The sequence below is a fragment of the Eumetopias jubatus genome, unplaced genomic scaffold (assembly GCF_037043125.1).
Source record: "Eumetopias jubatus isolate StellerSeaLion01/CBP00866 unplaced genomic scaffold, mEumJub1_p1.0 scaffold_1, whole genome shotgun sequence".
NCBI classification, from domain to species: Eukaryota; Metazoa; Chordata; class Mammalia; order Carnivora; family Otariidae; genus Eumetopias; species Eumetopias jubatus.
The window spans coordinates 147519765-147591853 of record NW_028274807.1 but is presented as its reverse complement, the minus strand read 5'-3'; the positions used below and the strand labels follow the sequence as shown (position 1 = coordinate 147591853).

The 72089-nt window shown below is 43.4% G+C and overlaps 1 protein-coding gene across 4 annotated transcripts; it reads left to right on the top strand.

The window, feature by feature from the left end:
- The first annotated feature begins 16937 nt into the window (after window positions 1–16937).
- On the top strand, window positions 16938–56010 carry ENTPD3 (ectonucleoside triphosphate diphosphohydrolase 3). Of its 4 annotated transcripts, none has more exons than XM_028107218.2 (12): window positions 16953–17023; window positions 17383–17522; window positions 17979–18031; window positions 20154–20281; window positions 26679–26796; window positions 41911–42061; window positions 44198–44357; window positions 45306–45539; window positions 51070–51342; window positions 51515–51625; window positions 52008–52145; window positions 54752–56010. In XM_028107218.2, the coding sequence occupies exons 3-12, from the start codon at window positions 17992–17994 to the stop codon at window positions 54986–54988; spliced, it is 1590 nt and encodes a 529-aa protein (XP_027963019.1). In that variant the 5' UTR covers window positions 16953–17023; window positions 17383–17522; window positions 17979–17991; the 3' UTR covers window positions 54989–56010. The 4 variants fall into 4 exon arrangements, with proteins under 4 accessions (XP_027963016.1, XP_027963019.1, XP_027963020.1 ...); XM_028107219.2 differs by having other exon boundaries at window positions 17383–17532; XM_028107215.1 differs by lacking the exon at window positions 17383–17522 and having other exon boundaries at window positions 16938–17023.
- The last annotated feature ends 16079 nt before the right edge of the window (window positions 56011–72089 follow it).

Sequence of the window (72089 nt, the reverse complement as noted above, 5' to 3'; positions counted from 1 at the left end):
TGTAGGTTGGAGAAGCTCTGTTTTCTTGGGAACCCAGACTTCAGAAGGCATCATCATCTTGTAGCTGCACCAGTGAGCTACAAGACCTCTTCAGTCTCTATAACTGAAAAGGAGTAAATTAGAGAATCATGCACTGGCTCTTAAGTGTTTCATACCAGAAGGGACAAGAGCCACCTGCAGTCACAGCCAATGGCAGAACCAGCCACAGAGTCCTGTCTAACTGCAAGGAAACTAGGAAATGCAGGGGATCCCAGGGTTATCCATGAGCAGTAAATGTCCCTGCCACAAAGCTTATCTAATATTTATTGATTTTATTTGTCAGTTTTCCTCTTATAGTATAGAGCCAGTCAGTGTTTTTCCAAGCCTCAGATATTTGCACGAAATGCCCATAGACCCTAACCGTTGTTGTTACAGTGGTTTATATTTACTGAAAGTTTGTCATATGTAGGCAGTGTTTTTAGTGTTTTGTAAGCATGCATAAATGTGCAGTTCATCTATTCTTCACAACAACCCTGTGACATAGGTACTAATCCTATCCCCATTCTACGGCCGAGGGGATGGAGGCACAGAAAGGATGAGTCACCTGCCCCAAGGCATACAGTTAGAACATGGCAATGCCTGAGTGTGTACCACCTAGTTTCACTGCCTTTAAGACGTGAAGGCAAAGACAGCCTGTGAGACATGCAGTGTTTATATTTTCTGCCTGTACCAACGCTTATGGTAACAATAGTGAAAAGAAGAGAGAAGGGGAAGGGGATAAGCAAGATCCTTCAGGCCCAAGTCAAGCCCAGTAGTGAGTAACCCATTTTCCTGTGGGTGCCTTTCTACCCAGCACAGCGCTATAAAGAAATGGGAGAAATAGGAGGTGGCCCATCCTTTGCAACCGACTCCAGTCCACATTCTGGTAAAATGGCATAAAGCACCTACTCAACCTGTGCACCCCGAATGGAGTTAATTCTGTTTCCAAATAAATATCTGATGTCATTAGCGAACAGAAGTTATTAAACAAACAGATGGAGTTCACCGAGGCAATGATTTTCATCATTGTGCTTGAAACAAATGTAAATGTAGCCTATTAACCCGAGATGTTGCCTTACCCCAAACTTAGCAATTAGAGATCTGCAGCACATCCCTGAGTCAGCACACCCATTCACCATGCGTGTTGTTTATTTCTGGGTTTGTACTCAGTGTGTCACCAAGATAGGCAAACAAGACTTAGAGTACACAAGCATGTGCTAGCACACACACGCCCATGACCTAGAGCAGAAACCACACTTGAGGGCCTGTGCTGTGCCATTCCATTTATACAAAGTTCCAGAAGTGGCAGAACTTATTTATAGCGACAGACAACAGAATAGCGATTACCCCTGGGAAGAGGCACAAGGGAATGTTCTGAAGCAAAGGAAATGTTCTAAACCTTGAACTAAGGGGTTTACACATTAAAATTTCATCTAATCCCTTAAGATTTGTGCAGATATATATAAAGTATACCTCAGTAGACTTACCTCACTCACGGGAAATCACTAGTCAGGTAGTATATGATTCCACCATAACAGGGTCACAAGCCAGGAGTTACCTTTACCACACTTTTAGCCGGGTGATCTTGGCCAAATCACTTAATCTCTCTACATTCCAACGTCCACATCTGTAAAAAGGGCTAGTCACTGTGCCTACTTTCAGGTGTTCCTACCTATACCCCCTTAGCCCTAGACCCAAAAAAACTCTATGTTATATTCATTATTTCATATATTTGAGTGTATATATCTAAATCTATATTTCAACATTATAAACTTCGTGGTCCATCAATACAGGAGACAGAATCATTAGCATCCAACAACTGGTTCATATTTCCTAAAGGCAGGAAGAACTTAATCTTCAAACAACCCCAGGGATGAGTTGGGGGGGGCGGTACTCAAGGAGGTACACACCTGTAACTCCAACCTTGAGAGTTGACCTTGTACAAGTTATGGATACCAAAAGGCAAGAAGTGGGGATTAAGGGGAGCCCTGCTGCTCTGGAAGCCTGTGCACCTAGCCAGGTCCGGGCCACTGTGCTCGGTTATGTAGGTTACACACTGCACAATGCCAGGGCTGTAGTCCATGTAAATGGCATCCCCTGCAGTTGTGTTGGGCAGGATCACTGTGAGAAGCACTGTCTCACCAGCTGAATGTCACACCTTCTCCAGGAGAACCTCCCAGGTAGGATCTCACCATGGCTGCCTTCTCCTGGTGATTTCTTAAGTGAGCAAAACCCGTCACTGCAGTGGACTTTGTTCCATCCTTATCAGAGTGCCCTGCTCCATTCAACTCCACCCAGTAATGATCCGGGAACACCTAAACCCAGTGGAGCCCCTGGACAGCCACAGGGGTGGAGGTGTGAAACTCTGCAACTATACTTGGGGGGGGGAGTTGGGGATCCCTGAACTGAGTCATGTGAGTCACACACACCCCCACTGTGTCTATAGTGGTAGCAGTAGTAAAACTGATAAAACCTGTAACTGTAGCTATTAGGGTGCCCAGAAAGGTCCAGGACATAGGACTGGAGTCTTATCATATCAGAATGCATCAATATCTGTATTTTTTTAATTTGTAAAACCTCAGAAAAATCAAATCCTTTATGCAAACTTTTTTGCAAATTTCCCCATCCTCTGACTACCAGGTGAAGTTAAAAACTGGTGAACCAAACAAAACAAAACAAAACAAAACTGTTTTCTTCTGGAAACACAATCCTGAATTTTATTGTCTACTCCAATGTTACAGCAGTGGGGGGGCAGGGGGGACACAGTCAGGGCTTACAGCCCTCCTCGGGGGGACACTTAGATCTTTGGGTAGTGCAAGGTGGGAGCCCAAGGCTTTCCAGGGCTAAGTGGGGGGATGCTTTCTTCTTCCATTATAATCTGCTTTCTCCCTTATAGAAACACGTTAATTTTAGAAAACAGAAAATAAGGATTGCCTCACCACAGAAATGAATGCAGTGGGACAGCTCATCCATTTTTCTCACTCTCTTATTTTTCCTTTTTCTTTTTATTCTTTTATAAAACTCTCAGTGGATTTGCTACTGAAGTTGATTATTAAGGCAATTTTTTAAAAAAATTGCTCAAGAGATTGTTCAAATTTTCATGAACATCCACATGGGTCCTACACCCACCCTGGGAAAACGAGACTTACAGCTTTTTGAGAATATACAGATTGAGGGAAGTGGGGCAAACGCTGAAAATTCTTGCTTGGTAAGTTCTGCTTTTGTATTTCTCAAAGTGCGAGTGTTAGAGTAGATGCGTGTATGTACTATATATTTTATTGGTACTATTATTGGGAAATAGTTCATGAAATAAGGTGGCCCCTTTAGCCCCAGTCCATAGCTCAGAGCATAGTGGATATCTTGTTTATTGATTTTGACCAAACTGAATCCCTGCCTAAATGTCCAGAGTCACCTGTTGTGAAAGCCTCAGATAAAAACGGTTATTATAATTGGCCTCATGGTGAGAGCAGGTGAACCAGTCTATCAATGACATTGGGGAGGAAAAAGGATGAATGTGGGCTATAACAGAATAAAAAGTACTTAAGAAATATAACTACCAAATGCAATATATGGACGTGGTTTAGATTCTGACTCAAATAAACCAACTATAAAAGACACCTATTACGTGATACTTTTACCATTATTTTATTATGGGGAAGGGAACAGGAGCTTTTAATGTCCCTATCAGTTTACGAGTGAAATGATAATGTCTGATATTTGCTTTAAAATATTTGCAGAAAAAAAGTGTTGGCCAGGGGCATATGGAAGCAACAAAGTGTTAATTATTGAAACTAGATTTTAGGAGTTCATAGCACTATTTTCTTCATATTTGTGTATGGTTAAAATTTCCATAATAAAAAATGTTTAAAAACAAGCAATGGAGAAGCGTCTGGGTAGCTCCCTCTATTAAGCAACTGACTCTTGATTTCAGTTCAGGTCATGATCTCAGGGTCGTGAGATTGAGCCCTGCATCAGGCTCCACGCTGGGCATGGAGCCTGCTTAAGATTCTTTCTCTCCTTCTCCCCCTCCGCCCCTCCTCCTGTCTCTCTCTCTCTATCAAAAAAAAAAAAAAGAAGAAGAAGAAGCAATGGAGAACAAAGAAACTGGTGAACATAACAATTGAATGAAAAAATAAGTAACTAAATCTCTTGTACAGAAGAATCCTAAATAATTTATGTAGATACTCTGCCCTCAAGGAGGTGGAACATAGCTTCCCACCCCTTAAATATGGGATGCTCATGGTGACTTCCTTCTAAGAAGTACACAATGGAAAAAAAGAAAAGAAGAGTAACTTTGGATAGAACTAATGAACACGCTCCTGCCAGGTGTTCAAGGTCAACATCATCAGTGACAAGTCGTGCTGACAGCAGGTACCCCTGATATGATGTGATGAGAAGGGCACTTCACATCTGTGGGCTTCCTCTCCCAAACCCATAATTCCTGTCCAACCGTGAGAACATCAGACAAACACAAACTGAAGGACATTCTACAAAACACTTGCATAGTGTTTCTCAAACTTATCAAGGTCATCAAAAATAAGGAAAATCTGAGAAACGATCACAGTCTAGAATAGTCTAAAGAGACATGATGACTACATGTAATGTGGTATCCTGGATGGGATTCTAGGACAAAAAAAGGATGTTAGGTAAAAACTGTAAATCTGAATAAGTATGGGCTTGAATTCATAATAATGGATCAAAATCAATGTATTAGTCATGATCAGTGTAGCATTGTATTAACAATAGGGAAAACTGGGTATGGGGAATACAGAAAGTCTGTGATATTCTGGCAACTTTTCTGTAAAACTAAAACCGTTCTAAAATAAAAACCCCATTTAAAAAAAAATGACTAGTTCTGAGGAAGTGAAAGATACAAATGTAAAGATAATGTAATAGCAAAACTGACTCCAGGTCATTTAAATCAAAATCACTGGGGGTGAATATCAAGCATACTTAGTTTCTATAGTGCCTGAGAAAGAGACAGAGCCACAGAAGGACAGAGAAAAAGAGAGATGCATATGTAGTTGTTATGGACTGAATTGTGTCCCTCCAAATTTGTATGTTGAGGTTCTATCCCTAACTGTGACTATATTTGGAGATAGGGCTTTAGGGAGATAATTAAGGTTAAATGAGGTCCCTAAGGGTGAGGCCCTAACCCAATGGGACTGATGTCCTTATAAGAAGAAGAGAACAGATCTCTCTCTCTCTCTCTCTCTGTCTCTCTCCGTCCCTCCCCATGCACACAGAGGAAAGACCATGTGACGACACAGTGAAAAGGTGACTGTCTACAAGCCAGGAAGAGAGAGATTTCACCAGAAACTCACCCTGATAGCCCCTTGACCTGGGACCTCTGGCTTCCAGAATTGTGAGAAAATAAACTCCTGGTGTTTAAGCCACCCAGTCTGTGGTGTTTTGTCATGGCGGTCCAAGCTGCCTAATACAATGGATGCATGGTGACAGGAGTGGCAGATGGGAGACAGGAACACAGTGATTGCACTCTATAGACTGTGCATTGTTTGGGACTGAAATAAAGTTACTGATTACCTTCATCAGGCATACAATTTATATCTTCATACATGTTAAAGAGTAACTAAAAGGGAAAAATAACACCTATTTTCCTCTACTCTCCACACTTCTGACACCAAATGTGTGAGTTTTCCCCACGCTAACTTTCCAACTCTCCAGACACCAGTTGGGTGTCCTAGAATCCAACTATGACATTAACTACCTGGAGTGAGTGCAGACCCCGCAGGTTAAGGGCTTGGTCCTACAAGTCTGCCCCCACTTCTGATGTCAGTGACAGGTCTCAGGATGTCTCCCGTACTTCTGACAACTTGGCTACAAATTGGAGGTTCCCACAACCCCCTCCTCAAGTTCAATAATTTGCTATAACTGCTCATAGAACTCAGGGGAACAATTTATTGATTCATTATAAAGGAGATAATAAAGGATACAGATGCAGAGATACATAGGGTGGAAGTGTTCCATGTGTAGTGAACTTGGGATAAGTCACCCTCCTGGCACATGGCTATGTTCACCCAGAAGCTCTCTGAACCCCATAGTTTAGGGATTTTTATAGAGGTTTCATCACATAAGCATGATTGATTATTAACTCAATCTCCAGCCCCTCTCCCCTCTTAGAAGGATGTGGGTTGTGGCTAAAAATTTCAAGCTTCTAGTAATGCTTGGTCTTTCTGGTGACCAGCCCCCATTGAGGAGCCTGCCAAAAGTTGTCTCATTAGAACAAAATACGTTTCTATCACCTAAGAAATTCCAAGCCTTTTGGGAGCTCTGTCACAAACCAGGGGTAGAAACCAAATATATACTTATTATGTCACAGTAACCAATGAAAAAATAAAATAGGATGTATACAGTCAAAACTGGTGGATGGAAAACTAGGAAATAAAGAAAGCTCCATATAACCAATGGAAAGCAGGAAGGGGGGGGGGATCGAAGACAGAGAAAAAAGCACAGTAAATGAAGATCACCAAATAAGATGGTAGAAAAATGAATGAAAATACATCAGTAATCACAAATTCACCTTAAAAATGAAAGGTTTTAAGAGTCATGTAAAATCTAGTGATACAGCAAGGTTGAAGTAAAGGATGGAAAAAATCTACCATGCAGATCAATCTTGGTCCCAGTAGAATCCAAATCAAATGGTTCAAGAGACTTTAGGGATGACCCACAGAGGGAGGTAGAGGTAGATTCAGGAAATAAAACAGGGATGACAAGCAGGGAGAGGCTGTTGGTACTCAGGGCACCTGGATGGCTCAGTTGGTCTCAAAGGCAGACGCCTTTGGCTCAGGTCATGATCCCTGGGTCCTGGGATCGAGTCTCGGATTGGGTTCCCTGCTCAGCAAGGAGTCTGCTTCTCCCTCTCCTGCCCCTCCCATTTGTTCTGTCTCTCTCTCTCTCTCTCAAATAAATAAATAAAATTAAAAAGAAGAAGAAGAAGCTGTTGATACTCTTAGCCTAGACATGACAAGGGGAAGACAGTTTTGCCAGACCTCAAAGGATGCCAGAGCCTGGGAGGAAGGGTCTCCATAGCCCTACAGTCATGGCAAAACATAGCACCTGCCAGATAATGCAGTTTAGTGTGAGGGGGAAGAAGCAAGAAATACTTGACCTCTCTTCTCCACTCTTATGTCTCCTGCCTCCCCTTGGCAGCCTAACCACGGGCAGTTAGCAAGACAGCCGGCATGGTACAGTTTGTGGGCCAGCAGAGGAGAGAAGAGAGCAGGTGGGCAAAGGGCATGGCAGTATTCATGCCCGATAAAAAAAACTTTAAGACGCAAGACACTGTAAGGCAGGGAAAGGGGGTTTGCATAATGATAAAACAATTTGTCCAGTATATAAAGAAAATACCACAGAGGTTATACGGCGACAACAACAAATATACTATCATAGTGGAAGGTTAACATACCTCTCCCAGAAAGTGATGGATCCAAAGCACAAGAATTTTCTAAGTCTACAGAAAATTTAAACAACACAAGAAGCTTCATATAAGGGATATGTAGAGCATTCTACTCCCAATCATTTAAAACAAACAGTGTTCCTAAAACAAAACCATACAAATGTCTTTCAGTTGGGGGATGGATAAACAAACTGCAGTATATCCATATAATAGAAGACTATTCAGCAACAAAAAGAAATAATTACTGATACGTGTAACAACATGGACGAATTTCAAACACACTGTGCTGAATAAAAGAAGCCAGACTAAAAAAGTCATGTACCTACGTGGTGCAGAAAACAGATTAATGATGGCCCGGAGCTGAGGGTGGGGGAGGGGTTGGACCGCTCTGGAGGGTGATAGAGCCGACTTGGCTCAAGCAAAACTCACAGAACTGTCCACCCAAACCAGGAATGTTATTGCATACAAACAAGCTTTTAAATTAAATTTTAAAAAACATAGTCTATTCAAGCTCAATCAAATAGCCACATAATTGACCACAACCATGAAAGATCAGTATTATACACACCAGATCTTCTAACTATAGTGCAATAAAACTCTAAGTCAGTTGTAAAAATTTAGCTCCCAAATGTCACAGTTGTGGAAACTAAGAAAATGCATTTAAAAAAAAATCAGTCAAAGAATATCATGATGGAAACCACAAACTATTTCAAGCCGAATAATGACAGAAATGTTAAACATGAAAATGTGTGGCACGTAGCCAAAGTGGCACTTGGAGTAAAGAGCTGAGTCAGAGAAGACAAGAGTTGTTGTTTGTTGTTGTTTTAATAATAAGTAACCATTTTGTTCAAGAAGTTAGAAAATGGGACAGTGACAATTTAAAAAGTGTAAAGAAGGAAATGATACACATGAGAACAAAACTCACTGTAATTGCAAACAAGGCACACTGCAGAGAGGACTGGTAATAAAATGACAATAGGACTGTGGCTGCCAGCCACACAAGATAACTATGGAAAGAATGCAGAATCCAATCAGGCAGAAAAAAAGATAAGTTGAAGCTGGTCACGTGGAAAAGGAAATTAGGCATATTCCAGCGAAGAGTGCAGAAGTTCATCCCCTGAAATCAAGTGATTAAAAAAAATAGAGAGAGAGGGGCGCCTGGGTGGCTCAGTCGGTTGAGCGTCTGCCTTCGGCTCAGGTCATGATCTCAGGGTCCTGGGATGGCGTCCCGCATGGGGCTCCTTGCTCAGCAGGGAGCCTGCTTCTCCCTCTGCCTGCAGCTCCCCCTGCTTGTACCCTCGCTCACTCTCTCTCCCACGCTCTCTCTCTCTAACAAATAAATAAAATCTTTAAAAATAAATAAATAAATAAATAATAGAGAGAGATTACAATGAAAATTAGTGCCCAGGGGAAGCACTTGTTTATAAATCTCAACCCACCTGAACGGCTTGGTCGGGCCTGCCATGCCCACGGATCCTGGCATAGACAGGGCCCCGTCCTGAGAAAGGGCTTAGTATGTGCTGATCTGTGGCTCAGGTAGAATTGGCCTAGGACAGTTCTCAGGACACCAAGGTGCTTTTATTTTCATGGGTTTTACTTACCAATATTTAATATAGTTGGAATTTAAAAATACTTTATTCACTTAAAAATAACAATAATAAATTCAATACAACATCGTTTACAAACAATGTAAAATGAGAACAACCCAAATATCCACAAATATGGAAAATCATGAGTGAACCGAGCTTCATTTATTCAATGAAATACTATACATCTTATTTCTAGCTAACTATAGTTAACAATACACATAAATCTTCAGAAAAAAAAACTTTAATGGAAAAGGCAAGTGGCAAAAGAACAGAAGATACGACACCATTTACATAATTTTTTTCATTTATGTAATTTTTTTAAGGTAGAAAAAGAATTAATTAGTAGAAGCAAATTTTTGAAGGCCAGGCTGACTTTAGACTTACTTCAGCAAGCAGTGAGAGCTCATTGTTGAATGAGAGAATCATCAAAAGATTTTGAGCAGGAAACCCACACCTCTGCTATAAGATCAGTCTGGCAGTTTCTTAACCTGGGGTGCACAGACAGAATGCAGGGTGCTTGTGTCCTTGCACGGGAAAAAAAAAAATCTTTATTTTTAGGAAATGGAACATTTAAGTGTAGTAGACAAAGCACAATGCTATTGGCAGGACCTGTGACTTTGTCACCAACAAAAATCATAGATATTTTCATATCACAGTATAGTTGTAGTGGATGTCTTTAAATATCCTTTAGCTCATCACACTTTGAAATTAGAGTAGAGGGCGCCTGGGTGACTCAGTTGGTTAAGCGACTGCCTTCGGCTCAGGTCATGATCCTGGGGTCCCGGGATCGAGTCCCACATCGGGCTCCCTGCTCGGCAGGGAGCCTGCTTCTCCCTCTGACCCTCTTCCCTCTCATGCTCTCTATCTCTCATTCTCTCTCTCTCAAATAAATAAATAAAATCTTAAAAAAAAAAGAAATTAGAGTAGACTTTGGGGTGCCTGGGTGGCTCAGTCGGTTAAGTGTCTAACTTCAGCTCAGATCATGATTTCAGGGTCCTGGGATTGAGCCCGTCATCAGGCTCTGCACTCAGCAGGAGGCCTGCTTCTCCCTCTCCCTCTGCTGCTCCCCCTGCTTGTGCTCTCTCTCTCTGTCAAATAAGTATATAAAATCTTGAAAGAAAGAAAGAAAGAAAGAAAGAAAGAAAGAAAGAAAGAAAGAAAAAGAAAGAAAGAAAGAAAGAAAGAAAGAAAGAAAGAAAGAAAAAAAAAGAAAGAAAGAAAGAAGGAAAGAAAGAAAGAAAAAGAAATTAGAGTAGGCTTTAGATCTACTGCTGGATCTCATTGCTTAATAAGTTGATAAAGAAACATATATATTACCTCCCAAATTTGATTTTTTTTTTTGGAAAGAGAGAGAGAGAGAGAACACAATCAAGGGATGGGGGCAGAGGCCGAAGGAGAGAAAGAATCTCTAGCAGGCTCCATGCCCAGTGCAGAGAAAGACGTGGGTCTCGATCTCACAACCCTGAGATCATGACCTGAGCCAAAATCAAGAGTCGGTCGCTTAACTGACTGTGCCACCCAGGCATCCTCCTAAATTTGATTTTTAGAACATTTCGAAAATGCATTTCAACATAAGGGTTTCCTTGGTAATTCTGTGTTTCATTTTGTACATTTTCAAAAACAATTCTGGGACAGTTCATAAGCTTCACCAGACTGGCAAAAAGGTCCATGGCACCAAACAAGTGTGGAAAGTCAGATGGCCAAGAGTGGGAAGGGGAGAGCAGATGCGTGAAGGCTGCTACAGCAGTCTGATCCGGGGATTGCAGGGCCGGGGGAAGGGTGTGAAGGACACAGGGCATGCTCAGTCCTACAGCTCAGACGGACTCATTTCCTGCCCTGCCCCGGCACCTAGCACAGTGCCTGGAACATAGAGGCCACCAAGTCAAATTTGTTACATGACCGGAAAATGTAACGGGCGTGGGAAGCCGTTGTGAAGGAGGATATAATGGGCTGGTCCCGCGAGTGGGTTTCTGAGGTTAGAAAGAAGGAAGGATCAAGGGGGAGAGAAGCTGTTACATCTAACCCAGCTGTGTTCCAGTGGGGTCTGGATGTCCACTGGAGCAGGTAGAAGGATGGAGACTCACAGTGAGTCCACCGACGGGAAAGGATAGCCCAGAAGCACACAACGGTCTTAGTTTTTAATTTCACTGATCTTGTTCCAAATTTGCCTTTTCTCCTTTTTACATGGGACGCTTGAGCCATTGCCACAAAGCACATTTGTCAGTCTTCCTGCATGTCTCCACAGAAGCAGGTTGGGACAAGGCTTTTCCCAGCCCAGAACTTCCTTTGCAAAGGATGGCTTGCCTATATGACACCGCCCAGGCAAGCCCTGGATCTGGGGCCAGCATCAGAATTAAAGAAAAGGCAATTGGATTTCATACGAGTTAATTTTATGTGTCACCTTGACTGTCTCATCACATGCCCAGATACCTGGTTAAACAGATAGTGGCAGAGTAAGGCGAACCCTTTCCGCCTGACTGTCTTCGAGCCAGGACATCAGTCTTTTCCTGTCTTCAGACTTGGACTCAAACTGAAACTTACACCATCAGCTCTCCTGGTTCTCAGAACTTTGACTCAGACTAGAATCACACCCCTGGCTTTCCTGGGTTTCCAGCTTGTCAGCTGCAGATCCAGGGACTTCTCAGCTTTCATAACCACAATTGATCAATCGATTGATCTATCAATCTATCTGTCCCCTCTTGATTCTGTTTCTCTGGTGAACCCAGACCAATGGAAATGATCTTTGCCTATAACCCTTCACTAATGAAAATGTTACAAAACAACTGTTACAAACATCATAAATTCAGAGATAAATTGCTCCTTGTGCCTTATTAAATTTGCTAAATCAACAAAAGAACATCAGGAAAAACGAGGTAATGAATTTCAACAGAACTTAAGTTTAGCTGAAATGGTAGAGGTGAGGACTGTTTTGGAGGAGAGCAGGAATTAGGGTTTTCTGGGGCACGTGTACACACACACACACACACACACACACACACACACACCTGCTCCACGTCCTTCTTGTGCACTCTTCACGACCTCTGGCAATTTGACTTCCACCCTGAAGCCCCACTCTTAGAGCTGTACCCTTGGTCGCCTCTAGTCTCTAAACTCCTGCCATTCCCACTGTGCTAACGATGTTCATCCCTAGCCTTGAGCTTTCCAAAATAATGGACTCATCACAGGCAGTCTGTCTGATTTCACCCAGCGCCTTCATATCACAGATTATAAAACTAAGCATCTAAGAAACCTAGAGATGTGCGCAGAGTCATGTATGTGCTGGTAATTAGCAGAATTGAGACGACAAGCCAGGTTTCCTAAACACCACTCTCGCACTCACTTGGATAACCTGGTTTCCTGTCTGGTCCATATCCTAGTGAGCTACAAACTATCTTCAATTAGATATCCTCTGTTCAACTCAGACACTACAAGCCTCAACATACGCTTGTGAAAATGTCTTAAGTGGACAACTAGGGGAAAGTATTTGTCATACAAGAGAGTCAAGGGGTTAATATTCTTAATTTGTAAGAGTGTTTATTCAACACATGTTCATTGAGTGCTCGCCAGGTGCAGTGTGCTGGGCAGTGAGAATACAATGGCAAATAAGAATAGTACGGTTTCTCCTTGCACGGAGTTTACCGTCTAGTGGGCACAAACAAACTAAATCTGAAATTACCACTGGGAAAGGCAGTCATGCGCAGCCCCTAGCTTCCCACACAGGAGGGCAGCGTTCCCTTACAAAGAGATCAAGAGCCCTTCAGACCTGTGCTGGGTATGACTCTCCGCCCTGGAGTGTTTTCCTGTCCCACGTTTGAACAGGTGTCGTTCTTTGTTCTGCTTCAGCGTGGGTCAAAGGCCCTCGGGCGTGACCTCAGCTTTCTGTTTTTCAGACCCTGTGGGGGAGGACATGGGGTCCTTGGCCTGGAGTGCAAAGGGGATGTACGTGCAGACCGTCTCCCTGTGTTGGCCGGGCGGGAAGACCCGCTGAGCGGAGGAGACAGACACCAACTATTGGACTATTGAAGCAAATCTTGCTCTGTCTCTTCTCTATGTGAGTAAAGTGCTGTTCCCCCAGAGCCTGTGTGAGTCATGTCTCTCCCAGCAACCCCAACACCTGCAAACTATGCAGGGGCTTGACATTCTGGGACTGCTGCTCCTGGTGGGAGGCAACAGGTGCCACTCGCCCGACAATTATCATAATAAAACACCAGCTGAAGGAAAGGAATGCCTGTGGAGGAAGCACACCACTGAGGGCCTGGCTCATGTTGGATGTGCGACCTGGACTGAGGAGTGTCGGGAGCTATCCATGAAGTTCTGAGCTGAGAATGAAAGAATAAACACGAGCTAATTAGCGAAGGATGGAAGAAGGGACAGACACCATGGGCCAAGGAAGTTCTGTGCAAAGGCCCTGTGGCATATTTGAAAAACTGAAGGAAGGCTGGTATGCCCTCATGGCATAAAGCGAGGAGCAGGATGTGGCTCAAATAAGCCCCAAGAGGGAAGCAGGGACCAGACAGTGCAGGGCTTTCTAGGTCACCTTGAGGATTTGAATCTGCATCCACTGAGGAATGGACAGCACAGAAGTTTCTTAAGGAGAGGTTGACAGGGTGGGATTTGTGTTTTAAAGAGATGAGGCTGGTGGCAGTAGAAAAAATGGATGTGAAAGGGAGAAAGTAGATACCAAAAGCTAAGTGAGACCATTGCCAACATCCAGGAGAAGGAGAGTGGTAGTTTAGGCCAGTGGTTCTCAACCAGGGAAATTTCACCCCTCGGAAGACCTTTGACAATCTTTGGGAACACTTTTGAGAGTCACACAGTGTGTGGGGATGTTACTGGCATTTAGCAAATTAAGGTCAGGAATGCCACTAAATAAACATCCTACAAGACACACAAAGAACCCCCCCTCCCCCCGGCCTGAAATAGAAATAATACCTAGATCAACAAACCCTGGCTCAGGCTGTGGTGGTGGCGGAGATGCGGGACACATTGGAGAGATAATCAGGAGGGTAAAGCCAGCAGTCCGTAGTGACTGATTGATGATGAGGGACAAGGGAACGATTAGCAAAGAGAACCCTCGGTTTTCTGACTTGCTCACTTGAATGAGTGAAGGTGCCATCCACTGAGACAAGAAACTCTGGAGAAGTTGATGGTTTGCTGGAGGAGGATGAGGAGCTCAGCTGGAGACCTATGAAACTGAGATGCCTCTAAGACATCCAAAAGAAATCAGACCATTCACTAGGTCTACAGCTTAAGAGGAAAAGCCTGAGCAGGACACATGCATTCAAAAGGCTTCCATGAGTAGAACCAAAGCCAGGGACAGGAATGAGATTACCGAGAAAGGGGATACAGAGTGAGGAAGAAAGAGGGCCCAGGACAGAATCTTAAGAAACTCTTGGGAGAGGAGCACAAACCAGCAAAAAGCATGTAGGGGGCATCCGGAGAGGTGGGAAGAAAACCAGGGCATGTCACCTCCCAGAAGCTTCGAGTGGGGACTGTTTCCCCCACACCTTCTCCAACACAGAGCACCACAGATCTTTTTCAAGCTTTGCTAAACTGATCAGTCAAGAAAAATCCTGTTTAAAGATGTCAAAGTTTTCATTGGCAATTTGGGGGTAAGTAATGAGATTAAGCATCTTTGCCATGTTTCCTGGCCTTTTATATTTCTTGTGTTATTTGTCCATTTTCCTATTCTAGATATTCCTATTTTTCTAGATTGGTATGACCTCACTATACATTATGATTTTTCACTCTTTGCTATCACATTCTTACATATTTCCCCACAATTTATCTTTTTTTTTGAAGATGTCTTTTTCCATGCAGCTGTTTTACTTTTTTTTTTCCTGCGAGATTGTTGTTGACTTTGTCTTCCTGCTTTGATTTCATGCTGGAAGAGGCTGTTCCTTCCCAAAGATCATAAAAATGTCCTCTTATATTTTCTTAGGATATTAAATCCTCTTTTTACATTTAAACTTTTTATCTATCTAAAATCTATTTCTGTGACTGATGAGTGGGATTTTTTTCTCAATTCAGTTGAAAAATGTGTTCTTTCAATCTCCTCTTTATGTTAAACTAAATCCCATATCCATTACTCAAATATTGGCCTATCTCTTTTCTGTCTCTTTAGATCTCTTGGTATATTCCTGTGCCCAAACCAGGCTGTTTTAATTACTGTAACTTTATAGTACGGTTTGATATCTGGTAAGACACATCTGTATCATTTCATAATCAAGAAAAACCATAAAGGTTTGCATACATATACATGTGTATGTGTTTGCTTCTAGGTGTGGAGGATTGATGGGGAAATGTGTGTGTGTGTGAGTGTGTGTTCTCACGCATGGAGAGTGGATGGAGAAGTGCCTTTGAAAGACTAGGAGTAGTTTGGGACCTGCAAAGGAGTTTGAGACAGTACCTGGAGCAGAGAGTCCCCAGGGAAGTTTGGAAAAATAAAGGAGACCATAGATCTCTCAAAGGAGGCTGGTGCTCACACTTACGAAGCCTCTAAATTAAAGGAAGCAAAGAAGAAAGCTGGTAACATGGACTGATCTCTGTTATTTTTAGAACTAGCACCAACTACATTTTAAGGCCTCTTAAGCCCAGGAACCTTCTCTCAGCTCCTGGGGAATCACTGAGGATGTTAAAGTCAGCCGTTCACTTCTTAGAACCAAAGTCACTGACCTCTGGTGTAGGTAGAGCATCAGCAGCTGCTTGTGGGCTTATGGCCCCCTGGGTGCAGAGATCCCTCAGCTTTCGGTCAGTTGCCTTACCTTTCATTGACCCAAAGCTTTCAAAGAAAGAAAGTCTTCTAATTCAGCAAGCATTCACTGACTGTTACACATCCCCATCGCAGACCCTGTACAAATCCCCCAGCAAGGGTCCATTTCAAATAACTCAGGGTGAGTGACTGGTGCTCGCACGCGCGCGCGCGCACACACACACACACACACACACACACACACACACACACACAGCTTGGAGCCCTTGTCTCTGGGCTCAGAGGTCTCAAATCAGGAGCATTCTTCTCTGAAAGCCCCCCGAACTCTTAGTGGGTTTGGCCCTATCTGCACAGGACAGGAGACTAGTGGTATATAGGGTCTAGCTCTCCAGGAGAACGGGAAGGCCCAGGACATAGCCCAGACCTTAGTTCTTCCTTCCAGCTATTCAGGACCCACAAGGAGGGGTGGTCCAACAGAACCCTACTTAGGCCTCTTGGTGGATCATTCCAAGAGTCCTTGAGGTCACTCAAAGGAGCCAAAAGAGCCACCTGCTGATGCATTAAAAACAAGACTCGAGCATTTGAGTTGCTACATTTTTGTCCTATTTGGCTCTTCCAGGAAGAGCTTGTCCTGAATCTTAGCCTAATGATACCCACATAAAATGGGGTAGGGGAGGACACTGCTGAGTAACCAGTGAGCAGTCCTGGGCCGTGGCTAACGCAGTTGGTCTAAACTATACGACAGGGAACATCTCTGTATTACTTTGCTCTCCTGGCTCAGGTGATTCAGGGACCAGTGTGCCTGCTAGCCTCATGCCCAACATAAGGTGTTTATCGGCCTCCACTCCACGGAAAGATGGGGCACAGGGCCCACCTGTGCATACGCACGAAGTACCCAGGTTCTACACTGCCCTGCCCCCACTCCCCCTCCACGTAGGCTCGTGGGGAGGATGGAGGAAACCAAAAGAGAGATCAAAGGGTCCTTGGTCTTGGCATCGATGGAAGAGGGAGTCAGGCAGTGGACACCCTCCTGGCCTTGCCCAGGTAGGCCCCGGGAGGGATTGGGGTGGAAAGGATGGGAAGAGGGAAGGTGAAGCATAGGTGCTGGGCCTTGACCCGGCCGAGGGGATGGACCCGGGCAACGGCTGCCCCGCCCCCGCCCCGCCCCGCCCCGGAGCCGCCCCGGAGCCGCCCCGCCTCCCTTGCCTCCGCAGAGCCTCCTGCGAGCTGGCCGCCGGCTGCCACTGCGGCAGAGCCGCTCGCCCTCCTCTGACCGTCCGCGCGCAGGTGAGGACCGGGGACCCCTGCGCCCGAGCCGCTGAGGAACGAGCGGGAAGCTTCGTGGGGCTGGGAGCTGGGAGGGAAGGAAACAAAATCGGATTCCGTAGTCGGCCGTAGGGAGGGACCGAGGGGCGCGCGTCCCAATCCTGGTCGGCGGGGAGGTGGTCCTTCCCAAGCCGAGAGAGGTGGACGCGTCTTCACCGAGCCCATCTGCGGCTCCGGAGATGCGCTGGCGCTTGGATATCCTGGCTGTGTGGAGACGCAGGTCCAGAGCAGGGCCTCCCAGAACCTGGGGCGTTGTATCCCGGGGGCCCGACATCCCCTTGCAATCGTTTCCAGCCAGCAGCTAAAAATACCCCTCCTAGGTCTTTCAGGGGCGACTCCGGGCTCGTGGGTCGCCAACACCCACCGAAACCTCCCTTGCTGCTGTGATTTGAAGAAAAGCCCTGCCTCAGCCCTGTGAATGTTGTTACTAAGAGGTGGAAGATTTCTTCTGCCCCGGTCGGTGTGTACAGGTGGAAAAAATCTGCAAGAAATGATTGACTTATTTTTTGAAAATTTTCAGTTTAAAATTTCAGCAAACCTGTTCTTCTTTTTCTTACATCTAGGGAGTTGACACCAGAATTTAAACCCAGCTTCGGGTTTATATCCGAAGGGCTCGGTTAATCTGTCGCCCAAAAGGTTTCGATTTGGAAGAAGTGAAATGGGTTTGAAAGCGGGTTTTGCTTGGTGATAGGCTTTTCTGCTGGGGCAAGAGTTTGCTTACGGTAGTCATTAGCTTTTTACCTGAAAACTGAGGACTAAGAGGCAGCCGCGTGGATTGCTTACCTAATCACCCCCCTCGCACCCCGGACAGATGTTCTTTAGTCGTGCCCCCAAATTAGGCTTAATACCGCAAGGTTCTGGAACTGAAGTCAGGGGGCCAGTGATACACTGTCATTGTGTGTTCTCTTGCCTACAGTTTGGGAGGAAAGATGTTCACGGTGCTGACCCGCCAACCTTGTGAGCAAGCAGGTTAGTATCCCGCAGCCCGCAGCCAGTGTGATATTCTCAAGTCACAGTCCCGGCTTCAGCCCACAGTTCTTCATGCGTGGTCCCTGCGAATAGTTTTAACGTCTGTGGTTTGAGACTCAGTTGCTTACCAGGCTTTCACCACCAACATTCCTCAGGTAGAAGTAATGCTTTTGATCAAAGCTACACAAAACAAGGACTAACATGCATGTTTCGCTTAAATGGTTTTTCCTGTTTGCATAATCCATTAATTTGGCCGTTTGTGGTTTCCCTGTGTGTGAGGTTTGCTCGAGAATATTGTGGATTTTGTAATGAATTATAAAGTACTTAGATCTGTCCTCTACTTGCATCCCAGTGTTGTTGCTGGCACAGGACCTACAGTGTCCCCCACTCCCCACCCCCACCCTAGGTCAGCGTTCTTACCCTTGCTAGCGGAGGCACATGCGTAGAATTCACACACACACACACACACACACACACACACACACACACACACACTGCCAAGCTTGCCCTGCCTGCCTCTGGAGCACGTTTTGCAGTTGCTCATGTGGAAGCCCAGAATGGTCTGGCCTCTCCACTCTCAGGTAGACACCTTGTAATTACAGTGTTTGTTCACTCCTAATGACAGCACAGCTCTGGGCTGCATTCCCTAAATGAATGAGACCTGGTCTAGTCCCTTTTGTTTTGCGAGAGGCTTTTCTGCTGGGGCCAGGGTTTGCTGAAGGTAATCATAGCTATTTACCTGAAAAGTGCTGAAGCGCAGAGGATGGGCGGCCGCACAACTGTGATCAGGAGAGTGCTTACATATCACCCCCCTCCTGACCCTGGACAGATGATCTTTAGTCCTGCCCCAAAACTGGGCATTCTTGTCTTCTAAGAAGATATAATTTTAGGATGGTAGGGGCAATTTCTACAAATCTTTTTTTGTAAAAGGAAATTGTACCTAAGGAGCTAGTTTACTTGGATTTTCAGGTTTTCCTCAAAGGACTTTGAAAGGTTTGATGAATTTTGACAAATCACATCCATACACCCCATAATTCTAGGAAGATATAGAGCATTTCTGTGACCCCAGAAAGTGCCCCTGTGTTCCTTCCCCGTGAGTCCCTGCTCCCAACCCCCTGGGCAGTCACTGTTCTGATTTCTGTCACCTGCCTGTTTTAGAACTTCACATGAATGAAGTCATTTCAGTATAGAACAGTATTTGTTTGTTTCTCTTTTAAAAAAATGTATTTGCTACTTTATAAAATTTCCATTAGCCCACACTGGTTTGGTAAGACCCAAGTAAATATTTGTTCAAAATCATCTAGTTAAGCAATATTAGTTTAACTTTAATACATAGACCTAGTCCATTATGGTAATTATATACTTTTATACAATACAGATATAATTATCTTTATTCAGAGGCTGTGTATTTAGTTGAAGATTATTCATAGGCTTCGTTATTATTATTATTTTGCTTTTAAATGGGTATAGTTTACATGTTATGATTAAAATACAAAGGCCAGAGATGATATGACCCCTTTGGGAGGAACATGTGGCTTGAGGTCTAGCTGTGCATTGTGAAGATGTAGGAGACCCTATATGCCTTCAATGTAGACACAGGAAAATTGCCTGAGGTTGACTTCTTACTGGCAACCCAAATATTTTAGAAACTCGTACATGTTACTATTTGCATAACATTATGCCACTGTGTACTGAACTTTATAATCATTGATTATATCTGAAGTATAGAATTAATTTCTTTTATCTGATATTATTTTTAAATGAAATATTGTATCGCCTGCTTTAATAGAAAACCCATATTTTTTTAATCTACATTGAAATAAATGTTACTGTAAATCATCTCGGGGACAACCAGTAATATGCATAACACATCTGGGGAGATACCAGGAAACTAAACTATGCCCACCCTCTCTGCAAATGTTGTCTCAGTCCACTCTTTGGAGGAAAGATAAATGGGTACTGGAGCCCAATCACTGCTCCACCTTAAAAGTGTGGGTCTCACCAAAGCCAGAGGAAGTGACGTATGCACACAGTTATGCATCCAGTCTGTGGATTCTACAAAGAAAGCCAGTGCCTTGTTCCTACTTTCCCCTCATGTGTCTTCTGGGTCTTCCCATTTTAGGCCTCAAGGCCCTCTCCCGAACCCCAGCCATCATCGCCTTGGTGGTCTTGCTTTTGAGTGTTGTGGTGCTTGTGGCCATCACACTCATCCAGTTTCACCACAAAGAGGTCCTCCTTCCAGGACTGAAGGTAAGTATAAAGGGATTGGCACTGAAGGGATGGGCTATGACATCAATTACTCTAATGCAATGAGTTAGAAGAAAACCCTTTTCCCCACCTCCCTTGGGGAAGACCCAAGGGAGAACCTAAGGGTCTTTGGTGTAGGACCCAAGGGAGGAGCTCTGGACATACTGGTTTTGTGATGTTTGACACTAGAGAATGTTAATGGTAACACCTTCTCTAAGGACTGTGTGGCCTTGCTTTCACTCCTGACTCTTGGAACCAAAGCTAGACTTTGTAGCCAAGAATTGCAGATGGCTACCAAAGATCTACCAGCTTGTGCATTCCCCCAAGACCACACAACCCTGATCATGAGTGGAGACCAGGAGACCCAGCCTCCTCTTCTGGCCTAACCTGGTAAACAAAACATCAAGGACTTGAAAAGGTCTCCTTGAGCTGTATTTGTGCTACCTCTCTTGAGTCTAGAAGTGTGCCATGATCTCTCTAACTCTTCCCCTTGAAAAATTACTCAGGGTCTTATGCTCACTTTCAGAAGCTACTCTTAGCCCTTGATAAGTCTGTCCCCATATGGCCTCTCAGATGTTGTCTGACAGTCTGAGAACAATATGTATCCCACCAGCCTTGGCTGTAAGGCTGAGGGGAGGTGATCCCATGAGGGACTTGTCAAATGAAAGGGAAAGGAATCCTTCAGTCATTTGGGTAGAGTTTGGCAAAGTTTTTCTGTAAAGAACTAAATAGTACATATTTTAGGCTTTGAAGGTCATTTATAGTCTCGGTCACATATCTTTTTTTTCTTTTTTTGTCTTCTTATGATTCTTTAAAAATGTAAAAACACTTCTTAGCTAGTGGGCCATAGGAGCCAAGAAATTCAACTGTTATCTGAATCTCATTTAGCCTTTACCCTTGACCTCATGAGTCCTTTCTACATCTTCCTGCTCTTAGTGACTGTTCAAAGGCTATATTTGAAATAGAAGTTTTTAAAGTTTTTAAAAGATAAAAAAGAAATGAATATTGCCTCAGCTTTGTGGGTGAGTTTGACCTACCATTCTGAGGCTGCTCTTCTGAAAGATTAAAGTAAAATCTCCTTTAGATAATGGCATTTGGGTCTTTTATAGGACATTTTACTTAAGAATCTCAACACTGCCCCATGAAAAACAGGAAGAAAAAAGAAAAAAAAAGAAACCTTATTACAACTGTCCAGTGATGATGGAAAACAAATTATCTGGTTGTCCAAAGACATTAGCTAAGGCCTAGAGGAGCCATTTTTCCAAGCTCTAGGCACTGCCTTCTTCTATAGACTATAGAAAATTAGGATTGCAACTGGGAGTAATACCATCTCCTTAAACTTTATAAACTGCTCTTCAGTTTAGTGAACACTTTTCCCTGAATTTTCTCTTTTCTCTTGTGGCAGCTATAGCAGGGAGACAAAGCAAGCATTGTCACCACCATCTTGCAAGTGAGAAATCATAGGTTTGGCCAGTGAATGGCAGACTAGAACTGAAACCTTGTACCTCCTGTTCCCAAGGCCAGGGTTTTCTTCACTCACCTCCCTCTTCTCCCTGATCCTACATTCAGAAAGGGAGCCCCAGGAGAAGGTACTGCCTCTAATAGGAGAACTTACCCTCCTTTGCACAGGACGGAAGGTGGGGAGGATGGGTGCAGATGCAGGAAGTTTTGCTGAACTGGGAAATGGAAGTATCCCCCAAATGGGGGGAAAGCTAATAGCCCTCTTAGACCCCAGGAACCACTCCTACACCCCATATTTCAGAAGAACCAGCTCTAGTTGTATTCCAGGGTTATCTCTCTCCACGGCACAAAGGAATGTGCTAACCCAGAGCCATGCTTCCCCTTCTAGAACAAGCTGTGATGCCTGGGACTCCAGAAGCCAGGGTCCTGCAGAGGAGCTCTGGGAGCCAGTATAGAACCCATCCCAGGGTTGTCCTCTACCAAAGGGCATCTTGAACACCTGTCTCACAGGTATCCCACTCAAGGACATACTTAGACACCAACTTCTGCTAGTCATTGGTTGAGCGGCTGCTCCTTGGAAGACATCCACTCCCTAACGTTTCTGGCACAGTGTATGCTCAGGTGGGCTCAGGCCACTGCAGAAAGCCTTTAGGCAGGTGGAAAGTGCATGGCTGGGCATCACCATGGTAAGGCCTGAGGGATGTGGGCAGGGAACCCTCAGCGACTGTTCCACGTAGATATGGTTATTGTTATCCTCATTTTGCAGATGAAAAAGTAGAGGAACAGAAAGGGCAGATAGCTTCTCAGAGTTACACAGACTGGAAATAGTAGACGTGGTGCAGAAGAAACAAAAGAGAACAGGGAATGTTGGCCTTAAACAAGGGTTTAGAAGGACTGGAAAGAAGACACGCCCTCACCCATTAGCACACAGTTCAAAGGGGATTTTTAATCTCCTCAAATCTTGTCGTCAGGCCCCCGTCACAGTTGTAGGGGAGAGGAAGTTGTAGAATGTTGGAATACTGGCTCAGGAGACCCATTCTGCTTAATTGGGTGGATTAAATGTGAGAAAAGACAGATGTTCTGAGCCGGTGGAACCAAGAGCAGAATGGCCACTTGAAAGAACATTCCACATGCAGCTCTTTTCAGAGTGAGGACAAGCCTCTTTCTTTTGTTTTGCAGTGTGTGCTAAGGATAGGAAAGGCAGTTGTGGAAGTGAAGCTGATCATTCAAGGGCTTTTAAATTGTTCTGTTTTCATACCTTGAAGTTTGTTTTGCCTTTGTGTGCAGCTGATATTTGGTTATGAGGGGCCAGCTCCACAATGGCCTATCTGGGGGGACCTGGAATGTTCCTTAAGACCCCAATCAGGATAGCTGGCTGTTAAATCCAGCCTTGGCTTACCTAACCTTGGTTTATCTGAGTTGAATAGCAGAACTATTAAAACTTAGTCAAGGGTCAAAATGTCCCCAGTTCCATTTTCATTGTTACTGGTCTGACCTGCTCTACCAGCCTGAAGAGTAAATATGATGGCATCACTTTTCTTTTTCACTCAGGCCCCCCCTTGCCTTATTATCATTAAGTCTAGTATCTTCCTTTTGAGACCTTGCCCTCCCCACCCCCACTCACAACTGTCTAGAAGCCCTGTGGCTTCCCAGTCCGATATGATCAGTATCACATTGCCATTGCCCCTTATGGACACATGACGTCACTGTTGAAGAGAGGTCTACATAGTCCCTCTCGGGTCACATTAGATCCCCATGTTGAGTCACACTCCCTAGCTTGGCCATTAACTCTCCAAAGCACAACCACAGGACCAGGCTGTGCTAAAACCATTCATTTTTAACCCTCATTGGTTCTCAGTCATCGGCCTGGAGCTCTGGTGCCCTGTGGCCCTTCCTGGTTTACCCCTCGGAGAGTGAGAATTAGATAATTGGTTTCCTCCTTTCCAGAAAGACAGAACTCCTTCATCACTTTGGTCCACCTCCTCTCCAGCCAGATCTGCACACTACATAACTACGAGTTTGCTTTTGAGAGACTTTTTGTCTGAACAAAGAAAGTCTGCAATAGCACACCTTCAACCCTGGGAGACCTGGTTTCCTTGGAACTCAGTGGAAGCATGGGGGCTCTGTGTATAGGGTTGATGGTCAGTTAGACCCAGGCTTGAGCCCAAGTCTGGGACTGTGGGCAATTATTTACCTCTGTGAGCCTCAGTTTCCCCATCTGTCAGGTGGGAATGATGACAACACCTGCCTTCTGAATGCAACAGTAAAGCACTTTGTGTCGTGCCTGGCATATTATAAGTACTCAGCAAATGTTTATTACTACTATTCCTATTATTATGCTAATAGTGATGATGATGATGATGGTGGTGGTGATGATACTAATAAATAAATCTAAGAAAGCTGATCTTATGATCTTTGCTTTTGCTTTGTTAGAGGCTCACACAGTCCTTAAGTTTTGGATCATGCGGTTCATATGGGAGGCTGTTTCCCTTTGGTTAACCCACTGAGTGTGCCTTCAGTCCCACATTCTAGCCATGTTTTTTCCCTGACACTGCATTAGACAGAAGGGTTACTTATTGCTTTCCACCTAGCTGAACTGAATGAAATTCAGTCCCCACCCCATGTCCTCCATCAAACCACATTGAGTGCCACTGATCTAGGCAAATGAGCTCTGAAAATTGGCTAAAGACCAATTTTTCCATTTTTGAAAATGTCAGGGAATGACGGTGGTTACTCAGAAGTAGCACTGGGCTCAAGGCTGGTCCCTGTCAGCACATCAGCAGGTGCCTGAAGGGCAGCCACTTCTCCAGGCTCACTGTGGAACGTCTCGGCCTGCTCCCACCCTGATGAAAACTGGATCCCAGCCGGGATGAGGATGAGAATGAGAACGGCTCTTCTTCCTCCTTTGTGATCTTGGCCCAGCAGCCCCAAGTTTCCTTCAAAGGGAAAATGCACTGTTTGTGAAGAGCTGGGATCCAGAAGATGTGGGAAGGGTGGGGACCCCATAGAGTGGTTGCTCTCGTGTATGTGCGCTCCCTCCTCTAGTCAGCACCAGGCGTGGAGGGGCTGGGGAGGGGTCCTGAGGGGTCAGCAGCAGGTGGGAGGGGAGAAAGCAGACTGTTAGGGAGGCTCAGATCTCTTGAGTGCCTTGTTTCCTTCAGCTCCACCTGTGCGCTAATTTCCTTAGTGAGCCTCTGCCCAGAGCAGGCTGTGAACAATGCCTCCCTTGTTTGCAGGGGGTGTCATGTCAGGATCCCCGTTGGCATTAATCAGATTGAAGGCTGGGATTGAGAGGCTGTCCGAGTTCAAATACAAATGGACACAGGATGTTCTGTCTCGATATAATGGAGAAGCTGTGATTGAGGAGCTGGAGCAACATGTTTTTATTTGGTCCCATTTCAAACGAAACAATCACTTGTTAATAGTGGAAAGTTGGAACCCTCCCAAATGTCTAGAATCAGGGAATTGGCTAAATAAATTATGGTACATCTCACAGTAGGTGTGGGGAATGTATTGAAAATGATGATATCCATATTTTTACTGGCAGGGAGAGAGGTGCATGATACGCTTATTGAATAAGAAAAGAGCATTGGAAAAGACTATGTACAGTGTAATCCTGTACTGAATTGAAAACATATGCCTAACCACATATTCATATATGTAGCTGTATACAGAGAAGTCCATTAGAAAAGATATATAGCAAGGTGTTAAAACAATAGTGGGATTTGAGGGGTGTTATTTACTTTTCTGTCCTCTTTTCCTTGCTTTGTAATTTTGTTTATTTTGCTTCATTGATCTTCCTATATAGCCTGTATTTATTGAGCAGCCATTGAGTATCAGGCATATGGTCTCCTATTTACTTCTCAAGGTTAAATTGTCTGAAGATAAGAAAACCCAGAGAGCTTAGGCCTTTTACCCAGGGTCGTAAAGCAAGCATCCACCTGAGTCGCCCTGCCTCCAGAACCCAAATTCATCTTCCTCACTGAGATGAGCAGCCTAATCCAACAGCAGTGGAATTGGGGAAGAGCTGTGACCCAGAAGCCTCTGCTGCCCTGGGCTGACTCCAGGTTCAAACATATACTGACCTCAGTCAGCTTTACTCATTCCAATCCCCAGAGGCTGCTAATGCATGCTCTTTCCTGCTCAAGCTTGGTCCAGGGCCTGGGTGCACAAGACCCTCAGGGGAAGCTCCCTGGCGCCTGCCTCTAGCTGGGGAGATGGTCCAGGACTCCTAGCCGGCAATCCTGGGCACAGCTAGTCCTGGCACTGCCCTGGTAACACCCTCTTGTCTGTGTGTTCATGTACCATGTTACCAAAGCGGGACAGTATGTCAACATTAGCTGGTATTTTGGGGTTTTTCTCCTTAATTATGAATACTTTCCTTCTGAAGGCTAATGCAGGTATTGATGTGTTTCTCCCTTGTGAGAACTTCCTATGTTTATTTCTAGGCTGATGGGCCTGGAAGTTTAGAGAATAGAAGGCGCAAGGGGACTGACTATCCATTTCCCTCCTGAGACCTAGGTGGCTTCTTTCCCCCACCTCAGAGGTCTGGATGAGGAAGAAACCGGGGATAGGCAAGATCCTTGGAGTGCTAATTTTCAACCTTGGCTGCATACTGGGGTCACCAGGAGAGCTTTAATGGGTCTGGGATGTGGCCTTGGAACTGGGAAACTCCCCAAGTGATTCTAATGTGTGGCCAAAGCTGAGAACCATGCCCCAGAATACCTGACCCACCTCACCCCATTCCATTCCCCCATAGTCCAAGGAGACAGAGTTGGTTTGGAGGAAATCATTTTTTTTCCCCTTGGTCAGCCCCTACCTAAATGATGCAGTGTGAATTAAGCTCTCGAGAGTATTCCGGGTTCTCAGTGGCCCATTGGAAAGGAGCCCTCAGAGAAGCCCAGCCCATTTCTGACTCTCCCTTTCCCCTTTTGTTCAGTACGGGATCGTGCTTGATGCCGGGTCTTCCAGAACCACCGTCTACATATATCAGTGGCCCGCGGAGAAGGAGAATAATACTGGAGTGGTCAGTCAAACCTTCAAGTGTAGTGTGAAAGGTAAGGCCCAGAGTGTGTGCAGGAGGACCATAGGGAAGCAAGGGAGAGTCCTAAGGGCCTTTGGAGGCCTGGAGGGATCCCAAGAAGCTGCCCAGAGGCAGGATATGAATACTGGACGGGGCATCAGGAACATATGCAATCCTGTGCTATCGCTGATCCTCATCCATACAGTGATCTCGGGCCACTCACTTCCCTTCTCTGGGCTTCAGTTTTCTCATGTCTGAAACATGGCGGTGCGTGGTGTGAGATTTTACCCTGCCACACTTGCATGAATGAAGGCTGGTGGAAGACACAAGTCTCCTGGGTCAGAACCAAGGATGGTTTATTGCTCACAGTAATAGCAGTAGGCAGAGTGTCAGCATTTTCTTGAGATGGTTCTCTGAGCCTCACTTTGCACAAGATGATGTAAAGAGGGCCAGAGAGTATCTGCTCACACAGTGGGTTGTATTACAGAAGACGAACCCCAAGGTTAGGGAATCTGAAACACTTACAATGCCTGCCTTTTGGTCTGGGGGAGAACACTGTCTCTGTCTTCTAAGCCTGCTTGTTATGCAAACATCCTTGAAAATACAATCCAGAACAAAGGCAGTCAGGGCCTCTGCTCATAAGACATGCAGAAACATGAGCAAGTCATGGAAAATTGTATTCCAGTAGGGGAATTGTATTCTACTTGGCTGTGTATGTTGTGGGGGAGGGTGGTAGGAAGAGATGGACAAGGATGGACAATACATAAACAAATGGACGTCACTCTATTCCAATAAAGCTTGGTTTATGGACCCTGAAATTTTGAAATTCATATAATTCTCAACTGTCACAACATGTTGTTTTAATTTTTCCTTGTTATTTAAAAATGTAAAAACTATATTAGCTCACAGCCTGTACAAAAAAAAGATGATGAACCAGATTTGGCCTGTGAGATGCCAACCACTGAAACAGAACATTCTCGGCATCTCCGCAACATAGCCTGAATGTTATATTCACTGTTTCCTTGTTCTCCTTTCTAGTTTTGTCCTTATGCATTTAGTTTTTCCTGTTCTTGAAAATGGAATCAAACATGTATTTATATAAATGGAATCAAACATTTATTCTTCTGTAATTTGCTTTGTTCACTAACATTGGGTGTTTAAGATTCATCTACATTGACAGGAGTAGCAGAAGCTCATTCATTTTTTTTTTTATTTTTTTATTGTTATGTTAATCACCATATATTACATCATTAGTTTTTGGTGCAGTGTTCCATGATTCATTGTTTGTTCATAACACCCAGTGCTCCATGCAGAACGTGCCCTCCTCAATACCCATCACCAGGCTAACCCATCCCCCTACCCCCCTCCCCTCTAGAACCCTCAGTTTGTTTTTCAGAGTCCATCATCGCTCATGGTTCGTCTCCCCCTCTGACATACTCCCCTTTTCTTCCTCTCCTGTTATCTTCTTCTTTTTCTTTTTTCTTAAAATATGTTGCGTTATTTGTTTCAGAAGTACAGAACTGTGATTCAACAGTCTTGCACAATTCACAGCGCTTACCATAGCACATACCCTCCCCAATGTCTATCACCCAGCCACCCCATCCCTCCCACCCCCAACCACTCCAGTAACACTCAGTTTGTTTCCTGAGATTAAGAATTCCTCATATCAGTGAGGTCATGTGATACATGTCTTTCTCTGATTGACTTATTTCACTCAGCATAACACCCTCCAGTTCCATCCATGTCGTTGCAAATGGCAAGATCTCATTCCTTTTGATGGCTGCATAATATTCCATTGTGTATATATACCACATCTTCTTTATCCATTCATCTGTTGATGGGCATCTTGGCTCTTTCCACAGTTTGGCTATGGTGGACATTGCCGCTATAAACATTGGGGTACACGTACCCCTTCGGGTCCCTACATTTGTGTCTTTGTGGTAAATACCCAGTAGTGCAATTGCTGGATCGAACGGTAGCTCTAATTTCAACTGTTTGAGGAACCTCCATACTGTTTTCCAGAGGGGTTGCACCAGCTTGCATTCCCACCAACAGTGTAGGAGGGTTCCCCTTTCTCCACATCCCCGCCAACATCTGTCGTTCCCTGACTTGTTAATTTTAGCCATTCTAACGGGTGTGAGGTGGTATCTCATTGAGGTTTTGATTTGGATTTCCCTGATGCCGAGCGATGTTGAGCACTTTTTCATGTGCCTGTTGGCCATTTGGATGTCTTCTTTGGAGAAATGTCTGTTCATGTCTTCTGCCCATTTCTTGATTGGATTATTTGTTCTTTGGGTGTTGAGTTTGATAAGTTCTTTATAGATTTTGGATACTAGCCCTTTATCTGATATGTCATTTGCAAATATTTTCTCCCATTCTGTCGGTTGTCTTTTGGTTTTGTGGACTGTTTCTTTTGCTGTGCAAAAGCTTTTTATCTTGATGAAATCCCAATAGTTCATTTTTGCCCTGGCTTCCCGTGCTTTTGGTGATGTTTCTAGGAAGAAGTTGCTGCGGCTAAGGTCGAAAAGGTTGCTACCTGTGTTCTCCTTTAGGATTTTGATGGACTCCTGTCTCACGTTTAGGTCTTTCAACCATTTGGAGTCTATTTTTGTGTGTGGTGTAAGGAAATGGTCCAGTTTCATTCTTCTGCATGTGGCTGTCCAATTTTCCCAACACCATTTGTTGAAGAGACTGTCTTTTTGCCATTGGACATTCTTTCCTGCTTTGTCAAAGATAAGTTGACCATAGAGTTGAGGGTCCATTTCTGGGCTCTCGATTCTGTTCCATTGATCTATGTGTCTGTTTTTGTGCCAGTACCATACTGTCTTGATGATGACAGCTTTGTAATAGAGCTGGAAGTCCGGAATTGTGATGCCGCCAGCTTTGCTTTTCTTTTTCAGTATTCCTCTGGCTATTCTGGGTCTCTTCTGGTTCCATACAAATTTTAGGATTATTTGTTCCATTTCTTTGAAAAAAGTGGATGGTATTTTGATGGGGATTGCATTGAATGTGTAGATTGCTCTAGGTAGCATTGACATCTTCACAATGTTGATTCTCCCAATCCATGAGCATGGAACGTTTTTCCATTTCTTTGTGTCTTGTTCAATTTCTTTCATGAGTATTTTATAGTTTTCTGAGTACAGATCCTTTGCCTCTTTGGTTAGATTTATTCCTAGGTATCTAATGGTTTTGGGTGCAATTGTAAATGGGATCGACTCCTTGATTTGTCTCTCTTCTGTCTTGTTGTTGGTGTATAGGAATGCCACTGATTTCTGTGCATTGATTTTATATCCTGCTACTTTACTGAATTCCTGTATGAGTTCTAGCAGTTTTGGGGTGGAGTCTTTTGGGTTTTCCACATACAGTATCATATCATCTGCAAAGAGTGAGAGTTTGACTTCCTCTTTGCCGATTTGGATGCCTTTGATTTCTTTTTGTTGTCTGATTGCTGTGGCTAGGACTTCTAATACTATGTTGAATAGCAGTGGTGATAGTGGACATCCCTGCCGCGTTCCTGACCTTAGGGGAAAAGCTCTCAGCCTTTCCCCATTGAGAATGATATTCGCTGTAGGTTTTTCATAGATGGCTTTTATGATATTGAGGTATGTACCCTCTATCCCTATACTCTGAAGAGTTTTGATCAAGAAAGGATGTTGTACTTTGTCAAATGCTTTTTCTGCATCTATTGAGAGGATCATATGATTCTTGCTCTTTCTTTTGTTAATGTATTGTATCACATTGATTGATTTGCGGATGTTGAACCAGCCTTGCAGCCCAGGAATAAATCCCGCTTGGTCCTGGTGAATAATCCTTTTAATGTACTGTTGGATCCTATTGGCTAGTATTTTGGTGAGAATTTTTGCATCCATGTTCATCAAGGATATTGGTCTGTAATTCTCTTTTTTGATGGGGTCTTTGTCTGGTTTTGGGATCAAGGTAATGCTGGCCTCATAAAATGAGTTTGGAAGTTTCCCTTCCATTTCTATTTTTTGGAACAGTTTCAGGAGAATAGGTATTAATTCTTCTTGAAATGTCTGATAGAATTCCCCCGGGAAGCCATCTGGCCCTGGGCTTTTGTTTCTTGGGAGATTTTTGATGACTGTTTCAATTTCCTTAGTGGTTATAGGTCTGTTCAGGTTTTCTATTTCTTCCTGGTTCAATTTTGGTAGTTGATACATCTCTAGGAATGCACCCATTTCTTCCAGGTTATCTAATTTGTTGGCATAGAGTTGCTCATAATATGTTCTTATAATTGTTTGTATTTCTTTGGTGTTGGTTGTGATCTCTCCTCTTTCATTCATGATTTTGTTGATTTGGGTCATTTCTCTTTTCTTTTTGATAAGTCTGGCCAGGGGTTTATCAATCTTGTTAATTCTTTCAAAGAACGAGCTCCTAGTTTCGTTGATCTGTTCTACTGTTCTTTTGGTTTCTAGTTCATTGATTTCTGCTCTGATCTTTATGATTTCTCTTCTCCTGCTGGGTTTAGGCTTTATTTGCTGTTCTTTCTCCAGCTCCTTTAGGTGTAGGGTTAGGTTGTGTATTTGAGACCTCTCTTGTTTCTTGAGAAAGGCTTGTATTGCTATATACTTTCCTCTCAGGACTGCCTTTGCTGTATCCCAAAGATTTTGAACAGTTGTGTTTTCATTTTCATTGGTTTCCAGGAATTTTTTTAATTCTTCTTTGATTTCTTGGTTGACCCATTCATTCTTTAGTAGGATGCTCTTTAGCCTCCATGTATTTGAGTTCTTTCCGACTTTCCTCTTGTGGTTGAGTTCTAGTTTCAAAGCATTGTGGTCTGAAAATATGCAGGGAATGATCCCAATCTTTTGGTACCGATTGAGACCTGATTTGTGACCTAGGATGTGATCAATTCTGGAGGATGTTCCATGGGCACTAGAGAAGAATGTGTATTCCTTTGTTTTGGGATGGAATGTTCTGAATATGTCTGTGAAGTCCATTTGGTCCAGTGTGTCATTTAAAGTCTTTATTTCCGGGCGCCTGGGTGGCTCAGATGGTTAAGCGTCTGCCTTCGGCTCAGGTCATGATCCCGGGGTCCTGGGATCGAGTCCCGCATCGGGCTCCCCGCTCAGTGGGAAGCCTGCTTCTCCCTCTGCCTCTCTCTCTCTCTCTCTCTCTCTCTCTCTCTGTCTCTGCCTCTCATGAATAAATAAATAAATTAAAAAAAAAAAATAAAGTCTTTATTTCCTTGTTGATCTTTTGCTTAGATGATCTGTCCATTTCTGTCAGGGGGGTGTTAAAGTCCCCCACTATTATTGTATTGTTATCAATGTGTTTCTTTGCTTTTGTTATTAATTGCCTTATATAATTGGCTGCTCCCATGTTCGGGGCATAGATATTTACAATTGTTAGATCTTCTTGTTGGATAGACCCTTTAAGTAGGATATAGTGTCCTTCCTCATCTCTTATTACAGTCTTTGTTTTAAAATCTAGTTTGTCTGATATAAGGATTGCCACCCCAGCTTTCTTTTGGTGTCCATTAGCATGGTAAATGGTTTTCCACCCCCTCACTTTCAATCTGGGGGTGTCTTTGGGTCTAAAATGAGTCTCTTGCAGACAGCATATGGATGGGTCTTGTTTTTTAATCCAATCTGATAGCCTGTGTCTTTTGATTGGGGCATTTAGCCCATTTACATTCAGGGTAACTATTGAAAGGTATGAATTTAGTGTCATTGTATTACCTGTAAGGTGACTGTTAACTGTCTGTTGTCTGTGTTCGTTTCTGCTCTTTGCTGCTTTTAGGTTCTTTCTTTGCTTAGAGGACCCCTCTCAATATTTCTTGGAGGGCTGGTTTCGTGTTTGCAAATTCCTTTAGTTTTTGTTTGTTCTGGAAGCTTTTTATCTCTCCTTCTATTTTCAATGATAGCCTAGCTGGATATAGTATTCTTGGCTGCATATTTTTCTCGTTTAGTGCTCTGAAGATATCTTGCCAGTCCTTTCTGGCCTGCCAGGTCTCTGTGGATAGGTCTGTTGCCAATCTAATGTTTCTACCATTGTAGGTTACATATCTCTTCTCCCGAGCTGCTTTCAGGATTTTCTCTTTGTCTCTGAGACTCGTAAGTTTTACTATTAGATGTCGGGGTGTTGACCTATTATTATTGATTTTGAGAGGGGTTCTCTGTGCCTCCTGGATTTTAATGCCTGTTTCCTTCCTCACATTAGGGAAGTTCTCTGCTATAATTTGCTCCAATATACCTTCTGCCCCTCTCTCTCTCTCTTCTTCTTCTGGGATCCCAATTATTCTAATGTTTCGTCTTATCGTATCACTTATCTCTCGAATTCTGCCCTCGTGATCCTGTAGTTGTTTCTCTCTCTTTTTCTCAGCCTCTTTATTTTCCATCATTTGGTCTTCTATATCGCTGATTCTCTCTTCTGCCTCATTTATCCTAGCATTTAGTGCCCCCATTTTTGATTGCACCTCATCAATAGCCTTTTTGATTTCGATTTGGTTAGATTTTAGTTCTTTTATTTCTCCAGAAAGGGTTTCTCTAATAACTTCCACGCTTTTTTCAAGCCCAGCTAGTATCTTTAAAATCATGATTCTGAACTCTAGGTCCGACATCGTACTAATATCCGTATTGAGTAGGTCCCTGGCTGACGGTACTACCTCTTGTTCTTTTTGCTGAGGTGATTTCTTTCGTCTTGTCATTTTGTCCAGAGGAGAATAGATGAATGAGAGTACAAAATGCTAACAGGTTTACAACGTCCCCAGCAAATATACTGTATACAAATCAGAAAAGACCTGACACCAGGGGAAAAGAAAGGGAAAGAAAGAAAAAAGAAAGAGAAAAAGAAAAAAAAGATAAAAACTAAAACAAAACAATACAAAAAAGGCAGAATATGATCAAATATGATCAGGCTAGTGCATAGATCAGTGCCACACACTAGATTTTGGGCGTATTTTGGTCTGTTAGAAAAAAGTGCCTCCTAAAATTTTAAAGGAAGAAAGACATATATGTACAAAATAAGGGTTGATACAATGAAGGGATGGAAGATGACTGTAAAGATGAAAATTATAAAAGATTTTATAAAAGGACTTGGTAAGATAAGTTGTTTGAAAAAAGAAAGAAGATTTAAGAAAAAAAAAAGGAAAAAGGGAGAGAATGTGATCAGGCAGGAGACTAGAACAAAGCCATACACTAGTGATTTAGGGTATATTTTGATCTGTTAGAAGAAACTGTACCTCAAAATTTTAAAGAGAGAACAACTTATATATATATATGCCAAAAATAAGGGTAACTACTATGAAGGGATAAAATATGACTCTAAAAATGAAAAATAAAAAATGTTTTTTTTTTTTTAAAAAGGGATTTATAAGATGTTGGTTGAAAAAGGGAAAAAGAAAAATAAAAAAAACAGTCAACAAAAATTAACTTTGATGAAATAATGAATCATGGTAAAAAAAAAAAAAAAAGCCATGAATCTATGTGCAGTATTCCCCTAGCGCTGGAATTCTCCTATTCTCCTTGATCGATCAACTTGGTCTTGGCTTGCTGGCTGTTTGTGCTGATCTTCTGGGGGAGGGGCCTGTTGCCGTGGTTTCCAAATGTCTTTGCCGGAGGCGGAATTGCCCCGCCCTTGTCGGTCCGGGCTAAGGAAGCTGCTCCGGTTTGCTCTCAGGAGCTTTTGTTCCCTGCAAGCTCTCGGTACAGCTTTGGAGGCCCAGGGCAGAAATGGTGGCCTCCCAATCTCCACTTGAAGGAGCTGAGAACTCGGGGCCCCGCTCCTCAGTGCGCCCCCAGAGAAAAGCAGTCACTTCCGTGTCCCCGGTCTCCGGCCGCACTCCGTGCTCACCCGGCCTGTGATCGAGCGTTGCTATCTCTGGCACCCGACCCCGTGCGGAGTCTCCAAACCCAGCAGATCCCTGCAGTGCGTTCCCGCACCGCTCCTCCCCGGGAAGGAAGGGGAGTCTCCTCGGATCTGCTGCTTGTTGGGTCCCTGCTGGAGGAGCAGTGGCCTGACTGGGCCGCAGATCACAGTTTATGGCAACCCCGAGCTGAGAGCCCGCGACTCTGCTCCGTCTCTGCAGCCGGCTTCCCTGCTCTGATACCTGGGAGCTCTGCTGCACTCAGGCACCCCGGTCTCTCTGTGACCCCAAGGGTCCTGAGACCACACTGTCCCGGGAGGATTCCACCCCCCGCTTAGCCACTGCAGCGACTTCCCTCCGCCGAGCCAACTTCTAAAAGGTCCGATTTTGTGCTCCGCGGCTCTAGCACTTGCCAGAAGCGGCCGGCGGAGGCCCCTCCTCCGCCGTCTATCCTCCCGAATATCGCCTGGGATTCACTTCTCCGCAAGCCCTACCTTCCAGTAAGTGGTCGCTTCTCTGTTCAGAGAGTTGTTGCTACTCTCCTGTTCGATCTCCTGTTGAGTTCGTAGGTGTTCAGAATGGTTTGATCCCTATTCAGCTGAATTCCTGAGACCAGACGAAATCTAGGTCTCCTACTCCTCCGCCATCTTGCTCCTTGTTCAGAAGCTCATTCATTTTTCCCTGTTGGGCACTTGTATGTCCATGGTTATGGAAAGGATGGATGTGAATAAGGTTGAGTATATTTATATTTTTATTTATTTACAAAATTACAAATTATAAATATATTCACGTATTTTATATGTATATTTCATATACTTATGGCCATTTCTGTTTTTGTGAAGTGCCTGTTCATGTCTTTTGCTCACTTTTCTACTGAATGCTTGACTTTTTCTCATTGATTCATTAGTTTTTTATATATATATTGTAAATATGAGTGCTTTGTTAGTATTATTATGTTGTTCTCCTATCTCCTTACAGCTTGTGGTTCGCCTTTCTAAGTCTCTTCATTATGTCTTTTGATGAACAGTTCTTATTTTTTATGTAGGAACAGTTATCAGTCTTCTTGTTATGATTTGCTCTTTTGTATTCAAGAAATCTTTCTTAGCCTGAGGTCATAAAGATATTCTTCAGTCAAAGTTTTGTAATTTTGCCTTTTACAATTAAGACTTTTGTACTCATAACAAACCCCAGTTAGTGAGCATGGGTATGTGTGCTCCTTTTTAAAAGGAGCCTCTTTAGAGCATCATGATCTTTGACTTGGCCTGGAGCTTCCTGACCAGTGCATCCTGAATGTGTTAACAGGTATACCTTTGGCCCACAGGACAACAGGTTAGAGACTCTGGACTCATCCCCCCAGCCCCAAGCAGCTTCCTTCATTTACCTCAATGAGCTTCCCAAATATAATAACTTTTGGGAGGGTCATGACATTGAAAAAGATGGGAGGGGGGCAGAATTAGCCTTTCCCGTAGGGAGACTAACAGACTTCTTTGAATAACAGAGTGTTCTGATCATCTGTCCTTCCATGGAGGGCAGCTAGAAGCTCACTTAGTACATAAGTGTCCCAGGTTAGGTTGTCAAGAAGCTGATTTTGAGCTAGAGTTTAGGATGCAAGATAATTATTAGAGATCCACACCTGTAGAAGAAAGGAAGAAGAAGGAGGATTGGTCAGAAAGAGAAGTCAAACAACCACATGAGCCTGACCAAGCTTCAGCCAATCAGAGTTATCCTGCATGGCCTCAATTGGCTAGACTAGGATACCCCTGTTGCCATCAATTGTTGGATGTTGCCATTCTGGGAAGAGCAAGACACTGAGCAAGGCAGCTCTCTGCCACAGAAGAAAACCATGCAGGAGCTGACAGCTGAGACACTAAGTCTTTATTTGAAGCTGTATCTCCTTGGCATCTCTCCAGGCTCCACATAACAGGGGACTTAGATGTTTATTGAGTACCGCTTGCATTGGTATCCACAAGACATAGGTGGCTGCAACCTTGCTTGAAGCTCAGCCAGAGATCCCATCTCTGTTGTCCTAACCTCTGAGTCATTTGCTTACCTTCAAGCAGGATGCTTATTTAGAAAGATGAGACTAGCCACTTCAAGAAAAGAGAGGATGATGTAGGATAATGATTAAGACTTCACCTCATCCCTCCTGTGTGAGCTGTGGGAAGTTTCTAACCTCTCTGTATCTTGACCTCTTCATCTATAAAATAAGCATAATAATAGTAGCACCCATCCCATAGGAATCATTTGACGATTCAATGATATAATATATGTAAAGCAGGTGGCAAATGCGTGGCATACAGTAAGCACTCAATTAAGTGTTAGCTATTATTATTCATAGAGCAGCACACTTTAGAGCTCCTGGTGGATATTCTTGCCAAGAAGTTAGTCTGTCCCAGATCTGTCTTTAGACCCAGAGAACAGTTCAGCCAAGTCAGTCCTGATGGTCTTCTGACTATAGGGGGAGATGTGACCTTCATGGAGGAACACAGGCAGTCTCCTAGGGGACGGGGCCCTCGGCCACCCTGGATGTGATTTAGGGGAAGGGCAGTGTCATGGAGCCCACACCGTATCCATAAATGGGTCTTCCCTTTGATCGCAGTAGCCTCAGGGATCCATATATATACTCCAGATGACCAGAAGACCACAAACTAAAGCTCAAAATACAGAGTTAAAGTTTGGTGAGTGCTGTCCCCTTGAAGACATGTGGCTTCTCCAGGGATAATTTGGGTCTCTGGTTTCCCAGTTGCAAATTTCCCAGGACTCCCCTGCCTTGGCCAGTCTGAGGGGGTGATGAATGCTTGCTTGCCCAGCCGGGTTTCCCAGATACCCAGGCTCTTAGAAATTTCTTTCTTGGCGGGGGTGGAGGGGCCTTGGTGAGTATCATCAGTCCTCAGTTACTGCTATTTTCCTGAGTTCACTGGGTGCTGCCTTAGCTGCTGGTCCCCATGCCAGTGTCCAAAGCTCTGAGCTGCATGTTATAAAGCCATTCCCTGGAGGGCACTGGGCCCCTACACCACCCTCATCTCTTTCACGGTGTGTGGTGCTCATGACTGCGGCTGCCTCCTCCCACAAAGGACATTCATGTGTTCCCTTTAAAGCAGTGGTTAAAGTTCTTTAAACTCCACTGGAGCTTAAGGGTAACCATCTCCTCCATTGAAATACCTTAAAAAGTTGTGTTGGGGACCAGGCCATTATGGTGTTGAAAGCATCCTTTTCTTGGGTACATATCTTCTGCTTCTGTCTCACCTCGAGTAAATTTTGTGTCATCTGTCCAACCATCTTTCTCCAGATTGGAATAGTGATTTCAACCCTCCTTTCTTGGAGTTGTGAATCCCAGGATCCCGTGAGCCTGTGAGCCCAATCTTGTCTTTCCTTTAGGAAGCTTATAGGACCTTATGCAAATAGGTCTCAGGTGACATGCTCAGATATCCCAAGTTTTGACATTCCAACAAGGCTCCTAACAGGTCCCTTTCCAGAGACCAGCTCTAACTGATCAGATTGGACTACATGATCCCCTTAGTATAGAGTTGCACACTGGTTTGAAAATCTCATTGACTGATTCATTTATTCATTTATTTAATAAATACGTATTGGGTATCAACTGTCTGCCAGTTACTGTTCTTGACACTGGGGATTCTAAAGTGAAATATGCAAAGTCTCTGCTATTGTGGAACTTACATTCGAATCAAGGAGATAGATCATAAAAGGGTATATAACATGTCAGGGAGAAGTGCTGTGAAGAAAAATCAAGTGAGGTAGGTGGACAGAGAATGATCATGCTCTGTTTGGAGGAGATAGTTAAGCAGAGGCAAAAGTGAAAGGAGAGTGTGAGCCACACACATTTTTGAGGGAAGAACGTGCTGAGCAGAAGGCCTGGCAAGCAGAGAGGCCGGAGGTGGAAGCTTCTTAGCATTTTCTAGGAAAAGCAAAGGGACCAGTGTGGCTGGAGCAGAATAAGTAAGAGGAAGAAAGGTGAGTAGTGAGGCCAGAGCCGTGGTCAGGGCCAGCTCAGAGGGCCTTGAGAGCAGTGAGAGGTTTGACTTGAACTCAGATGCATTTTCTTCAGAGTATACTGGGAAGCCATTAGGAGATTCTGACCAGGAACTAACATGGATATGACTTATACTTTTAACAGAGCACTCTGGATGTAGAACATGTAGTCAGAGGCTGAGATCAGAAGCAGGGAAACCAGGGCTATTAGAACAGTGCATGTAATGATGTCATAAAGTTATGATGTGGTGGTGATCTGGCTGAGACTGTGCTTGTCAGTGTGGGGCAACTTGGCTCCCCTGGGAACATTTAACAATGTCTGGGGACATTTTTGATTGTCACCATTGGGGTTGGTGGTTCTGCTGGCATCTAGTGATAGAGACCAAGGATGCTGCTAAACATTGTGCAGTGCACAGGATGGCCCCACAACAAAGAATTATCTGGCCCCAAATGTCAGTGGTACCAAGATTGAAAAACTCTGATCTAGAATGGTTCTGGGGGAAGGGGAGAAAGAGTGCTCAAATTTGAGAGGTATTTTGAAAGTAGAGCCAATAAGATTTTATGAAAGATTCGATGTGAGATGTCTAAGTTGGTGGTGCCTGAGCACCAGTTCTGACCTGAGCAACTGCGTGTGTGATGGTACCACTTCTTGAGAGGGGAGTCCTGGGGGTGGGTCAATTGGGAGCATGGCAGGGATTGAGGAATTTGGTTTTGGACAGATTAAGCTGGAGATGCCCATAAATCATCTAACTCCGGGAACAGCAAATTTTTTCTGTAAAGAGCTAAATGATAAATATTTGTTACTTGTTGGCCATATGGTCTCTGCTGTAACCATTCAGCTCTGTCACTTTAGCACAAAAGCAGCCCAGACAATGTGCAGACAAATGAGCATGTACGTATATGTGTTTCAAGAAAATTTTATTCATCGATGCTATATATAGGGTCCATAATGCCTAATGGGATATACCCTAGGACAAAAAGAACTTTAAAAAAAAATCTTAAACTGTTTTCAATAACCATATAGTTGGTGATAGTGCTGGTATTGCCATCCTAAGACCTTTGTGGGTGGATTGTGAAATAAAGCAAGCGAGCTATTCAGTTGGAGTAGCTGGGAAGCGGGATTTTTAGCATAGGAAAAAGAAGGTCAAGATCAACTTAAGTAAAAACCTGTAGTTTTGAAGTAGAAGTACCAGTAAGAATTCATGATGCATTTTCTCTTGAAACAAAGTTTTCCTAAGTCTGTCCTCTGAAAAGCCTTGCAAAGGCTTCCAAATTTCAGACACCAAATATCATACTCAAAAAAAAGAAGCCAGTACTCCTTGGAGAAGTGGCTGATTCCAGAGCTGGGGGCAAGAAGTGCATAAGATCACACATCTAATATCAGAGAGCAAAGAAGCTCTCAAAAGTTCTGAGATCACATCTAAAGGACTCAGGGGTCCTGTTGAAGAGAGCTCCACTGGCCAACCCCGGGACCATCAATAAGAATAATAACTGCAATGAATCAAAACACATCCAATATATCTTCAAATTCATATGTTCTTAAGATACACAACAAACAAATAAAATCCCTCACTGGATAAATTAGGAGGATACAAGACATGCAATCTCTATTTCTTAAGCTGATGAAGGGGAAAAATCCAGCACTTACCCTGCTTTCCCTGTACAAACTGTATTGTAGGGTAACCAAATAGTTAATGAGAGAGAAGTTTTCCTCTTATGAAAGCATTTAGGTTATAAGTGAAGCAAGAAAGATGGAAATGAAACATCACCATTTCATAAATCCTAGTGGGCTAATGGGTCTAAGCAATGATCTCTGATGCCTGCTCAAGCACAAAGAGAAATAGCAGATATGCGTGATTTGCACTGGAAGTTCACATTAAGCCCTATAAATTATTTCTTCTGAAAAAGTCCAAACCTGAATCTGACTGAGCTTCTGCATTCAGTTACCAATTTATGGGAAAAGCCAGGACTCAACAGCATGTTACGTGAGTCATAGGGATGCAGTCAGCAAATCTTAGGCTGTAGGAAACTCTATAAGACAAATGAAATTGCAAAGCAATTTTTTTTAATCTCAAGGGAAAAATAGAAAGGGAGGACAGAACTTATGGGTAAAAGAGACTTAACAGACATACCAGCCAACTGCAATGGATGTAATTTATTTGGACTCTAATTCAAACAAACTGGCTAGAAAGAGGATGCAGGGGGAAGGATGGGGGGGGAAATATATGAATATGGAGGAAATGTGCACCTTGGCTAGAATTTGGTTCTATTAAGGGATTATTTTTAATTTTTATGGACATAATAATAGGGCAGTGGTTATGCTTATTTAAAAGAATTCTTGCCTAACCCTACTTTTAGTTCTGTCTGTGATGGTACATTTCAGCTCACGGAGATTTCTGACCAAACTGAGGAACTCTGTCATGGGTTTGTTTGCATTATTTGTCTCTCTAGGTATGTTACTTCTTGAAATTTATAAATGCGGACTTTTCGGTATTATTTTATATTTAATGTCTAGGATGATGTCTTGTTAAATTATATATAGTTATACCAAAATGTTTCCTGAAGATAAACCATGGCAAGATTCTTTTTTTCCCTCTGTGTTTGAACACATGGGACATAGATTTGAATTTTTGTTTCATTTTTCCTGTTCCTCCTTTCACTATGTCTCTAAACCTATTTGGTGGAAGTTCTGTCAAGCAATGAACTTCCCGGAGCACCTGGCTGACTCAACTGGAGGAGTGTGTGACTCTTGATCTGAGGCTTGTAGGTTCAAGCCCCACATTGTGGGTAGAGATTCCTTAAAAATAAAATCTTTAAAAAACAAAACAAAAAACAAGTGAACTTACCAAAGGCAAGTAGTATGAAAGGAGACTAGAGAAGCAAAAGGCCAATAAGACTGATTATTTCTGAACAAAAAAAAAGAGAATTTTTGCCTTTTAGTGAAACATACTGAAGTATTTAGAGAATGAAATGATACCATATCTGCAGTTTGCTCTGTAGGGAGAAAGAGCAGATGAAATAAGAGTTGATCATTGTGGAAGCTGGGAGATGGGTGCATTGGGGTTCATTATACTACTCTCCCTACTTTTATTTATATTTGAAATTTCCATAATGAGACTTTTTCTTAAGCAGATCCTGGCTCATTTTTTTCACTTTTGTAATTCCTCTCTTCCATATTTTGGATGTTGACTCATCAGTGTGACCACATCCACCTGTTTTCAACCCCTACTCAAACCCATTAATTTTCAAAGCTGATTTGTTTTTTATTCAGAAGTTATACTGCTCTTGTTGGTTCGTGGGAATGCTAAGAAATGCTGACTGCTTGCTCTTCAGGCTCTGGGATCTCCAGCTATGGGAAAAACCCCCAAGATGTCCCCAAAGCCTTTGAGGATTGCATGGAAAAAGTCAAGGGACAGATTCCAGCCCACCTCCATGGATCCACCCACATTTACCTGGGGGCCACAGCTGGGATGCGCTTGCTGAGGTAAGGGCTGGAATGGCCCCAAGGAGCCCATATGATCAAAATAGCCAAGAATGTGTTGAACCCTGCCAAGAATGTAACTCTATTTCTGGGAACAAATGTGAAAGAAAGAAGCCCATATTCTGCATAAATTGAGGCTCCAAAAGCTGGGAAAATTTCAGGCTTTATTTTAATACCCAGAAAGAAATCGTTCTAAAATGGATTCCCTCCCCATTGGTGATTTTCCTGAGAACTCTAGAAGAAAGGAAGGTAACATGAAATCTCATGAGGTGTACCTCTAATTCTTTAGAAAAGTAAAAATTGTTTTTGATGCCTGGTCTTTTGATACCTGTGCACAACCAGGTCCACTGACTGCAGCCCATATCTATGTGGCTTCTACCCATGTACACAATGCCACAGGAATCTGCTGGAAAATAGTGGAATTTCTGCACTTCACCCCAGTCAAAGTCTTTGGAGCTATTAGGAAACAAACAGCTCATTTCACTCAATTAAGGATCCTTCTAAATTTGTAGCCATGATTTTGAGCCCAGTTGCACTGTCTTTGAGAGCCCTTTCTCTGTTTTTTTTTTCCTTTATTTTATTTCCTTGACCTTGAAATAAAAGAAAAATAGTTTTTAAAACATCAAACTTAAATCTACTCAGGGTAGAGGCTGCTCCAAACTTTGAAAATAAGGTTTTAACCCCCAAAGATGACATTTATCCTGCTTCAAAGCCACTTTGTCTGTGGTGCCAGTAACATAAAATTATATGTGTGGGCATGAAGAAGATACACAGGAACAAACAAACAGAGTCACTTCAACATGATCATTAAAAGAAATCAGGAAGCACCCTCAGATGAAGTGGGCCTTTTCCTTGTGGGTTTTCTCTCCTTGTTTCTGTTCCTAAGTCCTGGTTGACCAAGTAAAACATGGGAGAAAATTGGATTTCTTTGCTCCCTCTTGGAATCTGAAGTGTGTTTCAAAATTATTGTTTCCTTAAAATAGAAATGATATAGAAATTCCTTCCTTCTGCCTTTTCTTTCTTATGGAAACAAAGCACCCAACTTTTTCTCAATTGCTTTTTCTCACAGTCCTCCCGGTGAGGAATAATTAATAGACTCTGTGATTTATAGTCCATGACAAAAACCATGGAATAGGAAGTGCACCACTTGGGAACACAGTGAATGTCCCATTTGAATAAATTAAATATTAACTCCTCCTTGTAAAACTTTCTGATGGTGATCCATTCCTTCTAAGGAACTAGCTGACATTTTAATTGCCAGAAAAGTCAAATATAAAAAAAAGCAATAGTGAATCCTCTGGGATGGGAACTGATAAAACTAGAAAAACTCTTGAATTATTTTCTGAGCAGTGATAATTTGCTGCTGAATTAGCATGACCTTCAGCTGGTAACATGGCTCTTTCTTCTTGAGCCAAGAATGAGCTGGTGCCCCTGGCTTTCTTAACCCACTGATGAAAGGGAAAATAATCTCCCAAGCGAATCTTTTTCCATAAGGTAAAATGGCAGCAAATGAATATTACAATGCCATATCATTGGGTGATATAGGAATGCTGTGTTGCCACTCTTCTGTGGGTCAGCACACTGATGGATTTCAATCCAATGATGGCCATGATAGCCATCATATCCCCTCATGATAAAGCCCTTCCCAAAAGCAAAGCAGGGACTGTTGAAAACTCAACCTTCTTCCTTTCCCCCTCCTCCTCAGATCCCCCTTCCTTCTGGCCTGATGAGGGCTCCTTTATGTGGTGCCCCCAGAAGATTACTTATGCCACCCCTATGGCTTCACCAATCCCTTTTCCTGTGCTGATCTGAGACAGAGCAATGGTGATTAAGCAGGAAGCTCTTTTGGTTAACTGGTTGCTAGAGAATGGGATGGGAACAGGTAAGGGAGGAGAGGATGAAGGGTATTTTTACTTGAAGCTATTTTTTTGATTGGCAGTTTGACAGGTAACAAGTGCATCTGCCTTCACGGTTGCCTAGGAGGCTTCAACTTGCAAAAAGGGTTGCCATTTTTGCACACATCTGGAAAATTGTCCCTGTCAGCAGAGGGGTGAGAGGTTTACCTTTTAACCTGAGTGAGATTATTTTAAGACTCTCTTGTCCAGGCACTCAGCCTTTTGTGTTCTGTGCCTTGCATAGGTTACAAAATGAAACAGCAGCTAATGAAGTCCTTGCAAGCATCCAAAACTACTTCAAGTCCCAGCCCTTTGATTTTAGGGGTGCTCAAATCATTTCTGGGCAAGAGGAAGGGATATATGGATGGATTACAGCCAACTATTTAATGGGAAATTTCCTGGAGGTGTGTGAAAACAAGTGCATGGTTTTTAATCTTGCTATTTATCCCATCCCCTGTGGGTGGCCACTTAAAGCAGAGGTGCATGTTGACAGGGGCATCTGTTCTGTGTCATCCTTATCATATAATGCATTAAGGAAACACCTATGAAACAATAGCCAAGAAAAGACACATATAGCTGGGGCAAAAACATTGTATCATAAGCAGGACCAAATGCACAGAGGAGAGGGAATATTATCACTTAACTAACTAATAAGAAATTGGAGGTGGGGGGGGACCTAAATCTAAAGCCTATGGGTCTTTTGAAGGGTAGCTGGAGAATGACCCTTCCCAAAGCTCCACAGCCCCCTGAAATTTCTGGAGCCCTCAGGCTTCCCAACCCATCCTGTGTCCCCGGGTCCCTTATATTGCAGTCCCCACATGCCCTGCCCCTTGTTCAAAGGAAAGCCAACTCCAAGAGATAATCACCATGTTACAGAGGGCATAAACCATATCCAGCCCAACACCTGTGTTGTTCCCCCTCAAATATATTCTTAAATTTTAATTAATTGCCAACAATTAATATTTTGGAAATTTCACATAAAAATCCACATTTATAGCTTGTCCGGACCCCCACCCCCACCCCCAAAATTGGAAGCACTGGTCACAATGAACTCACATTCCACGTGACAACAACTAACTGGAATAGAGTGTAGCTCATGTGGTCCCCAGTTTGCCACAGTCCCCACCATTCCCTATTGTCAACACCTAATCTGCTTCACTCACTTATGTTGCCTGCCCAGCCTCTGAAAGCATTTGAGTTCACCACCCTTGAAATAAAGGAGAGAGTTGGCCCCTGAATGTTCCCCATGTCATACTTCTTAGCAATAAGAGATGGGTCTTGGGTGGAGAGCCCTGGGCAAACAGAGATGGTGCCTCTCGACTTTTCTCTTGCTTCCTTTTCCCACTGTGCAGAAGAACCTGTGGCATATGTGGGTGCATCCAAATGGAGTGGAGACCACAGGTGCCCTGGATTTAGGTGGTGCCTCCACCCAAATATCCTTTGCGGCTGGAGAGAGGGTAGGGCTGAACACCAGCGACATCATGAAAGTGTCCCTGTATGGCTATGTGTACACGCTCTACACCCATAGCTTCCAGTGCTACGGCCGGAACGAGGCTGAGAAGAGGTTTCTGGCAATACTCGTTCAGGTACCTGAGCCGGGGCGGGGGAGGTAGGGGGGACAGCAGGTGTTCCCTGGGGGTCTTGAGGGGAGGGGGCCTTGGCTTCTGGGGTCTGTCCTTTCCACTCCAATTAGAACGTGGATAGAAATGAGAGCATGTTCCAGTTTACTCATGGGGGTCCAAGCTCTCTCTCTCTCTCTCTCTCTCTCTCTCTGTTGTATTGACCACTTCCAGTGAATTTGAGTCAGAAGTCTAGGGAAATTCCAGGGCACCAAATGTTTTGTAAATGATTCAAGACCTGGGATCCCTTTATGGACACAAACTGTTTTAAACCAATAGCTAAATAAGCCTGGGAATTTTGCGACTCCCCTGAGTACAGACAAAATAATAAAAGTGGTACCAAGAGAAATATACTTGCTGACAGGGGAGAGGACTGAGCCTTCCCTGGGCTCAGCCTCCTTTTAGATGGGCCTATATTAGTTAGGTTTGATGCCCTTTATATGGTGGGATGTTGGAGTAACAGAACTCCATCACATTGGTCAGTAATTCACACAGTAACTGTTCCATGGCACAGATGGCTACTTCAGGCATCAGCTGGAAGGCTGTCACTGAGGTAAACTAGTGTTAGTGTGGTGTGTGTCAGCAAGCACAAGCTCCGTGGATGAGACCCTAGACCCCAAACCCCAGTGCTCAGGGGACATCCATCTCAGCCATGCATGGCTAAGAAGGGAAGATGAAGACGAAGGAAAGGGACTTTGACTTTGACCACCTAGAGGGGCATGAGGCCAACCAGAGGCCACAGATCCTGGCTTCTGGTGAGACCCAGGGACAGGCGACAAGGGCTGGGTTGGCCTATGAATATAGTGGACACAGCACCATAGGTTAACCCCCACCCCTCCCACCTACTTCGGCAATTAAGGAAGGAAGCAGTATTCCCCCAGCCGCTAGCCTGCAGGGAAAAATGGTCTGGCTAACCAAAGTGCCATCAGCAAAACTGACATCTTCAGACCCCTGCATTTACCAAGTAGTCATGCAGGGGTGTGTGTGAGAATTCACTCTCTAGATCTGGCCTGCTCCCCAGAGCTTCTCTTTGAGCCTCACAGGAAAGGTTGGAGCCCCAGTACACATGCATGTGGCAGGCATTGTTGGGAGAGGCTGAGTACTGCCTGGGAAGGACAGAGTGGGGGATCCTGCAGGCAGCTCTTGGGGCTCAAGAGACCCAGTGCCCACCCTAGACTCACATCACACCCACTTGGCCAAGCCAAACCCCACAGGGAACCCTATCAGTCCTCCCTAGCAAGGTCTCCATAACCAACACTCCTCCCCACTTGCTTACTAACGTACGTCAGCCAAGATGCTTCTTTCCAAGACAGAAGTTCTGGAAACACCTCTTTTCCCCATCTCCTTTCATTTCTAGCTATGCTTAAAGCCCCTCCCTCCAGCTCTAGTCTTGACAAGGGTGGAGGGCAGGGTCTCCTCTGAACTTGGAACAGGAGAAAGGGGGCAGGTGAAATCATCCTTTTCCCAGGGTGAGTGAAGCTCAGAGAAGCTAACCTCTTAAATTTGGCTGGCCCTGAGGAATGTTTGTGTGTGTGGTTTTTATTTTTATAATGTTTATTAAAGAATGACTATCCAAGAATCTACGGTAGAGAAGCAAATACTCCACCTGTCTGAGGTTTCATTTGGGCTTGAGAACGTAGGTCTCAAGGTGTGAGCCCAGGCCTAGGGACAGAGTGTGGGAGACCCCAGGCTCTACTGTGGCCAGTCAGCTCACAGGGACGGGGGCAGCCCTCCAACTTGCTTGGTAACCTCTGGATGCCTGAGAGGATGGCTCTGCCCTCAAAGCCTTCTGACTCAGGTGACGGGAAGGATCCAGGTGTGCTGAGGATCACCCACAAATGCATGTCCAGACCTGCCTGACCAGTACTTTTGTGTGCCAAATACATGTTACCAAGCCCCGACTTAGAAGGTTCACCAAGATGACTACATCATGAACACTGGCTGAGTAAATTCCACCAGTCTGGGTCTGGTTTCCTCATCTCTCACAGTGTGGTGAGAATGATACCTGAATATAAGCCTTGCAAACTGTTTTTGTATGAACAAGCCTCCAGTTGCCCCAGGGCTGGAGTCTCTGACAGCCTGTTAGACGCTAGGGATGTGCATTCATGGTCCTTCTTCCCCTCTATTTAAGAAAGTTCTTTCTTTTGTTTTTAAAATAAGACACATTGAATGAAAAAATTTAGAAAAGCAGACCCAAAAAATATAAATAATAAAACAAAACAAAAAACCCTAGAATTAACCACCTTAAACATACTGTTGCATTTTCTTCCAGTTATTTTTTTTCATGCACGAATATGTGTATTTACAAATTTGGCTTCATATGGCATATATAGCTTTATATCCAGCTTTTTTTAAAGATTTTATTTATTTATTTTGACAGAGAGAGAGAGCGAGAGAGGGAACACAAGCAGGGGGAGTGGGAGAGGGAGAAGCAGGCTTCCCGCTGATCAGGGAGCCTGATGTGGGGCTTGATCCCAGGACCCTGGGATCATGACCTGAGCTGAGGCAGATGCTTAATGACTGAGCCACCCTGGCACCCCTATATCCAGCTTTTTCTTTTACCTAACAATATACCATGAGCAGTTTCCTGTGTTGTTCAATATCCTTTGAAATTATTATTTTTATAGACACATAATATTCCAAGTACCATTATTTAAAAAGAAAAATTGTATTGGTCATTTTGTTATAAAAGAAAGTACATTTTTATTGTAAAAAGTCAAACTATGCAAAAAACATATTAAAGTAACAATGAAAGAAATCTCTTTCCAACCCTATTCACCAAATATCTTCACTGTTCACAGCTTGATACGTTGTTCTAGACTTTCCAGATCGATATCTAACTTATTTTCTTTACCCTCTAGTATTTCACAATTTGTCAACCATTCCTATCCTGATGGACACCAGGCTATGTCCTGTTTTGTTGCAGCAATAATAATCCAGTAAAGCTTCTTGTGCATATAACCTTATGAAATAGTGATTTTGCTTCTGTAGGATAGAATCGAAGGGTAGGTATATTTTTTATATAAGTGGATAAATAGGCAATCTTCCAACAAAATTAAAAACCATCCAAATTCCCAACAACAAAGTTGTGATGACTCTTTGCAATCTGATAATTTCAGGGATTCTGGGATATTCTAGTAATAAGTCCTTAGATAAGGAAGATCTGTTTCTGGATTTCCCGTTCTATTCATCCATTTTTCCATTCTTGAGCCAATTATTCTAGTTGCAGTAGTTTGTTTTTCTAGTCTCAGACATTTATTCTGAACTTCAAAATCATTTTAAGCAGTAACAGAAAGGAAAACTTTTTTCATTGAAATTATGATTGCAGTTGCATTGACTGAAAATTAATTTGGTAAAAAATTGGCTAATCGATAATATTATGAATTCCCCTATAGAATTATAAAATATCCTTCCAATTATTTAGTTCTTGGTTTGTATCCTTCAATAAAACATAGTTTTCATTATTGGTCCTGTGCCTTCCTTTTAAATTAGTTTCCTGGTGTGTTCTTTTAATAGTTTCCATCACTATTGAAGATAGTTCCTATCTCCACTTTTCCACTTTTGTTGGGATTTACTCAAGTCCAAGTTATGCTGCAGTTTTCCAGTGGACTCCTTGGCTCTCAAGCCTAATGGTTGACCCTTTAGTGCCAGTGCCGTGCAAATACTAAGTTCAGGGGAGATTTGTTGAATGTTGAGGGCCTGAGCAACTTGGACCATTGGCAAATTATATTTAAAGAACGCCATCACAAATCATTCAAACTCCAAAAAGAGCATAGAAGTAATCTTTAGGGGCACCTGGGTGGCTCAGTCAGTTAGGTATCTGCCTTCAGCTCAGGTCATGATCCCAGGCTCCTGGGATCGGAGCCCCACATCTGGCTCTCTGCTCTGCAGGGAGTTTGCTTCTCCCTTTGCCCCTCCCCACTTCATGCTCATCCACGTGCTCGCTCTCTCTCAAATAAATAAATAAAATCTTAAGATAAAAAAAAAGAAATAATCTTTCCTGAGCTTCTTCTATGTTCCAAGCCAGAAATTGATAATATCTTGCTTCTTCCGCAGGCCAAGCCAGAAATAATTTATTTCATTTTAACTACTTAAAAAGTATGTCAGATTTGGAAGGGGAAATTAAATAACCAGTTGACTGATTTCTTTTTTTCCCCCCTTTAAACCAATATTTCAGCCATAGGGTGACCCTGGTGTGACATGTTACAAATTAGACATACCAATTTTTGAAAATCATGAATTTTTTTCATACCATTGAAGCAGAAGGAGCCTGTTTGCTACCTCCACAGACTCAGTCATATTAAGATCTTCTGGAGGATGCTCATTAGAGTCACATTGGATGAGTGCTGGTCTTCTGGACGCTTATGTGTGGAGTCCTGTCACTGGCCTTTGTTAAATGATTGCATTACTTTGTTGTGTATCTCAATTTCCTACATCAGTTAATTGAAAGAGTTGGAATAAATATTGTCTGAGTCAAGACTTTATGGCAGGAGATGCTTAAGTGGCTTTGAAATTGGACAGAGTTCAAATCCAATTCCTTAGAAAAGGGAGTCCATAAATAGAACCAAACACACTTTGGAATTTAGTATAAGATAAGAAGAATATTTTTCACCAGTAGATAAAATATTGGATAGTCATTTGAAAAAAGTAAAGTCAGGTTCCCTATTACAATCTTTACACCGAATAAATTACAAATGGATCAAAGATTTATATGTAACAAGGATATTTATTGCAGCCTTGCTTATAATGCAGAATGATTGGAAACCATCTAAATATTCATATTCATATTCCTTATCTAAGGAATCTCTCCTCTATAGTTTATTTGTACAGTGGAGTGCTATGCAGTTACTAAAAAGAAGAGGTCATTCTACATGCATGATGGGAAAGATGTGAAAGGTATATTTTTAAGTAGGAAAAGCAAGGGGAATAACTGTGTATAGAGTAATACGATTTATTGTTTTTAGAAAAAGGAAGAGGGAGGAGAAGAAAAGATATTTGCATATGCATACAAGAATGATCTCTGGCAGGAAATCACAAAAATGGGCAATAGTGGTTACTTCTAGGGAGGGGATCTGGTGGCTAGAAGTGGTTGGGAGGGAACCTTAATTTTCATAATATACTTATTTGTAACCTTTTGGATTATTTTGTTAGGGGGATAGGTGATATTCTATTCAAAATGATCAATTAATCTAAACATATCTTGTTTTCCCATACAAATGGATTTCATAAAACCTGCTTCCCAGGACTGTCTTAAGGAGTGGGTCAGATAATATGAGCGAGAGCCTGGCATTGTGCCTGGTGCAGGTTCACCCACCCCCACTGGAGTTCTCAAGACAACCTGGGAGTTGCCTTCAAGTGCACACTGACACAAAATGGCATGTTTTCCATCCATTTCTCTCTTGGCATGGGAGGGTGCAATACTGAGGAGTTGCAAGAGGGAAACACTTTGGCCCTCCACAAAAGAGTGGTTTCTGACACCTCCTTCTTGTACCTACAGGATTCTCCCACCAAAACCAATATCATCAACCCCTGTTACCCTCGGAATTATGTCACCACCCTCACTGGGGGCTACATATTTGACAGCCTGTGCACAGCAGACTTGAGGCCTGTAAACTATGACCCTGATGACATCATCACTTTTGAAGGAAGCGGAGACCCATCACTGTGTAGGGAAAAGGTGGCTTTCCTGTTTGACTTCAAAGCTTGCCATGACCAAGAAGCCTGTTCTTTTGATGGGGTTTATCAGCCAAAAGTTAAAGGGGCATTCGTGGTAAGAGCAAAAACCACCAAAAGATTCCTTTTTTCCCCCCATTGAAGATTTAGCTCTCCCCTTTGTTTCTCTTCTGCTGCCCAGTTTTCCCACTTTTTTATTCCCCACACTGAAAGCTCCATAACATACCGCGTTCTGAGAACTGACTTCCTTCTGTGCGACCCCCTTCCAGGCTTTTGCAGGATTCTACTACACAGTCAGTGCTTTCAATCTTTCGGGGAGCTTTTCCCTGAAAGCCTTCAACTCAAGCACCTGGGATTTCTGCTCAGAGAGCTGGAGTCAGGTCAGTATTTAAAGGGAAAGGGGCAGCATCCATACAACACAGTGAGCGGAGCCGAGTATATTCCATTTGTGTGCATGTGTGCACTTGTTCCGAGTTGGGACTTTATGCCGTTCTGCTTTCACCACACCCACAAAATGGGATAATAAGGGAAACTACCTCATACCCACATTGTGGATGAATGTCCTGACCATAGGCACAATGGTTACAACAGCATGTGGTGTACCCATACTGCATAGGGGTGTTTTCATTATGATCTGATACAATTGGATGATTTTATGGTGATGGTATTATGAAATTCTAGGGGATGAGAGTCTTTAAAATGTGTTCTGAAACTTGCATTTTCAAATGTGCCTGCCTCATGTGTTTGGGACCTCCTCTTCAGCTCCCGCTGCTGCTCCCCAGGTTTGACGAGGTATACGCCCGCTCCTACTGCTTCTCAGCCCATTATATCTACCACTTGCTCGTGAATGGATACAGATTCACCGAGGAGACCTGGCCCAAAATACATTTTAAAAAAGAAGTAAGTCAAGGCACAGGTTGTTTTCTCCTCTTCCTCTTGAAAGACTTGTGTATATAGGTGCGGAAGAAATGTAGAAGTTAAGAGGGTGATTTCAGTTTGCTGAGGGGAAACTGAAGAGACTTCAATCCCTTGTGAGTTTTCCAGAAGAGATGGTGGAGAATCCAGAGGAGGTGTCACTGGAGACCCTTCCACATGGGTGAGGGATCAGAGGCCAAGAGCTCACAGACCCTGAGCTCCTCGAGCGCAGGACCTGTTTCATTATCTTCAGCACAGGAGCGAAAACCTAGAAGGTGTTTACTAAATGTTTGTTGAGTGTATATATAAATATCTTAAGGATCAGACTTTTCAGCTGGATAAGAAGCTTTAAATAGGGCAGTGATTCTTTAAGAGGCTAGTAACTGCTCTCCATTTTACACAGATGTCAGGGTAACAGAGAGTATTAGGGATTTACAGCAGCATGAAGTAAGAACTTCTCTTGGCATGTGCCTGAGGTCACTGTATTTACTGGTGACTGTTTGACCTGTCACCCTTCAGGCCTTGTTTCCAGGCAGGACTCAACCTTGCTGATATGTTCACCCAGCCTATGTTCCCGGGATTTGGGAGAATTTTCTCATTTCAGGAATAGCCGATCTAAAGCTTGGAGTCAGTCTGTTTGATATTAGCTTTAGCAATAATTAGATTAAACCAATCAATAGCCAGCATTAGGCCTGTGACTGTCTACTTTTACATAAATAAAATTGAGTCATCTACGAAAAGATAAGACTGTCTGGAGACATATAAGGACTCTTGGTGGCATGCACTCTCTACGCTTTGCTTCTAATGAATCTAATTAGCAGGAAAGTACATTCTGAGAACAGAGAGTGATGTCCCCTCAGATACCAGTTTGGATGGATACAGAATTCCAGCCTTCAAATCCCTTTCTTTTATTCGTAAAGAAGTTTATATACAGGGGCGCCTGGGTGGCTCAGTCGTTAAGCATCTGCTTTTGGCTCAGGTCATGGTCCCAGGGTCCTGGGATCAAGCCCCGCGTCAGGCTCCCTGCTCAGCGGGAAGCCTGCTTCTCCCACTCCCCCTGCTTGTGTTCCCTCTCTCACTGCGTCTCTCTTTGTCAAATAAATAAAATCTTAAAAAATAAAAGAAGTTTATATACAGCCAAATTAGTATTCAAACGTGAAGGCATAAAAAGATTTAGAAGATTTGCCACACAGAGACGTCAAAAATATTTTTGGAGGAAAAAAAACAAATAAGAAGAGAAATAAATCCAGGAAATGTTATAAAAATATAGGCAGGAAGAATAAATGATGTGGTGGCTTAAACTGTATATTTAAAAAAAGAAAAAAGAAAACTTACACCAAAGAAAAGGAAAAGAGTCCATTCATGACAACCCAAAATCCAAATATAGCTAATATCCAGTGTGAAGGGAGCAGGGTAAAGGGTCACAAGAGTGGCCTAAAATGCTCATCCTGTAAAGGTGGACTTTATTTATATATCATTTTTAAGGCAAGAAAGGAAAAAAATATAGAAAAAGGAAAATAGCACTAATTGAAAATTTAAAACTAAGATATTAGAAAGAAGTAGTCCAAATATATCAATAATCACAATAATCATAAATGGACTAAGCCTACCAGTTAGAAGACAGATATTGTCAGATTAGATTGTTAAAAATCAAGTATATATTGTTTGTAAGAGAAACCCTTAGGTGTTAAGCAAAAGGCCATGGAAGTTTGAAAATTTAAAAAAAAAATTTAGGGGCACCTGGATGGCTCAGTCGTTAAACGTCTGCCTTCTGCTGGGGTCATGATCCCAGGGTCCTGGGATCGAGCCCCGCATCGGGCTCCCTGCTCAGCGGGAAGCCTGCGTCTCCCTCTCCCACTCCCCTGCTTGTGTTCCCTCTCTCACTGTCTCTTTCTCTGTCAAATAAATAAATAAAATCTAAAAGTAAAATAAAATTAAAAATTAAAAAATAAAAAAAATTTAACTATCAGGCAAACACGCTACCCAAAAGAAAACAGTATAGCTAATTTTTAAAAATTTCAGTATAGCTATTTAATATCTGACCAAATAATCTTTAAAATAAGGAGGATCATTCAAGATACGAAGGAATACAACATAGTGATATAGAGTTCCTTCTGAAGATTGCAAATTTGAAACTTTTTTGTATCTAGTAAAACAGCCTAATAAAAACACAGAAACAAAAACTGATGGAACTAACATAAGAAATTGACAAAGTCTCTTTCCTATTTAGACTGACCCCCTGTGCTTAGAAACTGGTCCTGGCTTCAGTAAACTGCTCATTACCCTCTTTCTTTAGCCACAGACACTTCTGTACCGGACAGTAGAGAAACTCCCACTGTTATTAACTGAGCCATCATCCCACTTGGCTGTGACGAGGTTGTGAGGACTCTGACGATTTCTCCACAGTGCTGAGGGTAGGGTCTCAGTGACCTGGATTCTAGCCCAGTCTCTGCAGTGTCTGAACTTGGGCAAGTCCTTTGAGATTAGGCCACAGTTTCTGGTGGGTGTTTCATAAGGATGACAGTGGTGTATGTGTGTAATTCCCACCTCGAGCCCTACCCTGATAACTAATCCATCTTTCTACCATACAGGTGGGGAACAGCAGCATAGCCTGGTCTTTGGGCTACATGCTCAGCCTGACCAACCAGATCCCAGCCGAAAGCCCCCTGATCCACCTGCCCATGGACCCACCTGCCTTTATGGGCATCCTTGCCTTCTTCACAGCAGTGGCCTTGCTGTGTCTGGTGTTTCTGGCGTACCTGTATGCTTCGTCCAGGAAGCAGAGGCGCTCCCAGCATGTCTTCGACCACACAGTGGATTTTGAGTGAGCCTTGTGAAGCAGCTCCTGGAGCCTGAGGGCTGCCCGGAACCAGCCTGGGTAGCACCAGACAATGCAAGCGAAATGTCCATCTTCAGGAAGTGCACCTAAAGTCAAAGACCTAGATCATGTGCCTCTCCAAGACTGATTTACACCAAAGCACCTCTTGGGGAGTCCCCCAACTGTTCTGGATACGTTGTTCCTCCAAAAACCCTACCACCCACTCACTGACCTATTGGGGAACTGAGGAGAGACAGGCCATCAAGGTCAGGCTCTTTAATCCAAGTGCCCTAGAAGAAGAGTAAGTTGAGAATATGACAGTTTGATGTTGAAGAATTGACCTTGGGGCTCAGTTTGCATTTTTCCTTCCTCAGAAACACCTCCTGGCAAGTTTGGAAGGTGGCAGGCGCCCATGAAGCATTTAACATAGTTAAATATGTTGCATTATGGCTTCCTCCCATTGATTCTTAACTAAGATTTGGCAATCCCATAAACATTGAGCTCCCTCAGACTAGTAGAATAGAGTATCTGGGGGAGAAAGCTCCTTTACCCCAAGGACAGTGGCTATGGCCAGGCTCTGTCATACAGGCAGAACTTGAAGGACAGAGACACACAGAAAATCTCCCTGGAAACTGCAGTCCATTTCCAGAGTGGGATTCCCACTCAGGGCACTGGTCAGTCAAGTGCAGCCTGTGTGTATGTCTTCATTCTCACCTGCCCTTCCCATGGTTGGGTCTTCTCATAAAACATTGACTCCTAGTGAGGCTACCACGTAACAGATCTTTTTGCCTTTGCTAGGCGTTTGCTTAGGGCTGTTTCTTCATTGACAGTGTGGTGTGTGTGTTTCACCCACTGTTCCCACAAGTGTACTTGATGCTGTCCTCAGATAGCCTTGCTTACCACTTTCCTACAAAGGATGAGAAAGAACTCCAGCAAGTCTAATGGTGACGAACTAAAAATCAACATTATTTCAGATTGTTGTTGGTTAGCTGAATATGGAATAAAGGACTCTTATTTTGTTTTGACTTGAAATGTGTGTGTTTGTTAACTTGCAAACAGTACTTTTCCTCCTAAGGACCCAAGGTGGTATTTAAGAGAGGAAGTTCTTAAAATGAGGAAAAATTTCTTAGGAAATCTTTCCTAGTATACTAAGAAAATTATGCATTAATATCACCTTTATTCCAGAGAAGTAGAAGTACTTTACTTTGATAAACCTTTGGCTCCTTGAGATAACTGAGTCAAACACTTCTCTATCTTATTTGACATTCAAAACTTCTGTGAGGCTACAACCTGCCACTCAGATCTTGATTCCCACCCAGAATGGTTGCTCCCTTCCCAAAATGCACCTTTGCTCACACAATTCTCCCTACCCTGCCTGTGGGTCATCCTCCCAAACATCCAAACAATGCATATTTCTCAAGGCCTAATTTGGCTCTGCTTCCTCCACAAAGCTTTCCTTACACACACACACACACACACACACAAAATGATCTACTGGACCACTTTTTAAAAACTAGTTGGGAATACATACATACAGACATACATACTAGTTAGGTAAATTCTTATATTTATCTTGTGTGTGCATATGGCTTATTTCTAAAATAGACAGTAGTCTTCTTAAGGGCAAATCCCTTTTGAATCCCATTCATCACTCATTCATTCAACAAAATTCTAAGAAATACCTACTACAGGCCTAACACCTTGTCAGGTGTGATCTTGGATTTGGATAAATGCTATGAATGTAATATACTCAACATATTTGTTGATTGATGTTATTGCCATAAAGGACAGAAGGGTGGGCAATAAAGTATGGAGATATCAGATAAAAATAGCATCCAAATCACCAAGAGTTTGCATGAAAAAACAGATATGTCTGCAGGGAAGAGGGCCAACATTCCATGAAGGCAGGTCATAGTCAACGTTTCTAGCTGATTCAGGAACTTGGAATAAGCTGATGAAGTATTTTGGATTTTCTAACATATATCAAAAAATTCTTACCAAATGGACCATCATGAAATCTGCAGTCCAAGTAACATATCTAGTAAGACTATGGTAAGCAGGAGTCTAACATGGTCCCCATCGCCTTGCCCCCTACTGTTACTTGGGAGGTTACGTTGTTAGATGGCAAAAGGGATTTGTCGATGTAATCACCAATCAGTTGACCTTAAAAGGGAGAGATTATCCAGGTAGGCTTTTTCTCCTCACGTGAACTCTTTAAAGGCAGAGTGTTTGCTCAAGAAGTCAGAGAGATTCAAAGCATGAGATGGGTTTGATGTGCTGTTGCTAACTTGAAGATGGAGGAGGCCAGGCATGAAAGAACCCAAGAGCATCCTCTAGGAACTAAGAGCAACCCTTGGCTGACAGCCTGCAAGAAAGCAGGGGCCTCAGTCCTACAACTGCAAGCAACTATGTTCTGCCAGCAACTTATAGAAACTTGCATAAACTTAAAATAAACTTGCATAAACTTCCAGTTAAGAGCTCCACCAGATTTAGCACATCGATTTCAGCCTTTTGAGACCCTAAGCAGAGAACCCAGTTGAGCCCACCCAGACTTCTGACCTATAGAACTGGAACGTAATACATGGGTGTGGTTTGAGGCCACTAAGTTTATGGCAATTTGTTATACAGCAATAGAAAATTAATACTACAGAACCCAGGCCCCAAGACTCCAACCAAAACAAGTGCTTACCTTTGAAATATGAGTAAAGATAAAGGTAATTAGGTATCACAAGTTGTGTCTATTCCTTACAATGACCATGCAGGAAAGGCATGGGCTCAGAGATAAAATAACTTGCCAACACCACCCAGCTAGTAAGCATTTTTGGAGGTGGAGACTGTGAGTTGAGATTCTGCTCTGGTTGAATCTAAAGCCCATTATGTCTGTCACATTTCCTTCACAGAAAAAGGCAGTATCACATGGCAGATAGGAGTGTGGCTTTAGAATGTGGTAGACCAACATACTCATTCACATACAGACACTTGATTTATGACAGAGGTGTCATGTCAGAGCAGCAAAATAGATGTGGGACAACTGGATTTCCATATGGAAAAAAAGGAAATTCGACCGCTTCCTCACACCATTTTCAAAAATTACTTGCAGGTCAAAGACCTAAGTGTGAAAGATAAGTGTACAAAGGTTTTGGAACAGAAAAGAGAAAATTTTTAAGATCTTGAGTAAGGGAAGGGTTTCTTAAGCATTACACAAAATGCATTAACAATAAGAGAATACGTGATACATTCTATTACATTAAAATTAAGAACATCTGTTCCTCAAAAGACACCATTATAAGAGTGAAAAGACAAGCCACAGAGTGGAAGAAGGTATTTGCAATATATATAACTGATAAAGGACTGGTTTCTAGATTATACGGAGATTTCCTACAAATCAGCGAGAAAAAAGGCAAATGATATAATTTTCCTAAATGGGCAAAAGCTGTGAAGAGCCGTTTTACAAAAAGAAATCAAACTGTCCAATAAATATGAAAAGGTGCTCAACCTCATTCATGGATGGGGGCAATGCATATTAAAACTACAATGAGTTAACATAACACACCCATTGCTTGACAAAATTAAAAACTCTGACAACACTAAATGTTGGTGAGTGTGGAAAAACTAGAACTCTCATGCACTGTGGTGGGGATGTAATTTAATGTAACCATTCTGGGAAACTGATATTATCTAATAAAGTTGAAGATATGCATACCAAATGACTCAAAAATTCCAGTCCGAGGTATATACCTTAGACATACATGTTCAAATGCACAACAGGCTACATGCCTAAGAATGTTTTTACCAGCAGCCAAGATGCCTATCCCATAAAATGGAAGGGTATATAGTGATATATCTGTACTAGAAACCACCATACAGTATGAAAACAAAAGAACTGCAAATCTGTGCTCAAATGGGTAGATCTTACCAAGGTGACATTGAGGATAAAAAGCAAGTCACCAAAAAAAAGCCATATATATATATAATTCCATTTATATGAAGTTCAAAAACAGGTAAAACTAAATACAGAAAGTCAACTCTCAAAGAAAGCAAGGAAATTATTACTCTTAAATTTGAGGGAAGATGGAGGTAGTGTTTGGAAACAGATACATGAATGTCTTAGTGTAAAAGGGCTGCCATGACAAAGTACCATAGACCAGCTGGCTTAAACAACACACATTCATTTTCTCACAGTTCTAGAAGCCAGGAAGCCTGAGACCAAGGTGCCAGCCAATTCAGTTCCTGGTGAGAGGCTTCTTTCTGGCTTGTAGACAGCCCGCCTTCTTACTGAGGTTCCCCTTGGCCTTTCTTCTGTGCTCGTGTGGGGAGAAAGACAGTGAGCTCCCTGGTATCTCCTAAGGGCACCAATCCCATCAGGAGGGTCTGACCCTCATGGCCTCATCTCACCCTAATTACCTCCTAAAGACCCATTTCCAAATACCATCACAGTGAGGGTTAGGGCTTGAATATATGAATACTGGGGGATACAAACATTTGGTCCCCAACAACAGGGCTTCCGGGGTGACAGGAATGTTCTGTAACTAGCCAGCAGTCACAGGTGTTCCCTTTTTCCAACCATGTATACACTTTGTATATGTCTTGTATAACATTTAAAAAATAAAATTATAGGGGCGCCTGGGTGGCTCCATCAGTTAAGCATCTGCCTTCAACTCAGGTCACGATCCCAGAGTCCTAGGACTGAGCCCCACGTCGGGCTCCCTGCTCAGTGGGGAATCTTCTTCTCCCTCTCCCTCTGATCCTGCTCATGCTTTCTCACTCACTCTCTCAAAAAAATAAATAAAATCTTTAAAAAACATTTTTTAATAAAATAAAAAATAGGGGTGCCTGGGTGGCTCAGTCGTTAAGCATCTGCCTTCGGCTCAGCTCATGATCCCAGGGTCCTGGGATCAAGCCCCACATCGGGCTCCCTGCTCAGCGGGAAGCCTGCTTCTCCCTCTCCCACTCCCCCTGCTTGTGTTCCCTCTCTCGCTGTGTCTCTCTCTGTCAAATAAATAAATAAAATCTTTATAAAAAAATAAGTAAAAAATAAAATAAAGTAAAAAATAAAATAAAATCATAGATCTAGGTTAACTCAAAGATTTTCTACCTCTATGATCTTCAGAAAGCCTTTCAATTTCTTTGAGCCCTGATTTCCTCATAAATAAAATAAGGATAATACCTACCTCATGGGATGGTTATAAGAAAAGAGAAAACATAGCACATAGCCAGTGTCTGACACAGAGTATAGCCTACGAATACAAGTTAAAAAGTAGTTCTTTCACCCATTTACTTATTCATTCATTCACTCACCATACATTTTCCAGAAGTCTACTATGTGCTAAACGCTGGGCTGAGGGACTGAGGTTACAGGAGAAACCAGACAAACGTCTTTCCTCTGAAAACACAGGAGACGTGAGGCCCTCTGCTGGCGCCAAGGAGAAATTCCTTCCCCCACTGCGATTTCTTTTTCTCCGCCTCTCTAAAGATGCTAAAAAAAAATCAGTAGCTGAGAAATATTTTTAGTATTATAAAATAATGTGATAACTGGAGGTCTGAACATTTGATGATATCAAGGAACTGCTTTTAATTTTTGTTTGGGGGGGATGATGGAATTGTGGGTTGTTTTTTGTTTGTTTTTCAAGAATCCTTACCATTTAGATACTTGCTAAACTATTTCCAGATGAAATGATGTATCTGGTGTATCAGTCAGGGTTTAGCCAGAGAAAGAGAACCAGTAGGAGATATATGTGAAGGTACTGGTTTTGCAATAAATTGATTCATGTGATCATGGGGGCTGAAGGCAAGTCTGAAATCCACAGGGCAGGCTGTCAGGAAGGGCTCGAGCTAACGCTTCCGTCCACAAGTGAAGAAGTCGGCCATTTGAACACCTGCTGGGAGAGCATTCTAAGCAACCGACACAGTATGTGCAAAGACTACACGTGGAATTTCTTCTTGCTCAGGGAAGCCTTGGCTCTGCTCTTAGGGTCTTCCAACTGATTTAGTCAGGTTCACCAAGATAATCTAGAATAACCTCCTTTACTTAAAAACATCTAATGATGGGTTTTAATCACATCTACAAACCTTCACAGCAACACCTAGATTAATGAATAACTAGGGTCTGTAGTCTAGCCAAGTTCACACATAAAATTGACCATCGCATCTGTGAGTAAATGGAACAGGGCTGGCACATGGTTTGATAGTGCTTGAGCCTGGGATGATAGGTACAGGGGAGGTTCATTATACTATTCTATCTGATTTGTACTTCTGTCTGCCTGTACTTCACAATCATCTACAATAAAAATGTTTTAAATATACTTTTAAAAACACTCAGAAACTCACTGCTTTATATTTGATATTTTTCTTTCTGGATCTTTTTCTCCACACATTCTTACATAGCTAATATCATGCTGGAGTTACTATATCTTACCTCTTTCAGTGTTACACCATCAGCACCTTCACACCTCATTAAAAATTCTTCCCAAATATCAAAATTATTAGGAACTCAAGCTCTGGCTCCACACAAACCTGGTTCAAATCCCAGTTCTGCTGTTCATTGCTGAGTGACCTTGACCTAAACTTCCTAGGCTCCCTGTGACTCAGTTTCTTTTAATAGAATTATTCAATTCATTCATTCATTCATATTAATGGAGTGTATCCTCTGAAGTCAGATCCTGTTCTAGGTGCTCTGGCTATACCAATGAACAAAGCAGACAAAATCCTTGCCTTTACGGAGCTGACATTCTAGTAGGGGAAACAGATACTAAGAAACTAAGTACATAATGTACAGGGGTTTGTAACTAATCCAGAGAAAAATAAAGTGGGGTATGGGGGATAAAGAGTGCCAGAAGCAGGAGATGGGGGTTGCTACTTCATGTAAATAGGCCAGGAAAGTCCTTTCTGATGAGATGACACTTGAAGAAAGTGAAGGAATCAGCTGTTTGAATATCTGGTGGAAGAGCATTCTAAGCAAGGGACACAGTATGTGCAAAGGCCCCGGGGTAGGAACATGTTCAAGATACAGAGAGGAGGCCAGTGTGGTTGGAGCAGAAGGAACTAGAAGATGTAGGAAATAAAGTCAAAGAGTTAACAGGAAGTAGACAGGACAAGAGGAAACCACTGGAGGGTCTGGACAAAGGAAGGACACCTGGCTTCTGTTTTAAAGGGTCTACTCTCTAGCTGCAGTGAGAAAAATAAAGTGAAGGGTACAAGGGCAAAAACAGGAAAATCAATTGGTAGGCAATTAGAATCATCCAGATGAGAGGTGCTGGTAGCTTGGACCGAGTGGTAGCAGTGGAGGCTGTAAGCAATGTCCAGATCCTGCATATATTTGAAAATAGAGCCCACAAGATTTGCTGGTGTATGTAGAGTGAGAGACAGAAGGATTCGAGAATTATTCTAAAATTTTGCCTCAACAACTGAAAGTACCGGGTGGCCATTAACAGATTTGAAAACAGCAGAGGAAAGGGGTTTAGTAGGGAGAAGATTAGGATCCAGACTGCTTTTGAAGAAGGCTGTCCATACCAGCACAAATCCACATGCATGGGGAGAACAGGAGAAAAGAAGGCAGCAACAACATTTTGCGCCTGAAATGCTGACCAGCCAGGGGTAATTGACTTAGCAGACCCAAGAAATCCTAACCTAAATCAATGAGGAAATTAAGAATCAACCAATTAAATAGTAGCATCCTCAAAAATCTCAGGAATTTGTGGATTAGGTACGGCTGGAAGTTGGGTTGGTGGGCATAAAATAAACATGATTAGTTTAAAGCTGTTTGAGAAGTAGGAGCTCCCTGGATCCCTTCTCCTGCTCTTTGCTGATGAGAGACTACCTCGCCCTAGCGCAGGCAGAGGAACTGAAAGGCACAAATCAGTTGAGGGTGGAGGCATCATACCCCCAAACAGCAGGATTAAGGGAACTGGGGTGTATTTAGTGTTTAGACTTCAAGCCCTCTACCCCCATTAACCCTGGGGGCTCTAGACTACCCCTGCTCTCCAGGCAGAACTTTGGAAAAGCCTTCTTTTATGGGGAATCCAAGCAGCCCATGAAGGACAAAATGTGTTGCTGGTGGGGTGCCTGGGTGGCTCAGAAGGTTAAGCATCCGACTCTTGTTTTCAGCTCAGGTCATGATCTCAAGGTTCTGAGATTGAGCCCCATGTCGGGCTCATGCTGGGCATGAAACCTGCTTAAGATTCTCTCTCTCCCTCTGTCCCTCCCCCACTCTCTTAAAAAAAAAAGTGTTGTTGGCATTTGGGGAGTTCCCCAGTAAAATTATCCTATAGTGAAGCTTGAGTCAACTACTGACAACCTCCATTTTTACTTCATCCCCTACCTTAAATATGAGAAGATAAACAAGGATTGCCCAGTGTCTAAGGAGTCTCATCACAGTTTTACAGTGGAGTGTTAAGAAGGAATGCAACTAGATATTTGTATTCTTTATCAAACACCTTTACCAAGAGTCTGTCTGCATGTTGTTTTCTTACCTCCCCTACATTTTGCCACCTGCCCTCTTCCTTCCTAAAAAATAGTGGTGTTCCAAGAGGCTCTGATTTTGTTGCTTCGCTCTTGTCTATCTAAAACTCACTTCTGAATCATCTTAGAACTTGACCTCTCAGTAGGGGGAGTCTCATTGCCTTTCTCTGCATTTCAGAACCACGGTCAGGGATAAAAATACACTTCTGGTGTGAAATGGGCTCCATCACACTGTCATAGTATCTCTGGCTGCTTTTGCACTAAAACAGCAGAGTTGAATAGCTGTGGCTGAGACTGTATGGCCAGCAATGGCTAAAATATCCACTATTAGGCCCTCTGCAAGAAGCGTTTGTAGAGCCCTGATACAGATGGTCTCATTTAGTCCTAATAGCCCTTGAGGTTGACATCTGTCATCCTTGTTTTATCACGAAGGAAGCTGAGGTTGAGAGAAAGCATGTAACTTGCTCAGAGTCATAGAAATATTGGTAACATCATCAAAGTGTCTGTTGACAATAGCATATGGTCTCCCATCACAGTCATTTCCCCACCTTTCAGGACCCTCAATGAGGAGATACCGTAGGTCAAAGAAATCCAAAGTATTGAAGTGTTAAGCCAGCTAAGACATCATAAGTACTTTTCCTGGAGCTAATGGCCATTCTATATGTCTCTGTCTCTTTACTTTTTCAGAAATGACTCTGTCCATTGGAGCAAGAGTACCAGCCTCACCATAGGATCCCAACCAACCCTCCAGCTCTCCCCACAAACCTCCTGCATCTATCTCTGCCACCCTTTCCCCAAGCAGACAGCCTGACCTTTCTGAGATAAACTCATTCTACAGTTGAATAGGGAATATCACTGAGTTCCAACACAGCCATCACAGAGGGTGGGCCTGTCCCACTCTTCCAGAGCTCTGCCAGCCCTCGAGGCTGGAGGAAAAGCCCTCCCCTGTTCCCAGGCTCAAATGAGCACAAAGGTGAGAATAAACCAAATCCAACGCTTCTGAGGGAGAGGCTGCCCAGGCTATGGAGCCCCCTCCTACCAGATGAATTCATCCCAGGCTGCAGCGCTGAGCTATAGAGCAGTCTTCTCAGAGAAGACCTATTCCACAACTAGAGCTCTTTGAGGGCGGAGGCTGTCTTACTGACCACAGGGCCTTATTTAGGGCAGGGCTTGGCACTTGTAAGCAACAAATGAGAGCTATAATCATTATGTGTGCATATGAGCTTGCTAAATAAATGAATCAATGACTGATGGTCTCACAACAAATCTCTTAGCACCAGGATAGTTAACCACATCTACAAACTTATAATCTACAAAGTATTTTTCACATCTTCTACCCCAGTGCACCCTTCCAGCAATGTTTAGGGAAATACAGAGAGCTCTCAAACCTCAATTTCAGAGAGGAAAGGCCATTAAAAGGTTAAGTAACTCAACCAACATCACACAACCAGAAAGGGACAGAGGGGAGATGTGAACCCAGGGCTGATTCAACAGCCTGTGTTTCTTCCAGCAAAACCACACTGCTTCTCTCTGCCAGAACCCAGATGGCCTCCTCACTATGTACATGTCTTTTTTTTGCTATCTTTCTCTATCTCTTCCCTTGTCTCTAAGGTCCCCTTTTTCCTCCCTCTCCCTTGTCTCAGGTCCCATAAAAAAAAGGATTCCTTGACTGTACTAATGATTAAATATTGTTGCTTTAAAAAAAAAAAAAAGTATGCTTGGGTTTCTACCCAGGGTTTCTCTGCAAAATTTTAGTCTAATAACAGTAGGTAAAGAAAACATACAAGGCCACTTGCATTTAAGAACTCCACACGTAATTTTATTTTCTTTACTGAACCACGGTGACTGAATTTTAAATATATTGAGCACCCCTGATTGCTTTTTATGCGACTGTCCTTCAACCTGACCGCATTAAAAGTTCTCAAGATTTACCTCCCCTAGGAAAAGAGCAAGCTCCATTTACACTGGAAAGCCTTTTTAAAACAATCATATAAATCAAGTAGCAAAACTCAGAAATAAGTTCAGCAGACACATGAGCCCTGGGGCAAGTTCCAAGTACCAACTATAAGCTCAGCAATCCCGAGAGCCTGCCAGCCACTCTGGGTCAAGGTCACCCAAGACCTGATGCCTATCAGATGTCCTGAAGAATTCCTGTCAGGGCCAGGCCAGACAAGACTTTTGTCCTTCCAGAGTGCCTCATCAGATTCAGATTCTCTCCTGCTGCAGATTGGACATGAATAGGCATACTGGCCAGCATAGTGGCTGTACTGATGCTGGGGTAGGAAATGAAGTTCAAGTGTATGGCAGCAAGGATATTATATGGCTGCCCCTGCCTAGGAACATCCATCCATTCAGCCATCCACCTCTACAGCTCTGCTCTACACCCGGTCCAGGTAGGGACTATTTCCCTTGAATGCCTCATACAGCGCCACCTCAGGCTCATCATTCTCCAGCAGATGCAGATGGTGTGGGATGAGGTACTGAGCAATGAATCCCAGCAAGCATTTCAACAGCTGCTCCTGCACCTCAGAAATGACACGGTTCAGAAGGGGGAATGAACAAGGACTTTCTGTGGTTCTCTTGGAGGCCTGTGGCTATGAAGACATTATGGGGAACTTGCTGGCCACACATCATGGGGAAAGTGAAAGTGTGAGGATATTCTTCAATTCTCATGCTTTACTTCATTGCACCTGGGCACAAAGCCTGGGTCCCCCTGCCCCTCATCTTCAGGAACCTCTGGATGACAAGGTTGGCTTCGTTAGACAAGTGAATGGAGTCAGTATCAGCCTGCCTCAGCCTATCCAGCCTGAGGTAAGGATTTAGTATATGAAGATGTACTCAACACACAGCGTCATCACCGTAAAGTCAAACTTGCTGATAGAATAAAAACGGCCTTTCAGCACCCCTGTAGGTGCCTATTTCCTGGAAAACTTTGATGGTGATTGTATACTTCACTGTGAAAACGCTCAGACTCTGAGAGTCTGCCCCACCTGGCATTTTTCTCTGATGCTTTTCTCCCACTCCTCTTCCTCCTCCCAGGATTTCCCCTCCTCATTCAGGCAGCAAACCCAGCAGAGTGGTTAAGTGCTCTGAGAGTGCCTTTGGAAGTCCATGACTTTGCCCACAGTATCTAGAAGCTTGGTAACTGGCTCCACTGCATAGGACCAAATAATAGCTGAAGCCATCTCCCACATCTTAGAGGTCAAGAACAAGACCTCGGGAAAGCTGTCAGAAATCCCTGCCAGCTGGTCATTGATGGAAAAATGAAACCCTGCAGGAGCTCCTCTGGTAAACCCCAGGCTGCTGTTCTCTGGAAGAGATTCTCAGTCATGTCAACAGCCTCTACAAAATCAATCAGATCTTAACAAAGTTCCACCTTACCTTCTGCACTCTGGTGAAAACAGCACACAAAGATGGGGAAACTTCCTTTGGGAGAGATACCAGTGCTCCTACCTATGATTACACTAAAGAATGTATCTGCTTTTACCTGTTCCTGGAGCTTGTTCTGGATTGAGGGGCCCATTAGCTTGACCGGTTCATTTTACAATTGTTCAGCTGTTTCCAGAGCACACAGCTAACGTTTTCTTTTAACAGTGGGTCCAGTTCTGTAATATAATGTGAGAATGTATATCTAATCTTAGTGAGTTTTCCATGCAATGGAATATTCTATCTTCCACGGAGAATAAGGAGTTTAATGATTTATTTTAGGGCATGATGATTTCTTTCTGTCAACTCCTTCTTATACTTAAAGGCAACAGAAGCCTTCACATTTGCTGTGGCCTTACCATGTTCCTTAGATCTGCTATATTTCCCAAGTATTTTCTTGACACTGGACCAATGGTTTGAAAGCACAGAACCCAACACTACCTCTTTGGTTGCTAAACACAAAAAATAGACCACAAAACACCCCATCCAGGCATTTGGAGTACTGGACAAACTTGTACTGCTGAAGAGCTGGGTGCTACATCCCAGGAGTCCTGACCCATGTCAGAGTCCATCACCTCTTTGGGAACTGGTAGCTGGAAGTGAGGCAACAAATGTGTTGCTAAAACAACAACAACAACAACAACAACAACAAAACCCTTCATTTGCTCTTACTAAGGTCCCCATGATTTAATAGGCCAATGTCTTCCTCAAGATGGGCATCTTTCTCATCACAGAATATTCTATCACCTGTGGTTTGTGACTTTACCTCCTGCTCCACAACATAAAAGATCTAAAACTTCGCCATTGATAAAACCTTCAGAGTTCTTTCCTTCTATATGTCTCATCAGCATGTCTGTGACCTAAACATTAGCTCTGAGAAAAGTAAAATCTGCATGGCTCTTCCTTCAGGCAGAAAAAAAAAAGATACAAATAAAGACCATTATAAAGTTAAAAAGAAACATTATGTCTGCCAACCAATACTACATCTGTAAAGTGTCATAATAACCTTCTTTGAGCACTACTGCTTTCTTATTCTTTGTTCTCTAAAATCAAGGACTCTCAGGGCGCCTGGGTGGCTCAATCGTTGGGCGTCTGCCTTCAGCTCAGGTCATGATCCCAGGATCCTGGGATCGAGTCCCGCATCGGGCTCCCTGCTCAGCGGGAGGCCTGCTTCTCCCTCTCCCACTCCCCCTGCTTGTGTTCCTGCTCTCAGTCTCTCTCTGTCAAATAAATACATAAAATCTTTAAAAAATAAATAAATAAAATAAAATCAAGGACTCTCAGAATGAAACAGTTTCTTTTTGTAAGATTTTATTTGAGAGAGAGAGAGCACGAGGGGGAGGAGGGGCAGAGGGAGAGGGAGAAACAGACTCCCTGCTGAGCAGGGAGCCAGATGCAGGGCTCCATCCCAGGACCCTGAGATCATGATCTGAGCAGAAGGCAGCCGCATAACCGAATGAGCCACCAGATGCCCCAAGAATGAAACAGTTTCAATTAACCACTCAGATGCAAAGCTTCAGAAAAGGGGTTTCTACACAAAATTCTCAGACACAGGACCATGGGTCCATTTTGCTATCTAGGACTGATGTGGACCCCTTTACACAGTCCTGCTTTGCATCGAGCCTATCAAAACAGTGTTTCATTTAAATTTCATCTAAACTTTACATCTGTCCACAATTCTGTAGCTCAGTCTTTTCCTTCGTTTGGTTAAATGACCCATGGTGTCTCTGGTGTGCAGTCTCCCTCATTACAATGAATCAACGCACCTGATTTTGCAGGACTACAGGTTTATTCCTGATGGCTTTATGTTACTTGGGCTGAGACACTGTCTTGCTCGGCTTTGGGGCTCCTAAGATGAAAATTTTGAAAGTAGATGTAACATGCACTTTTTTCCACTCTAAGTATATCGTGCCAGGTAGGCTTATGACTACCATGCCAGTTTGGTCATTACTGGGATGTGTTCACATCTCGGAAAGGTTACAGAAACAAGAAAGAAGTCAGGGTTCTAGGTAGCTTTCGGTTCACTTCTTGAACAGGCTTAGGTTTCTCTTTTGGGAACTCGACAAACATTTTGTCTGCTAAACTGACGCTTCCATCCCCCGTGACTGAAAGAAACAAAGGAGACACAGCTACTCAGCTGAAGCTGACAGGCACTCTGGGATCCAGCTGATTACAGGAGTACAACTCTGGACACGCTGACACCCGCAGGGACTCTAAGGGGAACTGGGCGTGTTGCTGCCGTCCTCCGCGTCCCCCAGCCGGGACCCGGGACCCGGGACCAGCGCTACCTCTCTGCTCGGTGCTCCCTGGCAGAAAACCAAAGCGGGGCGCCCGCCTTGCCCCTCACATCCACCTCTTGCCATAAGCAAGCGCAGGGGGACGCAGGTTCAGACGGACATAGCTTCCAAAACAGCCCACGCGAATGACCAGCGAAGGATCCAAGCCTAAGAGTGCCTGCAGGTTGCCACGTTTGTTAACAGGGACGGTCCCCGGCTAGCCCTTCCTCTCGGTGATTGGACGAGCAGGGACGGCGTAGGGCAGGAAGGGAGGGAGGAGCCGGATAAATTACTGGGCGTGTCCATGACGCCATCTTGGGTCCTGGTGTGGTCCTGAAGTTGCCCTTCCTCCCGGTGATTGGACGAGCCCGTTGGGGGTCCCGGAAGGGGCGTACCCAGCCAACCTGAGCTGGGCGCTTGGTCTGGTCGTCTGGTTTCTGAAGTCTGTAGCTGGTGATTTTCTTTTTTTTATTTTCTTTTATTTATTTATTTGAGAGAGCGAGAATGAGAGATAGAGAGCACGAGAGGGAAGAGGGTCAGAGGGAGAAGCAGACTCCCCGCTGAGCAGGTTTTCTTGCTCATTCCTGGACGCCCGCCACCTCGCGAGGTACATAAGTTTTAGGTGGACTTACCTACCCATTTTAATGGAGCTTCGAAGAAATCTGAAAACCTCCGTGGAGTTGCTTGGGGAGGGGGTCTTTAGATGCTTCTTCATGGACGTGGTGTCATTCTTCAGGGAGAGTGGGGATCATATCCTCGGAAGAGGGGACACAACTGCATGAGTAGCCGCGAGACTTACAGCTACAACGGGATTAGGAGTGAGGGATGCAGAATTACCGGGGGGGGGGGGGGACCTAGGAAGGTGTTGGGGTGAGATTTGGGGGTCCTTGAATGCCAGGCTAGGGAGTTTGGACTTTATCCTGTAGAATAGGGGATAAAAATGAACATTTGGAGAACTTTAAACAGGGGTGACATAAGATAGTGAAATTTATTTTTATTTTTTAAGATTTTATTTATTTGACAGAGACACAGTGAGAGAGGGAACATAAGCAGGGGGAGTGGAAGAGGGAGAAGCAGGCCTCCCGCCGAGCAGGGAGCCCGATGCGGGGCTCTATCCCAGGACCCTGGGACCCTGGGACCCTGACCTGAGCCGAAGGCAGACACTCAAGACTGAGCCACCCAGGCGGCCCCAGATAGTGAAATTTAGAAAAATAATTCTGTAACTGGAGAATCCCAAGGTATTTCTTCAAGTGTGTTTAAGTGAACCAGTTGGGGAGCTTGTTTTTAAATGCAGATTCTTGCCCCTCCCTAGACCTGCAAATCAGATTATGCGCAAATCTGAGAGTAAAGATTTGAATTGTCACAAGCTGAACACACTGGTGTAACCAACACCTAGATTGAGATATCACCAACAGCTCAGAAGCCTCTTACTCCCCAGCCACTGCTGCCTGCACCAAGGTTAAACATGATCATTACTTCTAACAATCATAGATTGCCTGTTTTGAATTTTATATAAATGAAATCATACAGCATATACTCTTTGTATCTGGCTTATTTCGGTGTTATGTGTAAATTCATCAGTATCGTTCCTTATAGTTGCTGTTGACTCCATTCCTAACAACTTTTATCCATTGTTTTACTAGTGGCCTTTGAGTAGTTTCCAGTTTGGGGCTATTAGCAGAAAAAAAGTGCTGCTATGAACTTTCTTACTCATGCTTTTTGCTTTGAAAATTATAAAGCAAGATCCCAAGGCCTAAATAATAATTCATTCACTACCTGTTTATTGAGGCTACTGTACAAAGGAAAAAAATGGCCAAGGTCCTGCCCTCATGGAACTTATTCCAACTGGTACAAAACTATTATCTGTGAACAGAAAAATAAGTCAAACAATTGCAATTGTGATAATAACTCTGAGGAAATAAATTGAGCTAAGACAGGAGGAAGGGGACTAACCTATTTTTTTATGTGATAGGTTAAGTCTCTTAGAAGAGATATCTGGAAAAAAATACAAGAGATGGTTGGCACTGCCATGCATTGAGTATGAACAGAGGTGAGAGCATTCCTGGCAGGACGAGTCACCATGTGAAAAACTCATAGACAAGGAAAGAACTTGGCCTGTTCAAGACCAATGTAGCTGAGGCACAATAAGAATGGGAAAGGAGAGATGGCACAGGTGTGTTTGAATATAGGAGCATATGATGCAGGGCCTTATAGGCTAGAGTAAGAAGTTTAGATTTTATTATTTTTTTTTAAGATTTTATTTATTTATTTGAGAGAGAGAGAGCACAAGCAGGAGGAGGGGCAGAGGGAGAGACAGACTCCCCTGCCTAGCAGGGAGCCCAACGTGGGGCTCTTTCCCACGACCGCAGGATCATGATCTGAGCACCCCTAGATTTTATTTGAAAATACTGTAGAAAACCACTGAAGTGTTTTAACAATGAAGTGATGTTATCTGATTTATTTTTTTTTTAAAGATCCCTATGTCTGATGAGCAGAGAATAGATTAAGGGAAGCAGTGGGGAAAGCAGGTCATTTAGGAGGCTGGTAGAACAGTCCTGGAAAATACTGGCATAGAGTTCAGAAGAAAGGACTGAAAGACATTTGGGAATTACCAGTACAACGATCTCCTTAATCCAGCGATGAAAGGTAACACTGTATATTTAGGCAAAGAGATATCCTATGGGTGTATTCTTATGTTCTGCATCAAGGGCACAGCATTTCTACCAAAAATGCATAATCTGGATCTGATCACGGGGGAAACTACAAGGCCATATTGAAAGACAGTCTATAGGGGCACCTGGGTGGCTCAGTCGTTAAGCATCAGCCTTTGGCTCGGGCCCTGATCCCAGGGTCCTGGGATCGAGCCCCGCGTTGGGCTCCCTGCTTGACGGGAGGCCTGCTTCTCCCTCTCCCACTGCCCCTGCTTGTGTTCCTGCTCTCGCTGTCTCTCTC

What these genes read in the sequence shown, in the direction of transcription:
- ENTPD3 (XM_028107215.1), top strand. Translation starts at nt 17,992, where the DNA reads ATGTTCACGGTGCTGACCCGCCAACCTTGTGAGCAAGCAG. An exon ending in CCAACCTTGTGAGCAAGCAG is followed by an intron (nt 18,032 to 20,153) that starts GTTAGTATCCCG and finishes TTCCCATTTTAG; the next exon opens with GCCTCAAGGCCCTCTCCCGA. An exon ending in TCCTCCTTCCAGGACTGAAG is followed by an intron (nt 20,282 to 26,678) that starts GTAAGTATAAAG and finishes CCTTTTGTTCAG; the next exon opens with TACGGGATCGTGCTTGATGC.